At 40.8% G+C, this 72,089-nt stretch overlaps 1 protein-coding gene across 1 annotated transcript; it reads left to right on the top strand.

Annotated features, from left to right (window-relative positions):
* Positions 1–55,173: 55,173 nt before the first annotated feature.
* Positions 55,174–56,484, top strand: LOC135713456 (uncharacterized). The gene is made up of 2 exons (XM_065236570.1): positions 55,174–55,200; positions 55,259–56,484. Exons 1-2 carry the CDS (start codon positions 55,175–55,177, stop codon positions 56,349–56,351), a joined length of 1,119 nt encoding a protein of 372 aa, XP_065092642.1. The 5' UTR covers position 55,174; the 3' UTR covers positions 56,352–56,484.
* The last annotated feature ends 15,605 nt before the right edge of the window (positions 56,485–72,089 follow it).

Genomic DNA, 72,089 nt, shown 5'->3' with positions numbered 1-72,089 from the left:
ATGGGTCTGTGTTCAATCCCAGCCGAGGTCGGTGGGATTTGTCTGAGGTATAAAAATCTCTGGTCACGTCTTCCTTCGGAAGGGAAGTAAAGCCGTCGGTCCCGGCCCATGTGTGTTGTTCAATGGGTGCGATATCCTAAGCAGTTGTGGAAACTTTCTGCACATTCGATTGCCGTCAATGGATGGCAATCAATGTCCGTCGGTGATTGGAACTAGATTGCGAAACAGAGACCGACGTTAAATAAAGGAAAGAAGAAGAAAAAAAGAAGACACCCGAATTATTTTACATTCAAAATAAACACATGATTTTTTTCTGGAGCACGTTGGCATCGTCTAGTATAGTGTTACATATGCACCTAAAAATTAAAAAAAAAACTAGTGATAAAATTTGATTACAGTAATAAAATTTTTGAGCGTGCTTCGATACATTTGGAGGTCGTAAATTGTAGCTAGGGGATGTTAATAAACCACGTAGACACTTGAGAGAGGGGATGGCGAGATTTGGTGAATGTCTACGGTCCATACAAGTTTACGCATGAGAAGGAGGGGGTCTACAACCTCTCAAAAATTATCTACGTAGTCTATGAACAGCCCCCTATTTAAAAAATATACATCATATACTGAATACAGGTAGAATCAGATCAATATTGAAAGTGTTGGTAAAATATCAAATAGGGGAAATGGCTCTTATGTTGGCCTATGGATCTAAGGTTGGGACCATCGCTTAAAAATCTGCAATTTATCAATTTTATCTAGATAAACGCATTATTGGGACGGTACAAATGGATATTTTGGGTCGCTATTGAAAGTTTAGTCGATTGCTGAATTTATGTATGGGCCCAAATTAGGGGCACATAGGGCGGCATTACATCCATTTCCCCTATATAGATTAAGTTGCGTGATACCGTGTCAGACCTACACATACACGCGGATTGAGGGAAACATATTTCAAAGCAAATTAATGACGACGGCAATACGCTGAAAATTGAAAGCTAAAGCAAAAACTACAAGGGACAGCCCTTTGGGGTTGTACGCAATGGTGACGTAGGACTACGTGGTCTTATATAATAAATCTTATTTGTTAACTGCAGCACGAGCTTGTGTTTTGTGTAGGAATAGGAATTTGAGCGGAGTTCTCTCTGTTTATACTCTTTAGTGTGACGCGCTTGGCATAGATGGCCCACAGCGACTCACGAATAGCTACTGATTCCGATCAATAGCGGTGCGGCTTCTTCCTCCTTCTATGGATGCCCATGTTGTGTACTGGAGAACAATGTTGAACGTCACGCGTCGAAAGCACTGCTGCTGATGCCGACGACCAGACACTACCACAGACGGTGATTGGCACTGAATCCGAACAGCGGTTAAGGTCAGCCTTGATAGTTAGCTGCTTGCGGGGAGCCTTTCGTTGTGTACTGGAGAACACCACCACTCACCACGAGGTGATCGAATAAACACCGTTTGGTGAGACCAGATGGAAGCTCTTCAATATTTATTCACTGCAATAGGTTGTATGACAACGCATTTAGAACCATTTGAAATCTACAACAAAAGCTATTTAGCAACAATAAAAACCCTTTCCGAGCCATTTTCCCTAGCCGCTTGCTAAATCCACTAGGAAATCATTAATCAAGATAGAAAAGGATTTATGAATCCGATCTTATCAAAATAATTAAAATAGAAACTGATGGTAATTAAATCTTGTTGAATATTCAAATTTACTACAATTGTTCTCATTAAGTGGCCTAGTTTTAAGAGCCTTATTAAATTGTATGTGAAATGTACGTGAAAACATCGATAAAAAATACGTCCGCCCTCTTAAAACGTCGATTTGACTAATTATTTTACATTGAAAAAAAAATCTTCAGATCGAGGTAGGCCGAGATTTTTTTTTATGATTTTCGCATTTAAATGTTTGCTCATTGCTAAATTTATCAAAATATAGTTATATCCAAGGAACTATAGATTGAAAATCGAAGATTGTAAAAAACAAGCAAACTAATTGTAACATGGCGGTGGCATAAAAGTTGATTTTCATGGGTCATTTGTGAAAAAGTTGTTTTGCTTTCAAGAAATCCTTAACAAATTCATAAGGTTTTAAAATGGCTTTTATGAAGAAAACTTGCAGCCTGAATTGTATTTATCTACAGCCATTTTGCTTGATCCTAACCCGTTCAGATTTATGGCAGCATTTATGGAGGCAAAGTTGCCTGCAAAAAGTTAAACGTCAAAGTTTGTTTATCTTTCAATATTTAGTTGCGCCGTGCGATCCAGGGTTCTTCCAGGCAGTTTTCTCCAGATGGATTGGGAGCAGTTATTCAGATAGTTTGCGATACTGTTTTGCAACATTTGGCATTTCGAACAGCTGGAAGCGCAACCGTTCCCGAAAAAGATCCCCTTCTTCCAGATGGTTACAGAAGTACACCATCCAACGATGCAGGGATGTACATGAGTGTACTTCATACACTCAAAAAAATTCTACACGTTAGTGCTACGTGAAAAATCACGTAGATCTCAATAAGTAATGTTTTTTTGTGTGCTTACCTGACGCAAGTAGAATTTAGTTATCAGTACTTGATGCTCATAAGGAACACATTTCATATCCTCTTTTTTATCCCATAACACTTACGTGAAAATCTGGAGTTGACAGCTAGACTTTCACGTACATGCTACGTGTTTTACACGTATGAAAAAATAAGAAACATGGCCACTTTGCAGTACATACTGCAAGAGGTGTTAGCTGATTTACAGATAGCTAGTTATTGATAGGAGATTTTGAATGGTAAAAAGTAATTTTATAGTATAAATAATGTGTGGTATAATTTATATTATTTGTTTAACAGAACTGAATTTTTCGAGTTACAGGCCATAACTACGGACCATATTCCAAAGTTCACCCAACCTTCAAAAAAAAACAATTTGGAAGAACTATGTACTCTGAATTAATATACTCCAGACAAACACGGCACCTCAGCCGCTCCGTAGCATAAACAGCAGGAAAACAGTGTTCCCGCGAGAACTTACTCAGTAAAGCAGTGAAAGTGAAACTTCCGGTGAAACCTTCCACTCCATCATCTGTCCCCAAAGCAATTCCACAACCAAAATAATTAAGCTGCAACTCCACCAGCATCACCTGCCCTAGCACCAGCGTTTCACCGCCTTCGCCGTGATCATCATGCGTTCGAAAGATCTCCCTCAAGGCTCCGGTGGGTTTTGGATGCCGAAGATTATCACCATCAAATCGGACCCGGATTCTCCGAAATTCGAATCTGCCAAGGTGCCCAAGAAAAACCCAAATAACCTCTGGTTAGCAACACTCGGCGATCGAACGCTGCCTAAAAGAAAGTTCCGGAAAGACCGCCACCTACCAAGCCCGGAAACAACTAGAAGTCAAGAATAAGCGTAAGCTGTCCAAAGAAGGTGAAAGTACCCAGTATAAAAAAAATCGTAAATTAAAAATGGAAGTCGAAACCACCGAAGCCAGAATACCCGATTCAGCAGTTCTTCCAACCAACAAAGCTTGCCTCAAAACGATTTGAGTTAATTTCCTCAAAAAAAAATGTAAGTAAACTGCTGTTGCAAAACAAATGCTGAAAAATAATGAAAAAAAAAATTGACAGATATTCATGATCATTAATTTGTAGACGTTGCATGATCCGGGCCAACGCTTGCAACTTGCTGTTCATTTTCATGAAACTGTTCCATCTTCCGAAGCGGCCAGAAATAGGCAGAATGCAGAATCACAAAATAATGTTAATCAAGGTGAAGAAAAGGTTCATCGCTATTGCAACAACAGTAAATTTGTTAGTTTAATGAATTCAATTAATAACAATGAGAAAATTAACACAAGTATTGAAGTATTTACTTTACATAAATCAATGAAATTCTATAGAGAAGTAAGTACAATTCATCCATAAATATTATATTCTTCATTCCATTTAAAATCTACATACATACATACCGTCCCGAGAGTGTCAAATGTTGTAAATGATTCACTTTAAGTCTATAGAAAGAATATTCATGAAAATCCATGGAGAAAGAGCTGTCGCACAGCACGTTTTTGAGTTAAAACGAAATTGTCCCCTGCTACAGGTTCTCTCGGGGCATTCCAGTGGTTCCGAGAGCGGCCAATGTGGTCAATGATGCATTTAAAGTTTATCGAAAGTCTATTGACGAGAAACCATTAAGAAAGAGCTGTCGCACGTCATGTTTTGAGTGATTAAATGATCTGCCCGCATTCAGAACCCTTCACCAGAACCGATTCCAGGGAAATGACCATATTTCGGTTGATTATAAGCCGATTTTAGTTCTTGTGTTGAAGCACCGCTGGGCACAACTTCGAACATACAATAACAACCCTGCCGTCGAAAATAGAGTGTATTGACAGTAGTATAAATGTCAGAGTGCGATGACTTGCACGGAATAATGCAGAAACCAAATCAATAGGAAGGTGTATTGTGCTCACTTCAATTTACAAGTATATACTGAAATTTATTGAATTTTTATAATTAAAGTGGTGGCAGGAGAATTATTATCAGGAAGAAGTAAATCGATTCAATATGTAAGGATAAAGTAAATTGATTGAAATTGAAATCAAAACATTGTATTAACGCCTATAATTTATTATTAGCTACGTGAAAACAAGTAAGGTCGTGAGGTTAAGTGCTGGTATAGTAGTTGGTAATACCGTGGACTACTCATGTGAGTAATCTGATAATGTATATATATATATAATGATAACATTTAACTGATGCAAGGCTAAATAAATTTCAGTTTTGAGCTGTTAGTACCACAAGCTACAAAAAACTTAGTTCACCAAAATCTACCCGAACATACTCAAAAATGAGTAAGGTAAAAAACAGACGTAACCTAGACGACGCCGATCTGGAAGAAACTGCAAGTAATTGCGTTATATGCTTGCGTCCAGATCACGACGAAAGCCAGATGGTTTTCTGTGATTCCTGCCAACAATGGTTTCATTTTTCCTGCGTGGGTGTGACCTCAGCGGTAGAGTGCGTTGAGAATTGGAGCTGTCCTAAATGCACTGAAACGGTGTCGGATCCTGTGGAAGAAGAGATGTATGAAGCCATAAAAGCCACTGCTGAAGAACGGAAACGTCTGAAACAGGATATGGAGAAGAAAGTTTTGGAGATGAAAATTGCCTCCGAAAGAGCTTTTAACAAAAAAAGAGAAGCTGAACGTAAGAAGCTGCAGCAGGATTGGAATCAACTCGTACATGAACGGAAACAGGTATCGGAAAAGAAAACGAAGATGTCCAAAGGCAATAAGGCACGGAAAGAGGATACTGGAAATCCTGAAGAATTTGACAATGGAAATCCGACTAATTCTACTCCAATCTCTCAACCTACGCAGTTGAAGACAAAACAGGATCCGCAGGGACTCTCTTTAGGTGAAACAGTTGATGGAACCGAGCATGATGATTCCAGTAGTGACGAATCGTCGAATTCCGATTCCGATTCGTCTGAAGAGAGCAGTATACACAGTGACAAGGTAGAAAAAAAGAAGGATGGTAAAATGAACGTACCAACAAAATCACAATTGTCGGCCCGCCAATTTCTGTCTCGGAAACTTCCAACGTTCACCGGGCGCGCAGAAGATTGGCCGATGTTTTTTAGCAGTTATGAAACGTCGACGAAGGCGTGTGGATTTTCCAATTTGGAAAATTTGGCTCGTCTACAGGACAGCTTAAGAGGTGCAGCGAGAGACGCAGTCAGCAGTCGGCTCTTGCTACCCGACTCGGTTCCGCAGGTAATGGAAACCCTGCGTATGCTTTACGGTCGACCGGAGGTGCTTTTGAATACGCTTCTGGCAAAGGTCCGCAAGGCTGATCCACAGAAGTCGGATAAACTTGGATCATTTATTAGCTTTGGTGTTCTTGTGCAACAACTCTGTGATCACCTCGAAGCTACAAATCTGGTGGATCATCTGGTCAACCCTATGCTTATTCAAGAACTAGTGGAAAAACTTCCAGCAAGCACGAAAATTGACTGGGTTCGATACAAGCGACAATCTGGACAGGTAACCTTGCGAACGCTGGCGGAATTTCTATCAGACATAGTCTCCGCGGCAAGTGAGGTAGGCAGCTTGGTGGATACTACTTCGCAGTCTGGTGCCAACCGAATGGGAAAAACGAAGGCAATGAAAGAGAGAGAGCTGGAGAGTCATATTCACGCGCACTCTGGATTAGTGGGTGTCGCCGGAGGTAGACAGGAAAAGACGGAACGAACCGAACGTATTCCGTGTCCAATGTGTGGTCACATTAATCACCGATTACGGAACTGTGAGAATTTCCGTAAGCTTAGCGTTCCACAGAGGTGGGATGCGGTAGAGAAGTGGCAACTGTGTCAGATTTGCTTGAATGCAATCATTCTGTCCAACGGGAACAGGTCAGTGAAAGCAACTGCATTTCTGGACGAAGGATCATCGTACACTTTGGTGGACAGCTCGATAACTAAACTGCTTCGCTGCAAGGATACAACACAACCTCTTCGTGTCATGTGGACAGCAGGAGTATCCAGACTGGAGAAAGACTCACAGAAAGTTCACCTGACAATTGCAGCTCGAGAATCACAGGAGAAGTTCCTAATTCAAAACGTGCACACTGTAGACAACTTGAAACTTCCAGCGCAGACGTTACAGTTTGAGGAAGTTGCACAGAAGTACCAACATTTGAAAGGACTACCCATAATGAACTACAGCCAGGCTACACCGGTGATTCTCATCGGTCTCAAGCATATTGATTTATTCGCCCCGTTGGAGTCGCGTATTGGACAACCAGGTGAACCCATAGCAGTTCGATCGAAGTTAGGTTGGACCGTCTATAACCCACAAGTAGCCGGTGAAACCGACAGCTTCATTGGACAACACTCATGCGTTGGATTATCAAACGAAGAATTACACGACCTTCTTAAAGTGCAGTATTCACTGGATGAAAAGGGCATCTCCGTTGAAGTAGTACCGGAATCCAAGGAAGAAAGAAGAGCTCGAGAGATTATGGAGAGGACAACGGTTCGCATTGGAGAGCGATTCATGACAGGACTGCTCTGGAAAGAAGAAGAGCCCAGATTTCCAGATAGTTTTCCTCTAGCGATGAAACGGATGAAGAGCCTGGAAAAGCGGTTATCGGCAAATCCAAAGTTATCGGAAAACGTTAAGCAGCAGATTGTGCAGTACCAAGAAAAGGGATATTATCATCAGGCTACACGGGTAGAACTCGAAGGAGGCGATCCCAGCAGGGTATGGTATTTACCGCTAAACGTCGTGTTGAACCCCAAAAAACCAAACAAGGTCCGATTGGTATGGGACGCTGCAGCGCTAGTGAAAGGAGTTTCACTGAACTCAAAACTGCTCAAAGGACCTGACAATTTAACACCCTTGCCAGCAGTGATCTCCAAGTTTCGGGAACATCTTATCGGCTTCGGCGGTGACATCAAAGAGATGTTCCATCAGCTCCAGATGCAACCAGCGGACAAACAAGCTTTGAGATTTGTATTCGACAACGTGGTATACGTTATGGATTGTGCGATTTTTGGAGCTAGGTGCTCCCCTAGTTCGGCCATGTACGTGAAGGATAGAAACGCCTGGGACTTCAAAGACCAGTTTCCGGATGCGTATGATGAGATAGTCAACAAGCATTACGTTGATGATTATTATGACAGTGCGGACTCCGTAGAAGTAGCAATTCAACGAGCTAGCGATGTGAGATTTGTACATTCGAAGGCTGGATTTGAAATTCGAAACTGGGTTTCTAATGCACCAGAGTTTCTTCGCCAAATGGGTCAACCAGAATCAGCACAAATGATAAGTCTGGACTCTTCAAACCCGGAACGTGTTTTAGGGATTGTATGGAAAACGACGGAAGATTCCTTCACCTTTGTCACAAAAATGCGAGATGATTTGCTGCCGTATGTGTCTGGAGAGCGAGCTCCTACCAAACGTATCGTGTTGAGCTGCGTAATGAGCTTGTTTGATCCGTTAGGATTCTTAAATCCGTTTACGTTTTTCGGAAAGGTTCTTATACAAACCCTTTGGAGATCAGGGTGCGATTGGGATCAAACAATCAACGGAGAAGCAGCTGTGGATTGGAAGCGCTGGAAAAAACATCTAGCAGACGTAGCGAAGGTTGCAATTCCAAGGTACTACTTCGGCGATGGGCTCATGCTGGATTACGATTCGTTGCAGCTACATATTTTTGTAGACGCAAGCGAAAGCGCATATGGATGTGTAGGATACTTCCGAATCATGGCAGGAGGAGTCCCTCGATGCGCACTAGTTCAAGCAAAATCGAAGGTTACACCATTGAAGCTTGTATCGATACCTCGACTCGAATTGATGGCCGCTGTTCTTGGTGTTCGATTGGCAGAGTCGATCAGAGCAAACCACAGCCTTGCAATCAAGGAAGTATTCTATTGGACGGATTCCAGTACCGTCCATTCTTGGATCATTTCCGAACAACGGAAATACAAGAGCTTTGTTGCATTTCGTATCGGGGAAATCATCAGCCGATCGAATCCTTCTGAATGGCATTGGGTAAGAGGTAAAGGCAACGTGGCGGATCATCTAACTAAGTGGAAGGACGGTCCACAGATTGGGGTGGAAAGTCCTTGGTTCAGAGGACCAAAGTTTCTACATCAGCCGAAGATAACCTGGCCTCAGCAGTTAACGAAAGCGTCGGATGTGCAGGAGGAAATGTGAGCAACTTTCCTGTTACATACGATCGAAATTCAAGGACCACTCGTGGATGTTTATAGGATATCGAAATGGAACGTGCTTGTCAGAACACTGGCATGTGTGAACCGATTCATTAGCAACATACGTGCGAAACGACTGGGCCAATCAATCGAAGTGGTTCCAGCTATACCGAAAGTTAAAAAGTTGGTGCTGAAGAAATTGTCAACAGTTGAAAAGTCGCTGACAAGGGAAGAATATCAGGTTGCCGAAAGGACCCTCTGGAAAATGGCGCAGGCGGATGGATTTCCAGATGAGGTAAAAATTTTCGTCAAGAATCGCCAGATAAATGGTAGTAGTCCCATGAAGATAGAAAGAAACAGCAGTTTGTTCAAGCTCTCTCCAATAATGGATGAATTCGGGATCATCAGAATGGAAGGTCGAACAGAACCTGTTAAGATCATACCATTCGAACTCCGATTTCCGATTGTGCTTCCAAAAGGGCATCTTGTCACACGTAAGTTGATAGAACATTACCATCACAAACTAGGTCACACTTGTCGGGAAACGGTAGTGAACGAGCTGAGACAGAGGTTTTACATCCAGAACATCCGTATGGAACTGAGCAAAGTGATGAATGCTTGTGTCTAGTGTAAGATAAAGAACTGCACACCGGTAACCCCAAGAATGGCCCCATTACCAGCGCAAAGAGTTACGTCAAATCTACGTCCCTTTAGCTTTACAGGTGTAGATTTCTTCGGACCACTGATTGTTTCGGTGGGGCGTCGATCGGAGAAACGATGGGTTTCATTGTTCACATGCCTGACAACAAGAGCAATTCATCTAGAGGTTGCACACAGTCTTTCTAGTCAATCTTGTTTGATGGCGATTAGACGATTCGTATGTCGTAGAGGGATGCCATTGGAATTTTTCTCTGACCAAGGAACCAACTTTGTCGCCGCGAGTAAGGAGGTAATGAAGACTATTCTAACAAATTGCTGCGAAGCATATACTGATGCAAGGACTAAATGGAACTTTAACCCACAGTCCGCGCCTCACATGGGAGGGGCATGGGAGCGTTTAGTACGTTCCACGAAGCAGGCGATGTCAGCTTTAGATGATGGTCGACGACTAACGGATGAGCTTTTGTTGACTGTCTTGGCTGAAGCGGAAGATGTTATCAATTCGAGACCGTTGACATATGTTCCAAACCACTTTCTACGAGGATATCCATCGAGCGGTACGGAAGGCTACCCTGTAGCAGCAAACGAAACAGCAGCTTTGCGTGATCAGTACTCACGGTCTCAATGGTTGGCGAAAGCGTTTTGGCAACGTTGTTTATTAGAATATCTGCCATTGATCAACAAACGGAGCAAATGGCACGAGGAACGAGAACCGATCGAGAAAGGAGAAGTAGTCTACTTAGCCGACGACAACAACCGTCGAAACTGGTTACGAGGAATCGTGGTGGAAGTCATCAAAGGAGTAGATGGTCGTATTAGACAAGCAGTTATACACACTACTAAGGGAACATATCGACGGCCGGTGGCGAAGTTGGCGGTACCAGAAATTAGAAGCTGTAAATCCGGATGTAACCTGGAGTCTCCACCAGATGTACGGGTCGGGGCTGTTGAAGCACCGCTGGGCACAACTTCGAACATACAATAACAACCCTGCCGTCGAAAATAGAATGTATTGACAGTAGTATAAATGTCAGAGTGCGATGACTTGCACGGAATAATGCAGAAACCAAATCAATAGGAAGGTGTATTGTGCTCACTTCAATTTACAAGTATATACTGAAATTTATTGAATTTTTATAATTAAAGTGGTGGCAGGAGAATTATTATCAGGAAGAAGTAAATCGATTCAATATGTAAGGATAAAGTGAATTGATTGAAATTGAAATCAAAACATTGTATTAACGCCTATAATTTATTATTAGCTACGTGAAACCAAGTAAGGTCGGGAGCTTAAGTGCTGGTGTAGTAGTTGGTAATACCGTGGACTACTCATGTGAGTAATCTGATAATGTATATATATATAATGATAACATTTAACTGATGCAAGGCTAAATAAATTTCAGTTTTGAGCTGTTAGTACCACAAGCTACAAAAAACTTAGTTCACCAAAATCTACCCGAACATGATTTAAAAATGGTTCTTCTTTCGTTGTATTCACTAAAAATAAATATATTTAACCAGCATCATAAATAAAACTTCACCAAAAATTTAGCAAGTTAGACAAGCCCTCCGGAAACACGGAATATCTTCGGTATCCGGTGACCAGGATTATTTTCGTGGATATATCGTAGAACACTTTTAGTTTTCCAGTCAAATGATCTTGGAAGATTTAAAATCGGATCATATTTGACAAAGTTACAACACTCCAAAGTTGACCAAAAATTTGCCTATCCTAGTTATTTTGAGTAACCCCTGTATGTCGTTGTTAATATTAAAAATTCACGTAGCTTGTACGTGAAACTCCAGTGTAAAAAATAAGAATAGAAGCGTTCTTCACTACATGGAAGTCCCGTAAGTGTTTCGAGAAAAATGCGATGGAAAAAATCCACATAAGTTTTCACGTAGCATTAACGTGTACAATTTTTTGAGTGTAGAACATTTCAAACAGTAGGTGAGAAAAATCTGTTCTGTTACTTAGAAGAGCGGGTGGAAAGAAAATTGAAAAACATGTTGTAATTTTTTTTATCATTCTTTGCTTCAAAATGCTGTATCTCTAGAAAAAACCCAATTTACTTTTTGTCAATAGGTGTGTCTTATGTAAAAAAAGGATGGGGAACATGATGGTTCTATCGGATAGGAAATCTAATTATACTTATTATGATACAATTGCGTTTTAATTTTTCCAACGCAAATATTAAATATTTGGCAACACTATTCATAAATATCAAAATCGTATATAGATTATTTGTGTAATTTTCTCATAAACCACTCTTTAGTGTTAATTGTAGACAGGTGCTCCATTCGCCCCAAAAGTTTTGATTCTTAAAAGTGAGACTAAAATTAACATCTCCTCTAAATTTGGACCAATGCGGAAGAGGTAAAATTCACTTGCGTTGGACACTTGGCGCGGAATGACCCATATATAGAAATAGCAGCGGAAAAGATTATATTCAAATCACGTCTGTTTGTCTCGGACACAACCAAATAACCAAAAACATTCGCTTTCCGCATAGGTAATTTCTACCATTACAACATGGGACATCATTTGAACCATCTGAAAGGAAAAGTACGCTTTTTCTCGCTCGACTCGCCGGCCGGTCAACTGGCCGCCATCCAATCACTCCTCAGAGGAAGCCCACTCCTGCTGCCGCTGCCTTTAGTCTCGTCGCACCGCGCGCCACCAGCCGATCGCACTATTTTAATTGAATATTTTATTGCAGGTCGTAATTACATTTTCCAATTTTTTCTTAATTTATAAAATCGCACTGCTGATGAATAAACAATCACATTTTATTACCGAGGTGACGTGCGGCTTTGCTATGCTCAGTGAGTGGCTCTCCGTGAAATGGCTTCCCGTCACATGCGAATTGGGGGAAGTGGCGTACGCCATACGAATGCAATCTTATGGTCGACGTTTGAGCGGGTAGGTCGTTCAAATCCCTTGGGGCAGCGCAGAGCAGTCAGTGTGTTGTATATGTATCTCGATTACGTTGCAATCATGATCGGTTGGTATAATGTGTAACAAAGTGAGTTTTTCAGAGCAAAACAGTAGTCATCGCTACTGGTAGCCGGGAATGGGAAATTGAAACTGACTTCGATTGGGCTTTAAATTATTCTTCAAGTGAGTGCCTTCTGAAGCTTTTCAGTGTATTGCGTAATGAAGATATTAATTTGGGATGTGGAAATTGACACAATAAACATATAAGTACGATGCAAACCCACATCCTTCATGTGCACCCTTCCTAAAAGCTGAGTTGTTTGTCCCAGTCGATAATGCTAAAAGCCAAATAATTCACCGGAGATGGGGAGCGTACGCCAGACGCCGGCGGACTTCCAGGCTACATTTCGTGACAGTGAGTAATTGATGCGTGCTAAAAAGACATTTATCCTAAGTTGAAAATCAACCGTTTCGAAGCTCAATTACCACTCCGGCTGGTTGAGTGGCTGGTTGAATGAATTGTGTTTATGCCTTCTGATATACTCGACTAGCCCTTTGGCCCCTATCAAACTGCAATTACCGATCGAAACGGAGAAAAAATAGCGATAAAACAAATTTTCATAAAACTCCCAGCATCTCCTGACAGTCGGCTATAATTTATTTCCAAAAGTGTTGTAATTATTCCGTAAATTACTGCTAATTTAACAAATTGGGTGGTCCAAATGTTGCTCGCTGCTGGCTGGGTCTGTGTCTGCGGGACCATTCGCCGCAGTCAGGATTCATCGAAAACGTTTAATTTCTCATCGTGCAATCTCATCCGTATCACTGTTTGTATCCTCTCACGCATCATACTCATATGACATGCCTACATATGAAGCGCTCTGGCAAGCGATAATGGAAACATAAAAACGCGCTGTTGTGCTGACGAGGAAATCATAAACAGCGGCTGTGGAACGTCCGTCTGCAAAACTTTGTTGATCTTACGGGTCGGCATAAAGGGTGCACGCATCACCATCAGCATCACCGTCCGGCCGTCTGTCCGCCGTGTGTGTTCGTCATTTTTCCCATGGCAATCGGAATTAAGGTTTACGCAAGGATCCACCTGGTGGGTCTACAATTTTGTTGTTGATGCTTTTTTGCATAGCTTTTGCAACCATAAATTTGCTATGAATGTCAGGTTGCGTCTCGCTGACGTCCTTGAGGACTCGTGCATCGAAAAGTATTGCAATATTTTGTATTGTTGTATTGCAAATATTTATAGATTGGATCTAAAAGAAAACTTTATTTAAAGCATTCAAAGTGTTTTTATGTTACTTCATACGCGAAGTTAGCGATTTTCAGAGTTGGTTGGAAATACTAACATGAAGCTTTAGTGTGATAATTTATTAGCTAGAGAATTATCTTTTAGAAGAGAGTAGGTGGATAGTTCCGTTAGAGTACGGCAGTATGAAAATTGAATAGAAGTTGAAAATGAGCGAAGGGCCATTAATGCGACAGTTTTTAAAGATAGGCGCACATCTTTTGCCTAACCCGTACGATGTATGCGGAGACTTGAAGTATGTCTCCAAGTCTACAGGCAAAAGATGTGCGTCCGCCTTCTGCTCATAACTGACTGGCTGGCATAACTGACCAATGCTCGTTTCGATAAAGGCATTCTTGACGGCCGTCCATTGTTCTTCTATGCTCCCTTCTACCGAAGACAACAAATCAAGATGACTGGCAACTCTTCCATTTTCGAATGCTATGAGACAGGTACAATCGCGTAATCTGCCGCTCAAAAGTAAATGCTTCGAACGAATTTGATAGCAAAGATTACATCCTCAGAAGAAAGGTTTGTGTACAGTAGAAGCTCCTTATAACGACCATCTTTATAGTGACAAATTGCTCTATAACGACATTTCCACAGGTCCCTTCAAATTATCATAGAGATCCTCTTCTGTATTGCGACATTTCGCTATAACGACCTTTCTCCATAACGACACACCATCGTTGCTTTTTACCCATACTTGTCATTCTCTTTTGCGACATTCTTCAGTATCATGAAGGTACTATCTACATCTCAGAGTGGTTTTATAGCCGTAGACATTATTAAATTTGAAGGTTTAATAAAAGGTGTTTTTTGCCCGTAGATTTGTTTTCATATTCAACAATTTAACTATCGGTATTGTTTATTTTACTTAAATTCCCATGGTATGGAATCCATCTATCTGTAAACAATAGATATTACACATATACTAAATTTGCCTACATTTAAAGTGAATTTTGACCACCTGAACGAGATTTTCCCGCAGTGTTTAACTTACGTGTTTTTTTCAATAAACAGATGCATTAAAGTTCATTGCTTTCGCTTTCAGTTCACGGTCAAAAATGAGTTCAAAAACTAGAAAAAGCATTAACATTACACAGCAAAAAATTAATTTTGATATCACATAAAAGTGAATGCACTTCAATCAACAATCAATACGAAACTAACGATTTTAAATTAGTTCACTTCTTGACTAGCCTATTGGTCCCAAGCAAACGATTAACGTACCTCATTCTAGCCGAAATTCTACTACTACACAATGTTTGTTTTGATTCGCTATGAAAGCTTGACAGATAAAATGAGGGGTTAGTGGATTTTCCTATGTTTCGAGGGGTGAATCGATTAGCTTGGGACCGAAGATAGTACCAGAGCTGAGCCAAAAAGTTGAGCTCGTTTCTTCGGGACCTTCTGGTCTTAGAGTTACCTCTATGCTTCAATCGTGTCAAAAATATGGTGTAATATTACTTGCCAAAAAGGAAAAAAATATCATGAATACAGTGCATGAACTGACATTATTGAAGTGCACCCCCTCGAATATAATATTAATATTTATTATTTGCTGTATACAGAATAAACAGAACATAATCAAAAACCCAATAAAACATACTGTTTCAAAAGTGATAAATTTCATGGTGGAAAATTCTCAAAAAAGCGAATTACGGTTGCAGTTGCTACAAAAATGGACGGATCCGAAAAGTTGGAGCTTCTGATCATTGGTAAAAGTGCTAAAACTAGATGCTTTAAAAATATCCAGAGCCTGCCAGTCATCTTTAGAAGCAACAAAAAAGTATGGATGGTAAGCTTCATGTTCGAAGAATGGGTACTTAAACTTGATGAAAGAATGATGATTGAAGGAAGGCAAATAATTTTGTTAATCGATAACTGTCCCAGCCATCCAAACATTCAGCAAAAGTTGAGAAATATGAAACTGGCATATTTTCTTCCAAATATAACCTCTGTGCTCCAACCACTTGATCTTGGAATAATCAAGTCTTTGAAAGTGCACTCCCCTCGTTTAATTTTCAGCTACAGTTGGCATAAACAACGAAATCGTTTACAAGCTTACATACAACATTGCCAATTAAAGCGTTATTGCGCTTAAATTTACACGAAATATCGTGTAAATTTACGCGAAATATAGCGTTAATTTAATGTGCGCTATATCTCTCAGAAATTTACATGAATTTTTCAAACGGTGTAGGGGACGAATGAAAGGACATTTACTTGGTTTTAATCTTAAACGATATGTATTGGTATTGTTAAAAATCGATTGGAATCATCTAAAAATATACTTTGATTTTTAGCATGGAGTAACGTTTCTCTCTCTATAACGACATTCAAATTCTATATAACGACTATCTTTTATAACGACAGTTCTCTATAACGACAGTCCCCTGCGATGTCGCTATAAAGAGCTTCGACTGTATTTGCTAATTTTTCTATGCGATGCTTCTACCTTCACTCAAGTGCAGCGCTATTGTTTCTATCGCTTGGATTCTGGCAAAGTTGCCAGTTTTCTTGATATGATATTTTCTCAAAATTAAGCACCCTTTTGCAAATCCGTCTTTGCAATGCGTAGCAAAGTTATTCGTACCTATGACTTACCAATGTATGTTATGTTGAGTAGATAAAAAAAAACGTGTCTATTCCAGCAAAGGTGCCACTTATGGCACTCCCACAGTTTAATGAATACCAAAATAATAGGTTCGATAGTAATAATCGTGTGATTTTCAGACAATCTACTGCTTCCATAGCGTAAAAATGTCGATCCATCCTTGAAGCAGATTACTGCCAGAATTGTTCGCCCCTAGAGGAGAGCAAAATTGCATCTAATTGCAGCCATGTACTTTGGGGAGAAGCAGCAAAAAATACTGACCGCAACATCGTCAACATTCACCAAAGTATCGGCGGCGGAGACATCATCCAATCCTTATGACCATACAAGATGCCGCCGGGCCGCAACAGCTTCATATTTGATCAGCGAAACGCCGCGAGATGCAAATTATAGTTTTCAGCGTTGTTAAAATTATCTTCCCCAGTGCGTACCTAGATCGAATCTTTTTTTTTTTGCGATCATCATGTAAACTTTTTTTTCTTATGGTTTCACTTATTCCTCTCCGGCGTGCATATAGGTATGAAGATGATTTTATATTATTACGGCATTTTATCGCTTCGAGCCAGGCAGCATGCAGGCAGGGACCAGTTTGACACTGCGTACGCAATTGAACAGCAAGAAATGCGACTAGCGCCGACGTCGATGCGGCCTCCATTAAAGTCACCAAGCAACGGCAAACGGTCAAGGTGGATTGCGCTGAAAAATCACTCGCGCTTTTGTCCTTTCTCCAATTGGGAATGCCGCCACCACCGCGTCGCTCCGTCGCCAGCCGGTTGTAGTCATCAATGGCGAAGATGACTGTAACGGGCGTTTCGCGGTTTGTCCGTGATATGAAGCGTGGGAAAATGAAAGCCACTTCACGGTAGAGATCGCAATGCGCTCGAATGAGGAAGTGTTTCGCCGGAGTCGGTTGGCTGCGGTTTGGAATTGTTGGACGGAATTAGATTAATTGTATCAAAGTAGAAGAAGCATCCAATTGAACAACATCGTTAGGGACATCGCAAGGAGTACAGCTGCAAAAGCTGAAAACATTTTGGTGCCGAAATGGCATCCACAAATCAAAATTCCAGTGTTTGGTTGGAAATGCTATCTAGCATGAAGCTTTAGTGTGATAATTTATTAGCTAGAGAATGGTCTTAGAAGAGGGTAGGTAGATAGTTCCGTTAGAGTACGGCAGTATGAAAATTGAATAGAAGTTGAAAATGAGCAAAGGGCCATTAATGCGACAGTGCAAGTCAACCGCACACTCTTTGCCTAACCCATACGATGTATTAGATAGCATTTCCAACCAACTCTGAAAATCGCAAACTTCGCGTATGAAGTAACATAAAAACACTTTGAATGTAACAACTCAAGGCAAGAGTAGCCGTCAACAGCCACCCTGAAGTTACCGGGGAAACTTCTGAACATAAAGAAAAGAAAATAACTCCCCTTGACGCACTGGACCACCGACTCAATTTTGATCTGAGGTTTGGTTTTGATCTGATGGCGGTTGTAAACACAATTTTGCTACCGGACGTATCATCGAACCGGTTGATGTCCGTACTGTAACGACGCGAGCTACTCCATCGTTGCCTGGGTGAAATTCTTGTATACGGCCCATCTTCCATTGTGTGGGTGATTGATTTGTGTTGACAATAACAACAAGTCTGCTGATTTGCATTTCTTCTGCTGGCTGCCAAAGTTTTGATCGTGATTGAAGCTGCGTTAAATATTCGCGACGCCAACGTATCCAGAAATCTTGGAGCTGGACCAATTGCCATCGAGTGAGTAATAGTAAGCAGTGAACCTCCAGTCGGGAAGTGTGCTGGTGTTAAAGTTTCTAGTTCTAATGGATCATCGGATAGAGCTGTCAATGGTATTGAATTTAAACAGCCTTCTACCTGTGCTAGCAGAGTGACAAAGTCTTCTTGTGATACCGGATTGCTACCGAGAACTCGCAGAAAGTGGAACTTCGCCGAACGTACCGCTGCCTCCCATAGCCCCCCAAAATGTGGGGCGCTCGGAGGGTTGAATGCCAAAAAACGCCTTCATTCGCACATTCTTTTGACATTGTCTAACGATGTTCTTTGCCTTTTAGTAACGCGATCAGATCCAGAATTTGATTCCTGGCACCAACAAAGTTTGTACCATTGTCCGAGTAGATATCCGTACTCCGTCCTCGGCGCGCAAAGAATCTTTGTAACGCTTGAAGAAACCGTTCTGTCGACAAATCAGAGACGAACTCCATATGAACCGCTTTCGTTGCCATGCACACGAAGATCGTAACGTAGCCCTTGGTCGGTTGTCGTCCACGTCCTGCTCGGGTATATACTGGTTCGAAGAAATCGACACTAGTCTTGGAAAACGTTCTCGAAACCGGAACTCTAGCAGCCGGTAGCTAATCCATTTGTTGCTGGATGATCGACGGTCTCGCTCGAAAACAACGCTGGCACTGACGAACAACCTTTCGCGCAAGATTTCTACCACCTACACCGTTCGAAAAATTCATGGAAATTTCTGCGAGATATCCAGCTTTCCATGCTCGGTAATGGCGGCCTGTTTGTATGAATAAATGTATCCTTCACTGTGCTTTTTGACACTAACTGGAGGGCGTATGTTGTTCCATTTTCTTCTTTTCCTGGGAGAGGGAAAGGGAGGGGTCAAAATCAGAACATCCAGATAGTGTCAAAAAGCACAGTGAAGGATACATTTATTCATACAAACAAGCCGCCATTACCGAGCATGGAAAGCTGGATAGCGCACTTAAAATTAACGCTAGATTTGGCATAAATTTACACGATATTTCGTATAAGTTTAAGCGCAATATCGCATAAATAAGCAATATTGTATACAAGCTAGTATTTGTATTGATTTCACTGAGATTCTACGCGATAGTTAAAATTGAGATTTTTTTCTGTGTAGTGGCCAATATCGTTGTCGAACCGTACCCAATAGTAGTTGGGGCCCAGCGTGCAAATGTTTGTGGTGATAGAAGCGTAAAACGAATTCCGTGAATAAATGTCTAGCGAGTAAAACCATCGGGTGGTTCGTCTAGTGTGATTCCTCGATGTGCGCTAGTCTACCGCCAACTCGCAGGATACCGTTTTCATCGATTCGAGGGTTAAACCATCGCAAGGGAGAATTTCGACGAACGGTAGGGCCTGATGACAGATGTTTGATCTCCTCTGAGAATGATTCCGCTTGCACCTTCCGGATGATCTCACATTCGGCTAGGTTCAGCTCGCTAGCTGTTGGAAAACCTGTCCGTATTTGTTCTTCTGGACACCGTAAGTTGTCCATGAAGCGTAGTCAGTAAGCTGTTGAGCGAATTAGCCTACACAGAAAAAAAAAATTCTGAATTTTAACTATTGCGTAAAATTTCCATTCTTTTAATTTTGAGTTATACTTGGCATAAACAGCAAAATGGTTTACAAGCTTGCACGTAATATTGCTAATTTATGCGATATTGCGCTTAAATTTACACGAAATATCGCGCAAATTTATGCCAAATCTAGCGTTAATTTTATGTGCGCTACATCTCGCAGAAATTTACATGGATTTTTCGAACGGTGTGGGCCCATGTCACCATAACTCGTTCTCGAGAATATCCTTCGGAGCTATTCCGCGTGAAATTACCGTATGCGTGATAATGTTTGCACTATCGTACAAACTTCTATGCATGCACATAACCTATAGCTCATACCGTAGTAGGCTGTGTATAAAAGAAAATGATTTACTTAGTTTGACAGTTGCACCATGACGAATTGGCAGCGTACTCGTGATTTGTCCCACGCGCAAATGTCGCAAAAAGACATTTCAATCGCCGTGGGAGTGTCCCGGTGGACCGTCAAAAGGGTTTTAAACCGAGAAAAGAAAGGACAACTATCCGCGAAGGTGGCCACAGGTCGTTCGAGGTCAGCTCGGGTACCGAGGGTTATCGCTGCTATCAAAAGGAAGATTCGGGTGAATCCAGTGCGTTCAATAAGGAAAATGGCAAAGGACGACGGGATCAGTGACTTTAAGTCATAGAAGATCGTAAAGGAAGATTGCGGGGCGAAGTCGAGGGCACGGAAAAAACTCACATGATTACCAACCGCATCCAGGAGCTACGAGTCGAACGAGTCAAGAAAATCTTGAACTTCCTTAAGCGAAAAAAAGTAGAAGGGTCTGTGCCTAGGGGCACGAACGGAAGCTTGACGTAGGACCGCTAGTGGACGGATCAAATGTGAACATTTAGTTCTTTTAATTGATCAATCATCAATTATCTTAACTCTTTCAGTTTTTTATTTGAAAGCGCATCAAATTTTTAGTATTTATTTCAAAGAGAATGTTGATGAAGAGAATCCAAGGACAGGCAGCCTTTTGTTGTTACTGGAGAACAATTTTCAACGCCACACGCCGAAAGCACTGCTACTGCTGCTGCTAATTTCGACGACCGAACACCACCACACAGTGGTGTGGTCGTTGGCACACGCTCCCAAGCTGAGTATGGCGATGAGTGTGCAAAATATAACGCAATTCCATCCTCCGAGGCTCGGAGGCGAATGCCACTTCGACTTGTTTCGTCTACTTACTACTCTCTGACGACTGTGCTGGGGAAGCAGCATATGCATGTAGGTAATTGGTGGATTTGTTAGTTAATTCGACGCTTTTGGACAATGCTGGACATTTACCAGTTTTTCAATAGTTTCTTGTTGAAAATCATCATTCGGAAGCATTGTTATCGATACGTAGTCATATTTGACAGTTTTTCTTGAACCGATTGTTGCGATCTTGGATTCCAAAACGAAGTCTAGCATTGATTTCCGGCCTCTACACGTCGTCCCCTTTTTGAAAATACCCATATTGTAGCGTATGTTATATTTTTTCTTGAACTCATGACTGCCATATTGGTTTCCAAAATGGCGTCTGGCATCGATTTACGGCCTCTACACGTCGTCCCTTTTCTAGAAATACCCATATTGTAGGGTATTTGACAGTTTTTTGAACCGATGGTCGCCATCTTGGATTTTTAAATGGTGTCCGAAATTGATTTCTGGCCTCTCCACATCATCTCTTTTCCGGTTCCTGTCCTCACATTGCACAAGCAACATCTTATATGGACAAGCTTTCCATACATAACATATTAAGGAAGCTTTTGTGCCCACTAGCGCCACGTAGTGAGAGATTTCTGAAATAATATGACCATCATCCGAAAGGACTTGGTTACCTGAACAACTTTGCTAAAGACAGCAACTTTTTATATGGCCCGGTTCTCGAAATACAGTTTAAATAGGAAGTTCACATGCACACTAGCGCTGCGTAGTGAGAGAACTCTGAACTAGTATGAACACCATACAAAAGGACATGATCACCTGAACAACTTTGCTCAAGACAGTAACCTTCTATATGTCCAGGATTTTGAGATACAGCTAATATGCGAAGCTCATGTGCACACTAGCGCTGGGTAGTGAGAGAGTTCTGCACTAATATGGCAACCATCCGAAAGGACTTGGTCGCTTGAACAATTTTGCTGAACACAGTAACTTTCTATATGGCCATATTCTATGTTGGACCTACGATCCATATGTTATAGCGCCCGTCATAAGTAGCATAAAAGTGAAGCGCCTCTAGCGGCATAGTTCCTAATTAAACTTGAATTCAATTACACTGGCTTGTTGGTCTATCCTAGTAAAACAACTTTGTCCAAAATAGTATAGCTCTATATATTGAAACAAATGAGATAATCTACTACAGCCCCTATTAGTGCAAATCCCATAAGCTGTGGGTATTAGAGTGATGCAAAATTTGAAATTTTCGCTCCACAATACTTAAACGATTCCAAATCGGATCCTGACTCACCTCTCAAAATGTTAACCCATTTGGTGAGAAACTGGGATGGCACAAACCATTTGAAGTTTGTATGAGAATTACTATGGTAAAACCAAGAATTTTGTTCATGTCTATCTAATAATTCACCATATCGGTCTACTTCAAAATTTTCCCAGCTACAACTTTGCTAAAGACCACTTTAAATCCAAGGATCGAAAGTTATCAATGGTTAAATGCGCTGATGTCTTATGATCATGCTCAATCAACTGCTCAGCAGGCAACATTGGTGTTTCTGGGGCATTGAATAGGACACAAAAATCATGGCTACTATGTCACACTGCAAAATACAGTATTGCCTACAGAGCAGCTGCTTGATCATGTCATAAGTTTACCAATCTCTTAAATAATTAATAACTTTTTCCTGTCTCGTTTTACATAAAAAGGATCTTCAGCAAAGTAGTAGCTGAGAAAATTTTCTATAAGAATGGCTATCGAGCTGTTTCGCAGCTCAATATGGACAAAGACTAGAAGGCAATGAACAAAAAGTTGAGATTTCCCATAGTAATTTACATGTAAACTTCAAATGGCTTGTGCGAAGTCTGTTTCTAACCAAATGAGTTGTAACTTTGGGAGGCTAATCAGGACCCAATTTGAAACCATTTAAGCACTGTGGAGCGAAAAAGTCAAATTTTGCATCAGTCTAATGGGTATCCTTATTCGCGGTTCCTTAGTCACGCCCCCGTTACTCCGGCAATAATGATTCCTGACTGTAATGCTTAAAATTTAGAATGGGAAACGTACAAATCTATTACGGAGAACACTGCACAGAAAAAAAATCTTGAAGTTTAATTGTGATGTATACATTCATGTGTGTAAACTTGTATTTCATTTTTTCGCATACCAGCAACTAACAAGAAATGTTGCTACAAATACGGACAATTGCATACAATACTTACAACATTTCATTAAATGTCTTAGAATCTCACACGATTTTTATTATAAACTTGTATGATATGTAACGCTCCGATAAATGTGTATCGTGTTGAGCAGAAATTTACACTACTTTTCGAACTGTGTGCTCTAGACTAAACATTGCCTGGCCAAGACAAAAACAGTTTAACACACAGTATAATCAATCTCATCACCTCCAACACTACCTGCTTAATACCAGCGCCTTATCCAACTAAGCTAAAGTGAAGCCCACTGACCGATTTAACTTCAACTATTCTTTAGATTCACCAAGAATCTCGACTTCCTTGACCAATCCTTTCAACTAATCATTAAACCTTCGAGTTCTTGTTGTTCATGATTCACCCGCATAACCTCAGACGACGATCTTGATTGCTTAACTCTCTCGCATTCGATGCGCATGCAGTCAAATCAGAAAGCGCTCATAAATTACCCTACCATTTATGTAATGATCATATTGCACTCTTTCCCTCTCATTTCCAAGGCAAGAGGCACAACCGCATGGTGGCGCTATGCCATTCAGCTCCGAAGTCAATCGATGTGGAGCGCCACTGCTTGCGCCTGCCTCAGCAGCAAGGAACCCCAATAAGCATAAATCAAATAAACGCTGGTCGCTCGCCGGCCGCTCTCTAATGCCCCGCAGAACTTGCATGCCTCTCGTCTCATGCTTTTGTAGTGTTTGGATTGATGAGAATATCTGGAGGTCACCAAACAGCAAAGCAAATTTGCAAGAAATTGCTGTTGTTTCGTGGATCATAAGGTAACCAAGCGATCGAGGCCCCTTGAGGCATTCAGTAGTAAAAGGTGAAAATTATGGAAGATTAGTAACCCTTATTGGCACCTAATCTCCCATCCCAAAATGTGATCGTTAGCTTCACACAAATTAATATCCTGCCGAAAAACGGTCCTAATTGGGGTGTTAAATTCAACACGTCGTCGTGCGTCAAGCGACAGCTAACATAATTGGTAGTGTGCTGTCGTTATCTTTGCGTATGCTAATTTTTGCCTACCGATCATCGCGATGTTCGAAAGTCACGCTCCGAGGTGTTGCCGTCCTCATTGGTGGCAAATTAATTATGGCTGTTCTTCTACCGGGCACCACTACATTGTGAACTGGTCATCAATTTCGAAAGGTGACAGAAATTAATTGGTACAGGTCTATTGCTATTGCTACAGAGCATTTTGATTGCCACGCGATTTCAAACGGGCCTTAAATAATAGCATTAAAATCGAATCGACAGCGATTTTAATTGTCATGCAGATGATAATCAGCTTCTGGAGAATAAGGCGAAATGGGATCCAGGTTAGGTAAGATAATTTAAAAAAAAACATTGTCTATGCTATGTTATCGGCGTGGGTTCTCTGGACACACTCAATCAATGGGGACCACACTAAGAACAGGCGTGTAAACACACAAGCCTGTGTATTTGCACGTGAAAATCTAAGAGACGTGTAGTGAGCGTTAGCTCTTAGTTTTTGCTTATAAAAATGTGCACACATCCAGAATGTGCATTGCTTCCTAAATAATGAAACGTTTTTGAAAATATGATTGAAGTATAATATTCTGATGCGGTACGAATCCACCAACACACAGATGTTTATCTTTATATTGATTAACTTTTGTTTTGAAGTTGTTTATATTGTAATGAGCTTATTTTGTGATTATTTTGAGCGCTCTTTCATCTTTATTTGTACTCCCTTATCCACATCACACGTATCTCAAATTTATACGTGCTTTATCTGGTCGTCAATTGCTCTCTAAAATATCTAGCGCAGCAGACAAATCCGATATTTCTAGCGAATTAACGCTCAATCTCATAAACAAACTATACCCAATGATCTTAAAAAAGCTAATGGCTCTTTTACTATAAATGCAACAGAAACTTTGGAAATTATGATGCATTCTCATTTTCCAGGGTCTAGTCCTACTACTGACTGCATACAAGATACATCTCTAAGATGTGAAGAACAAAATGGTACTACTAGAATGAATAACTCTTGTGAACTAGGAGGCTGTCGATCTAGCAAACATTCTATTTACAGACTCTAGAATTGAATGGGCAATAGACTCTTTCAGCCCATTCAAATCCCCAGGTGTAGATGGAATTTTTTAGATGAATATGTCAAATCAGATGTTCTTCATGGAAACCCACTATGTAGAGCCCAATTCGCCTATCAGTCAGGCAAATCCACCATAACAGCTCTTCATATGCTAGTTACTAAAATAGAAAAAACCTTCACAGCAATGGAAATTCTATTAGCAGCGTTTCTGGATATTGAAGGTGCATTTGACAATGCGTCTTTTTCGTCAATGATAAACGCCATGAGAAATCGTGGTTTTTTTGAAAACATAATTAAATGGATTGTGGAGATGCTATCCAAAAGAGAAATATCAGCTAATCTTGGAGATGCACTAGTAAAAGTAACAGCTGTAAAAGGCTGTCCTCAAGGAGGAGTTCTTTCTCCAGTTCTGAGGTCTCTGGTAGTTAAAGCATCAAGGATTTGAAGTAATCGGATTTGCTGACGACATTGTTATTATAGTTCGCGGAAAATTTGATAAAATTGTATTTGATAGAATGCAAAAAGCATTAAAATTCACACTATCATGGTGCACACAAGAAGGACTGAACATAAATCCTACGAAAATATCAATTGTACCCTTAACCAAAAGACGTATAGTCTCTACCACTTATCTTAAACTAGGAGATGGTAAATTATCACTGTCGTCAGAAGTTAAGTATGCATCACTAATCTGGTGGCCGAAAACCAGACAGCAAACGGCACAAGTTAAATTGAACAAGTTACAAAGACTTGCTACTCTTTCCATTACTGGAGCAATGCGTAGTACTCCTTCGAAGGCATTAGATACTCTACTCAATATTTTTCCTTTACATCAATTTATTCAAATGGATGCAATGAAAAGTGCTATGAGGCTCAAAAGGTCCATGAATTTCTTTGATGGAGATCTTATTGGACATCTGAGCATTTTAAAAGAGTTTCAAATAAGTCCACTAATTTTAATGAATGAAGACTGGATGTTAAAGCGTAACAACTTCAACCACCAATTCAAAGTTCCTGAAGTGACTCGTTATGATTGGAATACAGGAGGGCCATCTTTTCGTCCTGGGTCAATAGTATTCTATACGGATGGATCGAAACAAGATAATATGGTTGGGGCTGGAATAAGTGGTCCTGGGATCAGCCTATCGGTGCCGATGGGAAAATGGCCAACAGTATTTCAAACTGAAATATATGCCATCCTAGAATGTGCCACGATTTGCTTAAAAAGAAATTATAAAAATGCAAACATATGTATTTGTTCAGATAGCCAAGCAGCGTTGAATGCTCTAAAGTCCAAAACTTGCACTTCAAAACTGGTTTGGGAATGCACTAAGCTATTGCAGCATTTGTCCTACTGTAATAAGGTTTACCTATACTGGGTTCCTGGTCATTGCGGAATCGAAGGGAACGAAATAGCTGATCAATTGGCTAAAGTGGGATCATCAATTTGTTAAACCTGAACCATTTTTAGGATTACCTTTTTTGCTCTTAAAATGGAGTTCAATAACTGGGAAAGAATAAAGGTACAGTGCAACTGGAATAATACCTTAAATGCCCGGCAATCAAAATGTTTCATAGAGCCCAACGCTTTGCACACACAAAAACTGCTGACCTTATCGAAACACGATTTGAGTACATATACTGGTTTGATTACAGGACACTGTCCTAGTAAATATCACCTTAAACTTATCGGAAAAGTTGATGAAGACAGATGCCGTTTTTGTAAACTAGAGAGTGAGAGCTCTAAACATTTGCTGTGTGACTGCGTTGCACTATTTCACAAACGACGTATATATCTAGATAAGGGGCTTATGGAACCCTGGGAAATCTGGGCTGCTTCTCCCAATCAAGTTATACATTTCATAAGGAATGCATTACCTGCTCGGGATAATTGCCAACAACAGTAGTGGTGGTTGCTCATATTAATAGCATCTTGCCATTGCGTTACGGCAAAATCAAAAGAGGATACACCACAATAGATCAAAGTTATGGTCGCGGTGATATTATGTCCCCAACATAGGAAAAAAAATACCCAATGATAGAGGAATCATTCATCTACCTGATAGTGTTATTGGTATTCGAGATTGACCTCTCACCTAAAGGAACTTAATGAAAGTGGTAGGCAAGCGGGCCAACAGTTTCTTCGATTGTCAAGTTTATATGCCGTTCAGTGATAAAAAAAATGATATTCCTAAGCAGCCGTTGACATTAGCTGCAAGCAGAGGAGGTTCTGCTAATTATTCAAGAATAACTCGTTTGGCTATGGATAAGACATTCTCGCCAGCGTACGAGATATTCACCCCGATTCTGTATTCCGATGGATTCGAAATAATTCCCATTCCGCATTACGTTCGAGTTGTTTTATAATTCGAAAATCATTCGTTCGAACTGTTATTGTTTTCGACCATCTTTAGATCGAATCTGTTGGAACGTCAAACCTATTCTTGTTTTCGTTCGAGCGACTGTTTTTAGTCGAATTTCTTGCGACATTTTTTTTCTTGCGGATCATGTGGATTGTGAAGATATTAGTTTATTTTAATGTTGGGTTTCTTTCCTAAATTAATGTTTGTATTTATAACAGGGAAAAATAAGAAGAAGAAAAACGACCATAATGCAGCAGTTTTCGCGGATGGTGCTGATTTTGGAAAAAGAGCCGGACATTACCCAGGGATTCCCCCGTGGAAATTCTGGGAATTTCTGGGATAAGCTTGCATCCGAAGTGAACAGCTTAGGGCCACCGATCCGTGATGGCACTAGCTGGAAAAAGGTCTCGGTTTTTCTGGTTTCGGCAAGTGTGGGCGGACTATAAATCTGGGCTATAATGAAAGCTCACTTACAACAACATGGGGCAAAGAGCAACCGGTGGAGGACCCATCAAACATTTTGACGTAGGACTACGTTTTTGATTTCTATATGGGGGTACACTTTGTTAAAACCGAAAATGAAACATGCAACAAATTAAGAAAGATTTTGAACTTTAATATCTCAGCTGTCCCTGGTTCAATTTCAATAATGTTATCACCAATCGATCAGAAATATGGCTACGCTTCCGAATGATGATTTTCAACAAGAAACTATTGAAAAACTGGTAAATGTCCAGCATTGTCCAAAAGCGTCGAATTAACTAACAAATCAACCAATTACCTAAATGCATATGCTGCTTCCCAAGCACAGTCATCAGAGAGTAGTAAGTAGACGAAACAAGTCGAAGTGCCATTCGCCTCCGATTCTCGGAGGATGGAATTGCGTAATATTTTGCACACTCATCGTCATACTCAGAACCACACGCTCCCAACGACCACACCACTGTGTGGTGGTGTTCGGTCGTCGAAATTAGTAGCAGCAGTAGCAGTGCTTTCGGCGTGTGGCTTTGAAAATTGTTCTCCAGTAACAACGAAAAGCTGCCTGCTAGCAGCGAGCTGCAGAGCCCACATAAGCATCCATCAAAGGAGGAAAAAGCTGCACCGCTATGCTATGGATCGGAATCAGTAGCTCTTCGTGAGTCGCTGCGAGTCGGTCATCTATGCCAAGCGTGTCACCCTCGCTCCAAACGACATTCAGAGTATGTTAAAAGTATTATTTGGACTCATCCCCCTATGGACGACGAGGGAGTCAAGTCTGCTTCGACCCATTCCCCGAAGGACTTCGAGGGACTCGAACACGCTGCTATAACAACGACCGAAGCTACCAAACCCAGTAAGCCACCATGTAATACCTCTTCTCTCTCTGTTGGGTCATGCCTGCCTTGGGTGGGTGGAACTTCTACACCTGCCCTTGGTGGGGCCCTGTCTCATTCAGCATACAACATCAATCTGTCTGCTAGCTCCGACTATCACGATGGATCGGACACCTACGATATAGATCTACCCGTCGACCAGAGTGGCAGTCACCGTCGCGATGACACTAGCTCCACAATCACAGCGCGCTCGTACCCCACTCTTGCCTTGCCTAAGCCAGTAAACTTCATCCTGCAGTGGAACATTAACGGGTTCCTGAACCACATTGGTGATCTAGAGCTCCTTTGCCACGACGATCCTCCCTGGGTCATTGCACTCCAGGAAACTAACAAAGCGACAACAGACCAAATGAACCGCTCTCTAGGCGGTAAGTATACGTGGACAGCTAAACGGAGAAACAACTTCCGGCACTCCGTGGCCATCGGGGTTTTGAAGACGATACCTTTCCAGGTTGTCGATATGGACTCCGAGCTTCCCATACTTGGTGTCCAGCTGGCGGCACCGGCGAACATCTCCGTCGTATGTGCATACCTGCCATGTGGACGGCTGCCAAACCTGCACGATCAACTCAGCAAAGCCATAGCTAAACTACCGGAACCGCGCATCCTGGTTGGGGATCTGAACGGGCACCACCCAATCTGGGGCTGCCCCCGCTCCGACCCTCGAGGTGTTACTCTGGTCGGTATTTTCGAGAAGGAAGACATGGTGATTCTAAATGACGGTGTGCCCACGTACTTTAACGGGCGGCATACTTCTGCCATCGACGTCTCTGCTGTCAGCCGCTGCTTTGCCGGAAAAACTCAGTGGAGCGCGAACACGGATCTCTATGGTAGTGACCACTACCCCATCAAAGTTCAACTTTCGACCGCCATCTTTCCGATGACAACACGGAGGCCCCGATGGCGCTATGAACAAGCGGACTGGGATAGCTATGGTGAAGCCTTTCAGTCCTTGTTACTACAGCGTAATCCGAACAGCATTGAAGACTTTTCAGAAGTGGTATACGAAGCAGCAACAGCAACCATCCCAAAGACCAGTAGCGTTCCGGGGCGAAAAGCGCTACGCTGGTGGAATGAAGATACGAGGAAAGCCGTTAAAGCCCGGCGTAAAGCATTTCGCCGTGTAAAGCGCCTTCCTATCGGACATCCCGACCGCGAGGACGCTCTCCGTCACTACCATGAGTCGCACAATCAATGCCGGCAAGAAATCCGTGTCGTCAAACGAACCAGCTGGATGGAATTTCAGGAAGGAATGAATTCGTCACAGTCTTCGGCCGACTTATGGAGGCAAGTCAACGCCCTCAGTGGGAAACGGCGCATGACACCGCTCCAAGTACAGATTAACGGTGAAGCTGTTTCTGACCCTGCAAGTGTAGCGGACGAACTCGGCTCGTACTTTGCCGATCTCGCAGCCATCGAGAAGTACGAAGACGAATTCAAGCGGAAAGCTAAGCCTTCGACGTCATCCATTGCAAGTTTTTCTGTTTCTTCTGACGCTGGAAACTTGGACATCAACCAGGCATTCTCCTGGCAGGAATTGCAGCATACCCTCCGCTGCAGCAACGGAAAGTCGGCGGGTCCCGACGAAATCGGGTACCCTCTACTCAAGAGGTTACCAACACCAGGCCAGCTACGGATGCTGGAGCTTTTCAACAAGCTCTGGCTCACCAACTCGTATCCAGCGTCGTGGAAAGAGAGCTTAGTCATTTCCATCCCAAAAGCCAATGAAACGACCCGTGAAGCTAGCAAGTTCCGGCCAATATCCTTGACATGCTGTATGGTCAAGGCCCTGGAGTGAATGGTCAACAGGAGGCTAAAGCATTTCCTTGAAGCCGAAAACCTGCTAGACCATCGACAGCACGCCTTACGTCAAGGGTACGGAACGTCAACTTATTTTTCAACATTAGGGGAGGTCCTCAAGAGTGCCAACGATAGCGGTCTCCACACCAAGATCGTCTCGCTGGATATATCGAAGGCCTTCAACAGGACGTGGACGCCCCTCGTCTTAGAGCAGCTTGTCAACTGGGCGCTGTGTGGACCCATGGTCCACTTCATCAAAAATTTCCTGACCGATCGCTCTTTCAGAGTCGCAGTGGGCAACACGAGGTCCCAGCTTTTCAGAGAAGAGACGGGCGTCCCACAAGGTTCAGTTATTGCCGTTACCCTCTTCCTTGTGGCCATGAACGGAGTTTTCGGAGGACTGCCGAAAAATGTTTACATTTTCGTGTATGCAGACGATGTACTTATCGTAACTACCGGCCCAACAGCAGCACGCAACAGGATCAAGGCCCAGGCAGCAGTCTCCGCTGTAGCCAGATGGGCCAGCGCGGTAGGTTTCCAGCTTTCGGCCACCAAAAGCGTCAGGTGCCACGTGTGTCCATCCCGGCTCCGTGTCAGCGGGCCACCTATTAAAGTTCAAAGCCAGCCCATACCACTGAAGAAGACGGTCCGTATTCTGGAGGTACTTGTTGCCCCCTCAACTTCGAGCAGCACTTTAAGGCGATCAAGAACAACTGCCGCAGTAGGATCAACTTGATCCGCACTATCTCTCGCCCCCACCGGTCTAACAATCGTGACACTCGTTTCCGGGTTGCAAGAGCCGTCATCGATAGTCACCTACTGTACGGTCTTGAGAGGACGTGCATCGCCACCGAAAAGCTCGTGCAGATACTAGCACCAACTTTTAACACCTACGTTCGGATTGTCTCCGGTCTTCTTCCGTGCATCGAACCGGGTATTCTGCCCTTCCGCCATCGTATAACCGTAGCAATAGCAACGAAAGCCGCTGCCTTTACCGCAATGACCTCCGGAAATGACAGGATCTTTCTCCTCGATGAGGGGAACAGACTCCTCCGCATGACTGCCAATTCGGAGCTCCCCCCAGTGGCCAAGGTCCACTGGTACGGAGACAAAAGTTGGCGCATACCTCCAACAAAAATCGATAGTCGGATAAAAAGCAGGTTCAAGGCTGGAGATAACTCTGCAGCACTGAAGAGAACAATAGCCGAACTGCTAGGCTCGGACTACCCAACCCATGCCCACATATACACAGATGGATCGCTTTCCCGAGCCGGGGTCGAAATTGGAGTAGCCGGAATTTCAGCACCGATGAGTAGCAGCCTACCACCACAATGCTCGGTTTTCTCCACCGAAGCTGCGGCCATCTTTGTTGCCGTTACAACACCCTCGGACCGGCCCATACTGGTGCTATCCGATTCGTACAGCGTGATACAAGCCCTTACATCGGAGACCATGACTCACCCATGGATACAGGGTATTGTGGAGGCCACACCTCCAAACACGGTGTTTTCCTGGATCCCTGGGCACTGCGGTATCCCAGGAAACAGCGAAGCCGACAGCCTGGCAGGGTCTGGACCAGCTGGCCCCCGTTACACCGACGAAGTGCCACTACACGACATAAAGCGATGGATAGTCAGCAAAATGTGGGAAGCCTGGGACGCAGAGTGGTGCCAATCCCAATCTCTCTTCATCCGAAGAATCAAAAGAACGACGAGCAAGTGGACGGATATGTCGAAACTACGGGACCAGAAGGTGGTTTCTCGTCTTAGGACAGGCCATACAAGGATCTCACATAGTTTTGGTGGGACGCAGTTCCACAGAATGTGCTACGTTTGTGGAACCACTGCATCGGTGGAACACATCCTATGCCTGTGTCCGCAATACCAACAACTAAGGGAGCAGTACGCACTTCCCAACAGCATTAGGGACATACTGGGCGACGAACCTTCCACTTTAGCGACAGTTATTTATTTCCTCAAGGACGCTGGGTTATACAACAACATTTAGGTCCTTTTAACTTTCTTTTGGCTGACGGTACATCTCTACCGGACGGGAGATTACCCCTCCTACGGTGGAGCTCCGATCTCTTTCAAAACCCTACCTAACTTTGATGTACCAGATTGTTTTTTTTTTCTTCTCGTTGCCTGTATTGTTAGTCTTTTACTGGAATCTGTTTTAATTGCTTCTATTTGAGTACATGTGAATTGTAAGCCAACTCCGTAACAAAATTTGCTGGCAGAACCCCCCTCTGGGGCCTCCTATTTTATAGAGATGAACTAGCCAACGGCTAAAAATCTCTCTAATAAAGCTAAAAAAAAATATATTATTTGGACATTGGTCAAGGTCATCAGTTCCCGCAAGCAGAAGGTGTGGAATTGTAGGCCTGAATATATTGGTGCAATTAGTTTTTCCTCGGCTTTCATTCCGCACGATTCGCTTCTTTCGTTTAATCAATCACCCTTGTAGTTACGTCGAAAAGATTGTTTCAATCGGCGCTTACATATGAAATTTAATGTGGATTATAGAATTTTTTGTATGTTTCCAAAATTTATCAATGGTTTGCCACTAAATGTTGAGATAATTTATTGGTTATTGAATTATCACACTGTATACCATGAAAAAGCAGCATGTTTGTGAGTTTTTTCCTGTTTTCAAGAAAGGAGTTATCATAAAAAGCAAATCGCCAGCTGGTATTTCCCGGCGACTATACAAATAAATAAAATCAAACAAAATCATCATGCAGAACTAGCTAGGATTTGTTTTACTTCATATTCCACAAAATTGCTTTCGAGTGTTAAGGCATCGTTTCCCGCAAAGTTTGCATTTTTCTCTCTACCAACACATAGATCTTCACAGGATCTATAGAATCCACGCAATTTCAAAAAACCAAAATGCACAGCATTACGAAAAGAGGTCAGGTTTCGACCAATAGCAGATAAATTTTAATTCTAAACAAGCCAAACGATTGGAAATTTATCTACCAATCTGCTAAAATGAACTCTTAGTTAATTTTCAATAAATGTCCAACTGTTGCAATGGTGATCAAAATTATCACCGAATGTCTGAAAACAGCGCATTCCCTAACACAGACTTAAAAATCAAATTCGATGCGGTTCCACTGAACGATGCTCATTCAAACACCGTAATTGGTGGTGTCCAGTCCAGCAGCAGCAGTAGTAGCAGGAGCAGCAGCAGCAGCTGAATAGTGTTTTCAACAACAACAACAACGAAAGGCAGCCTGCAAGCAGCGAGCTGCAGAGCTCATATGAGCAACCATAGAGAAGGAGGAAGAAGTCCCACCGCTAGGCTAGGATCGGAATCAGTAGCTCGTCGTTCTCAGCTTAGCATTACTTAACCATCACTACAAAACGGTCCTTTTCAGGACCACCATAAATTTTTTTAAGAGTATTATTTGGACATTTGTCAAGGTCATCAGTTCCCGCAAGCAGCTAGCTATCAAGGCTCAAGCTGGTCTCTATATAAGGTGTGGAATTGTAGGCCCGAATGTATTGGTGGGATTAATCAACGTCCGACCATTTTCCAGAACACGCTGGTAGGAAGTGTTAAAAATCCATATAGAATTTGAGAGAAGTGGGAATAATTGGCTTTGGGTGTATATTCAGTCCCCAGAAAGCCAATAAAATCAAATTTGTGAGAAAATAAGCTCTCACGAGTTCAATCTCTCGAAGTCTCTCCTTTTTTACACATTCTGTACAAACGATACTTTCCGCCCCGCCTCATTGATATAATTCGGAAGGAAATCCTGTGAGGGGTGAATTGAATACACTTTAATACCAAAATGCCCAAAACAAAAAAATCAAAATACACCTTTTAAAGTCGGGTAGATGAATCGAAAATACTCAAGTTGACAGTCCTTGGATTCTCTTTGAAATAAATACTACAAATTTTATAAGCTTACAAATAAAAAACGGAAAGAGTTAGGATAATTGATGACTACGTCATAGAACCGAATACGAGTTCTTAAAATTCGCAGAATTCTGTGGAGAATTCATCAGAGTTTATGCCAACTATCAAAAGCAATATCTTGCGGTGCTAACTATATAAAATTCCAGAGTAAATGCGACCAATTCCAAAGTGTCATAGAACCAGTTCGTGTAGCATTTTGTAATCAGGGGACAGAGTGGTTAACATCCAAACCTCTCACGTTGAAAGACACCAGTTCAATTCTCATCACAACAGGTTGTCGGCACCGGTGGTGTAGTGGTAAGAGTGATTGCCTCCAACCAACGCTAAACAAACACATGCAGTGTAAAGCGGCAGCTTTAAAATATGCACTACAATCGCAAAGTTTGTATTTGTTTTTCAAGTTTGTTATGGGCCTTAAATGTATACACCAGTTAAGAGAGTGCTGTCAAATTTGTAAAATCCCATAGGGGAAACATTTGATGTCAGTCCCGTGATTGGTACTCAGTACGGATAACCGATCGATGGAAAACAAATCAAAGGAAAAAAGTAAGAGGTTGTATCCAAGACACGACAGTAGATTTGACGTAGTAATACGTGCTCGGTATGAATATTCGGCGACTGTGTTAGGGAATCCACTTTTTCCCATCACGGAAACGCCTCATTTTCAGATGATAAAATTACGCATTTTCGTGCACAAAACGCATGAAATTTTTGATTTATTCAATAGATAATAAAAACAAAAAATGAAAATTAATTGAAGGAAATTCTTGCTAAAATCATTCAATCACGAGATATTCGCGATCAATCATATGAATTCGAGAGAGCAGGGTTTTTAGTGAATTCCTCGCGGAATTCGGCCAATTTTGAGATGCCGCTTGACTTGATTGTATAGAAATTATAAATTGTATACATCTGTGGTCTCGGTTTACATTTGCGATCTCGGTTTTGACGAAATCATCGATAGTGAATGGTTGTATGAAAAAGATTTATTAAGTAAACAAGGTTCAGATGAGTAGCCTGCATCACATATGAAAAATAAACAAATAATGTATTACATGCATTATACTTGCAAATTTTGAATTACATAAAATCAGTGCGAAATCGAACTTTTTGTCCGTGCGCACTTCAACCTGCGGTAGGTTTTAAAAACAAACGATCAAACTGACGTTTGTCAGAAAATACGCAGACCCAATCTTGATACCCGATCCAGGTTGGAAGTGAACAATAAACGAATTCGCTATTAGTGTTTACTTCCCCATTTTGGTGCAGCTGCTCAAAGTACGCTCGTACTAGGCTTACTCGCCATATGTGGGAGTCATGGTTAAATCCCTGAAGGCTGGAATCGACGACACGAATCCTCTGCCGATCGTCACAAACCTACATTAAAAGGGAAATTAGATTAGGTATCATCATTCTCACCCTGTCAACATAATGCAACGGATAGAGTAAAAACCCATATTGATCCACCGGGAAGGTGAATTGAACCTTTGTTACCCAGTATAATCTCGTTTTTGATATTATCCATAGATAGATGAGGCCTTAATGGATATTTTTATTTTTATTGGTCTCAGTTTCGGCACTGCTCAATTGAACAGCAATTGCTAGTTTGAATTGGAGTCCAAATCATAATTCAATAATCAATTGATTTATGTCTTCACGTTTATTTCCTAACATGACAATAATTTCAAGATATAATTGTGGCTTACCTATGAGGAGCTGATATGAGTCTTACGTAGTGCGAAGTGTATATAAATCACTTTCTTTTTCTTGGCTTACAACTGAAGCTTTATGACTTTATACTTTATCTGCTTTATTGTGCTCTGCATACTTTAATCACAATCTTATTATATGCAATCCTATTAGATTGCAATAATATTTGACGAACCAATAAAGTTAAATAATCAATCAGACCGATTCTCTTCATCGAATAACCCGACTGCAAATAAATTTCCCAATCAGCGTGTTGATTCAGGCGCAAGCTAACTGTAGTCGGTATCGGTATTTATAGTCTGGCGGATAGAATTTCGATCTATCAAAAAGCGGGACCAATTCAATATATTGTAGACCAACAATTGAAATGGTACTATCAAGTTTTATAAATAAACCGTTGATTATTCTTTCCTCGCCAATCGAACGCAAATTACCTGCATCATCGGATAGAGAAAAATTTCCCCAAAGATGGTGTTAGTTTACGAAGGCGAGCCTTAAGTCACGAGAAAACGGGTTCCGAAAGTTTTGTTCGCAACAGCTGATGTGTTCTTTTCTGTTGTTGGTCGTGATTTGACAGCTCAATTGGTCAAACAGCTATTTCACAGCTCAATTGGTTCCCGAGATTCCCTCCGCCAGGCTATGAATATAGCGACTATACAGCTAACATCATCTTCTGTCGAACTGTCTTTTGAGCTTAGCGAGAAATTCGTTTATGTTGCCGTGGTTAATCAAAGAGAAAGTCGATGAAATAATCGATCAACTTTTCAAATGTTACGCGAGAATACAGAATTAAATTCGAAAAAAATGTGGCATCACTGCCTACGGCACCCCCAATTGACAAGTGCACGGGTGAACTTTTGTTCATCTACTGAAAAAAAATTGACACAACAGCGGGGCCCTGTTTACTAAAAATGAACACATGAATAATGCTCGCGTAAAATTTGAAAAAGGCCTACCAACTTTTGTAAACAACTTACTAGGTTCTTTTCACGACAACCGAAGTACGCCCACGCAAACCAAAAGAGCACTATCGGGAAAGGGAGAATTTCCCCTACCCAATGGTGTTGTTAGTTTGCGTTGACGTATTCGGTTCGCGCGAAAAGGGCTTAGCAAGTTTTGTGTACAAAAGTTGATAGGCCCGTTTCAAATGTTACGCGAGTATTATTCATGTGTTCATTTTTAGTAAACAGGGCCCCACTGTTGTGTCACTTTTTGTCGAGTGAGTGAACTCAAATCCATCCGTGCACTCGTCTATAGACTAGACTGCACGGATGGATTTGAGTTCACTCACTCGACAAAAAGTGACACAACAGCGGGGTCTTGTTTTCTGAAAATGAACACATGAATAATACTCGCGTAACATTAGAGACGGGCCTATCAACTTTTGTACACAAAACTTGTTAAGCCCCTTTCGCGTGAACCGAATACGTCCACGCAACAAAGATGAACATAAGTTTTCCTGTGTACTCGTCGGGCTGATCGGTCAGAGTTTCCAGATTTGTTTCACTATGTACCAGTTCTAATAGCGATTTTTAAAAATCAGGGTGATATATAGACCAAGGTTTAGATGTATCGATGTTTAGCTAAGAGAATAGGTGACAATACGGGGGCGAAAATGAACCACTTTTCTGTTTCATCAGTCCGCATCGTGCTCTCTTGCCGTGCGGATCTATTTGCTTTTTGCTGAAGGAAGTGTTACTACTACCTAAAGCTACAACAAATTTAAACAGCACTTTTCAGTGCTCAACCTGTAAAATTTCTACCTTGTTCAACTTTATTCCTCTTCGATCCTTGCTTGGACCCTACCCGAGGTAATCCTTCTTGGATATCGATGTGGAAAATTCCTCTTCGATCCTTCAGATTCTTATAGTAATCTGCTTGGAAGTCGATTTGGATAAACATTTACTGCCGCCATGGCGCCTAAACGCAAAAGAAAGGGGCAAACTCTTGACCCCCCTTCTAATGAAATTAATTTGAGTAATCAATTTGATTTGCTCACGGATGATGAGAATGATCCATCATCCAAGAAAAATTCTAGTAAACTTTCCCGGCTTAATGCCAAGAAGGAAAAGATTCCCCCTATTGTGATAACCACTTCCGATTTCCATGCTCTTCGCATGGAACTTTTGAATTTCGTGAAAGTTGAGTTTTCACTACAAATTGGACGTCGGGGTGAATGCCGTGTATTGGCTGAAACCTTGGACGGATTTAAATGTCTTCTCAAGTATCTTACTGAGAAGAAGCACAAATTTTTTACTTACGACACCAAAACTGAACGTGTGTTCAAGGTTGTCATGAAAGGACTGCCCAGTGGTGAATCCCTGGATCAGATCAAAGATGAACTGGCAAAATTACTTGGAGTTGTGCCACTCCAAGTAATCAAAATGAAAATGAAATCCCGTCCTGGCGATTCGCGCAACGGGATTTCTAATGATTTTTATTTAGTTCACTTCAAGTCTAGTGAACTAAACAACCTTAAGGCCTTAGAAAAAGCTAGCCTTATGCTCCATGTCCGAGTGAAGTGGGAACACTTCAAGAAGACTGGAGGAAATTTCCAAAACCTCACCCAGTGCCGTAAATGCCAGGGATGGGGTCACGGAACTAAAAATTGCTACATGCCAGCTGAATGCATGAATTGTGGTGATTCCTCTCACGCAAAGGACGACTGTCCTGTGAAGGAAGATCCTAAGAAATTTAAATGTTCAAATTGTGGTGAAAACCACAAATCCAATTTTTGGGAATGTAAGACTCGCAAAGCGATCCTACAATCTCGTTCTAACCGACAGGTAAGAAACGCTCCACGTTTCCGACCAGGTACAAATTCCTCTGCTGTTAACAACGGTCAGCGAGGAACAAATTCTACATTCGTACCCGTAGGTACAAATATCACCCCTGCTTCAAATTTTTCATCTGTACCTACTCCCCTCGCTGCTAACAATGTTCAGCGAGTTAATGGAGCTACCTATGCTGCTATTGCAGCGGGTAGAAATCAAAATACTAACCAAAGTAATTCTAACGGAAATTTTGACAATTTTGATTTAGGAAGCATTACTGCCCCTAAAATGGAATTTTTACAGAAATCATTAATTGACATGATTTCTGATATGCTTAAATCTAACTCCATGTTTGATGCTATTCAAACTGGAGTAAAATTTGCAAATAATATTGTCATGACTTTAAAATTCAGTAATGGATTTTAAAGCATTAAATATTGTAAATTGGAATGCTCGATCTCTTAAAGATAATGAAGACGAGCTATTTAACTTTTTGCGAGTTCATAACGTGCATATATATATATATTGCCGTTATAACTGAAACGTTCCTTAAACCTGACCATAAGGTTAAGAAGGACGCAAATTACTTGATTTATAGAAATGATCGTCTTGATGGACCCTGTGGTGGCGTTGCCATCATTATTCATAGACGAATCAAGCATAAAATTCTTTCTTCATTTGAAACCAAAGTTTTTGAAACTTTGGGAGTTTCTATTGAAACAAAATTTGGACAACTTACGTTTATAGCTGCCTATTTGCCATTCCAATGCGTAGGCCAGCAAAAGAATTTTGTCAAGGGTGACCTTCAGAAACGTACCCGTCATAAGTCTAAATTCTTCATTATTTGTGATTTTAATGCAAAACACCGCTCATGGAATAATGCTCAAAGCAATTCCAATGGTAATATTCTGTTTGATGATTGTTATGCAGGTTATTACACTATTCAATATCCAAACAGCCCAATATGCTTTTCTTCAGCAAGAAATCCCTCAACTATTGATTTGGTCTTAACTGATTCATGTCGGCTTTGTAGCCAATTGGTTACTCATGCTTACTTTGGTTCTGATCAACTTCCAGTAACTTTTGAAATATCCCAAGAAATAATTTGTCATCCCAACAGCTCTACTTTCAATTACCAAAGAGCTGATTGGGAGCAATATCGAACATTTATGGAATATAACTTCGATCCAAACATTCCTTTGCAAACCAAAGATGAAATTAATTATGTTCTTGAATCTTTGACTTCTTCTATAGTTGAAGCAAGAGCTGCCTCAGTACCAAAATGCGAGGTTAAATTCGATTCAATTATAATAGACGACGATCTTCAGCTCTTGATCCGTCTTAAAAATGTCCGTAGGAGACAATTTCAAAGAACACGCGATCCTGCCATGAAAGTTATCTGGCGGGATTTGCAAAAACAAATTAAAAAGCGATTCTCTGCCCTGAGGAACAAAACTTTTGAAAATAATGTTTCTAAATTAGACCCGAGTTCCAAACCCTTTTGGAAACTCACAAAAATTTTGAAAAAACCTCAAAAGCCTATTCCAGCGCTTAAAGAAGGTGGTAAAATTTTGATCACAAATTTGGAAAAAGCTCAGAAACTTGCTAAGCAATTCGAGAGTTCCCATAATTTCAGTTTGGGTCTTACTAGTCCTATTGAGAATCAGGTTGCTCGGGATTTTCTGAATATTTTCTCTCGGGAAAATATTTTTGATGATTCCTGGGGGACTGATTTGGACCTTACACTAAAAAGTTTCAAAATATGAAAGCTCCAGGTGATGATGGAATTTTCTATATCCTCATCAAAAAACTCCCAGAGAGTACCTTGTCTTTCTTGGTAAAATTATTTAACAGATGTTTCCATTTGGCATACTTTCCTGATAAATGGAAAAATGCAAAAGTTGTTCCAATTTTGAAGCCGGATAAAAATCCAGCTGAAGCTTCTAGCTACCGCCCAATAAGTTTGCTTTCTTCAATAAGTAAACTTTTTGAAAAGATAATTTTGAATACAATGATGCTTCACATCAATACGAACTCAATTTTTGCAGATGAGCAGTTTGGATTTCGCCATGGGCATTCAACTACTCATCAACTCTTAAGAGTTACCAATTTAATTCGTTCAAACAAATCGGAAGGCCACTCAACTGGAGTTGCTCTTCTAGACATAGAAAAAGCATTCGACAGTGTTTGGCATGAAGGTTTGATTGCTAAATTGAAAAAGTTTAATTTTCCACTTTATATTATGAAATTAGTTCAAAATTATTTAACTGACAGAACTCTGCAGGTAAATTATCACAATTCCAAATCTAATCGACTACCTGTTAGAGCAGGAGTTCCTCAGGGTAGCATTCTTGGGCCTATATTGTATAACATTTTCACTTCGGACCTCCCTGATTTGCCTCAGGGTTACCACAAATCTTTGTTCGCTGATGACACAGGCATTTCCGCTAAAGGAAAAAGTCTTCGTGTTATTTGCAGCAGACTGCAGAAAAGTTTAGATATTTTCTCTTCTTATTTACAAAAATGGAAGATTTCTCCCAACGCTTCCAAAACTCAACTTATAATATTTCCACACAAGCCTAGAGCTTCGTTTTTGAAACCTAGTAGTAGTCACATAGTCACTATGAACGAAGTTCCAATTTCCTAGTCAAACCAAGTGAAATATCTTGGATTAATACTTGACCAAAAATTAACTTTTAAAGATCACATTGAGGGCATTCAAGCCAAATGTAACAAATATATTAAATGTTTGTATCCTCTTATAAACAGAAAATCCAAACTTTGCCTGACGAATAAACTTCTAATATTTAAACAAGTTTTTAGACCGGCCATGCTTTACGCTGTGCCAATATGGTCTAGTTGTTGCACTACCAGGAAAAAAGCACTTCAAAGGATTCAGAACAAAGTTCTGAAAATGATTTTGAAGTTGCCTCCCTGGTACAGTACTACCGAGGTACATAGAATTTCGAATGTTGAGACTTTAGAACTAATGTCCAACAAAATAATGAATAATTTCAGGCAAAAATCGTTGCAATCCTCAATTGCAACGATTAATTCCCTTCATACTTAGATAAGATTTAGTTTTAGTTTTTAGTTTTAAGATATCAATTGTTATACTGACATGCAGGTTAAAAAACCTGTTTAAAATACTTAATTGCCAAGACATGAACAATGTAAAAACACTTAGATATATATCATAACAATTAAGGCTGGTACGTTACTGCAGTAACTGGAGCACCTAGGTTAAAAATGAAATGTAATTTATTTTGAATTTGGAACAAATAAAGAGTTAAAAAAAAAAAAAAAAAAAAACACTTTTCTGTTAAACGGGAACCAGCTCCTGATTGGCCGATTTCATGTGCGTAAGATAGAGATAGAGATAGATAAAGATACAGATAGAGATAGAAATAAAAGAGGAAGAAGCCAATTATCACCTCTTGCTCTTAGATGTTTAGTATAGTGCTTTTTGATGTTTATTCGGCACACTATGAGCGCGAGTAAGAGGGAAACAAATTAGTGGAAAAAAAACGTCCGTTCTCCATGTGTGCTAGATAGAGAAAGACAATTAAACGTAAAAGAGGTCTATAGGATGCTGCACGCTGACGTTACGAATGAACGCGATGAACCCGCATTCATCAGTTTGACATCCACTGGTGGTTTGTTTACCTTTGCTTGTTAGTCGATTCAAGTGAATTTGAGGTTAAAAAAAATAATTTTAAGATATGATATCCGACTATGTTCGTTTGTAAAATATTCCTCTCCAAAAAATCTAAAAAAAAACATTTAATAATTTTTTTCTAAGTCCATGTAAACAAACCACTGCCAGATGTCAAAATAAGTGAGTTTAACTCGACGGTGCAGCTCCCTATGAGCAAAAACAGCGCAGGATGCACGCTATTTCAAAACAACCCAAATTTGAGTAGGATCTACTCATAGCCACCAAAATTGAGTGAAAAAAGTTGGGACTGACAAGATGACAAATGAACACCTGAGTCCGAATGTTAATTTGTTATCTTGTCAGTTACAATCTTGTTTGCTCAATATTGGGTAGCCCTACCTATAATGGAAATGAGTAGATCTTACTGAATTTTGGATTGTTTAGAAATAACGTGTGCAGAAAGGTAGAAAAACTCGCTGCACACGGCCAACGAGATCAACTCAAATTTGATTACTCATCGCAAAAAGTTCAGAAATTGAGCAATGAGTAAATTTGCTTCATATTTTCCAGCTTTTTCGCACTTTTTCAAGGAAAAAATGTCAAAATATGATAACACTAACGATTGGATTTTCTCGGTCTATTGGTACTACTACTAGACTGTGTAAAATTTTCGTAAATTTTCTTCATTTTCCAGCAGATTATTGAGGTTTTTATTTGGGTTGATCTCATCGGCCGTGCACAAATTTCAAGGGACAACATCTGACTGGTACTATAGAGCTTTTCGACGTTTAATCGGCACACACTGCTGTACCATTTAAATCCAACGAGTGCGAGCAAGAGGGAAACACATTAGTGGGAAAATACACCGTCGATTCATACATGTGTGATAGATAGAGAAAGCCGATTAAGCATCGAAAAGGTCTATTGACGAGTGCACCGATGAATTTGAGTTCACTCACTCGACAAAAAGTGACACAACAGCGGGGCCCTGTTTACTGAAAATGAACATATATGTGTTCATTTTTAGTAAACAGGGCCCCGCTGTTGTGTCACTTTTTGTCGAGTGAGTGAACTCAAATCCATCCGTGCACTCGTCAATTGGAATACGTAGGGTAGGATGGTTAAAAACACACCCCTGGGGTAAATGGCCCTGCGCTGTTTTTAATGGCTTTCCGATTGTCAATTCGTGAATTTAACAATCAGCATTGCTAGTTCAGTGCTTGAACTAACATTCTGGCACATGATATTTCCAGAATTAGTAATGGAAAAGCAACGAAAACCTGCACGGGGCCACAATTTTGCGTACGATTTCTTTTTCTGATACTAAGCCCACACTAAACATAAAGCCTTCCCCTGTAAAAAAAAAACAAGGGTTAACCGACATGCACGTATCAACCATATTTATCGAATAAGCTATCTCAAAAAAATCTTGCCTAGATGAAATTGAGAATCGATTGGGTTCTATCGATTGGGAATGTTTTATAGAGGTGAGATAGCTTGTGTGGATAGCTATCGGTCGCAGACGGCAAGACGTGTGAAAATCGATTTTAATACCTATGTTACGCTAGTAACAAAGGTAAAAATAGGGAAAACTCATATGCGTCTCTTTTTTCTTCATACGATAGTAAGTTTTTCTGTATAAATAAGGCTGATTGAAATTTAATAACTATCAATACTTACGATAAGTACATTAAGGCTATAGAATCCTTTCCTGTTATAAAACAAATTTCGATTTTCCTTACGTGGATTTCATTTTAATGTGGACTCCATCGACACACATAATTATTCCTGGAATCGCCGTTCTTTGGTAGAAATGAAGTTTTGCACGCCGTTCTTCGTCTTCGGACATCTCGAGGGATGTTCATTTTGAACACAGTCACACAGTCAAGAATGATAAGCATTCCAGCCAGGACTTTTGAAAATGTAGGCTGTGCAATCGCCACATGAAAATTCTGCCCTGCTTTTACAGACAGAGCAGATTTCTTTGCATTGGGAAAACCATCTTCAATTTTCCCTATACCATACTTGAACGCTTCCTTGTTAAGGCGAAAATCTTTGATAAACCTGGAAACCACAACAGAAATCTGTAGAGAAAATATCAAAAATATCTGAGACGAACAGCTACTTACGAGTCATCTGAAAGCTTCATTACATCGGATGATAAGCGGAGATTCCTCCGATGATGACGAAGTAATCCAACTTCTTCCTGTGATTGGCAATAAAGTGGAATCCATTGCTCGAACGCATTTTTTTTCTCACAAGATGTCTATTTAGATTCACGATTCAATGATTATTTAAAACCCGATTCAATGTAAATTTGGACGCATTCAAGTGAAAAAGACCTCAGCAGTTAAAGGCAGTTTCTCCGGTACTAATAAGTTTGATGGTGTAAGTCTGGATTTAGAAAAGTTGCGACGGTGATGTAGTGGTAAGGGAGATTTCCTCTCATCTCAAAGGGCCTGGGCCCTGGGTTAGATCTTAGTCGGCACCGCCAGGATTCTCTGAGGTCCAGGTGTGGGGGCTGCCTTCCTGGCATCGGTAGCATTGGTACTCGGTATGGAAAACAAGATCGACGGAAAACAAATCATGGAGCAGCCTGGATTAATGAAAATTTTGCAAAATTTGTACTTTTCAGTGTCTGGATATTTCGTGAATAAAATTCGTTCTCATATGGGAGAAGATACGTTGAATTTACTTCGCATATTTTGATCAGGAATAACCAGATATTGGGATATTCGAGAGATTAAATAAATAAATAATATGTATTTACAGTCTCTTTCACACTTTTTGGTAATTCGGTACTTGTATGGGAAAAATTTTTTATAGATTAACTTTAACTGTGAGAGGAATAGATGGAAAGCACTACACCAGGACGAATTCCTTTAAATAATTTTTCTTAATTGTTTTTCTATCGATATTTACCGGTATTAACGGTACTGAACGTCTCAGTATCAAAATGCCAGTACTCGCAAAAAAGGGTCCGGTACTGACAACCCTATTTCGGACCATAGTACATTGTTCATCTTCCAATACCGATATCGATACCTTATCCTCATCTCATCGAACTGATCAACGACTCATCAGTGTTAATGTAGCTCATAGGAATTTTAATTCTTAATCACATGCTAGCGTAATGAACTTTCATCTAGAGGACAATTTAAGCTCAACCAGCATAAATTGTTCGTAACTATCATCATACACATTGCGCTACAAGTCGCGCCATCGTCGTCGTCGTCGTCATTGTGGTTAGGCTTATGTACCAACCTACTAGCACATCTCCTCGTTTCTTGGCACGATTAAGCATCCCCGCCCCGTCGTCTTGGTACATTATTGCTGCAAGGCGGTGGCGGCGCGGCCTTATTAAGTCCTTTGGCTGGTATTAAATCATCGTCATTTTCATTATCCGCGCGCTCTCATGTTTAATATGGCGAGAAATGGCGGGCGCCGTGGTTGAAGCCATTATCGTTTGCTTGATTCTAGCCTCCCAGGCATTTCTTTTACAATGTAATTTCCTCGTCAATGTTGTACTTTCATCCCGAAATAATAAAAAAAAAAGTTGTTTACTGTCTGACTTAATTTCGGTCCCTGCCAATTTTGTTTTTCAGGATAATTTCCGAGTGGATTTAGCGAATGGCATCAACGCTAGGAAAAGCTAGAGTCTCATCAAGCCATCACCGAGGAAAGCGCTGAAAGCCTAGCAAATTATCTCAAGTAGGCTTTCAGCATTTTAACACCATCATTTGTGTGGCACATACGATGTTAATTCAACAAGTCGCTTCTGCCATTCGTGTGGTGAGAAATGATGATGGTCGTTGGAGGAACCGTGGTGCAAGTGCAGTCGACATTAGAGAGCACGTCTCGTAGTGGACCCTGCTGAACAACCAGATGATGGGGCAGCAAAAGCGAATTATTTTAAAATCGTTATAAATTACCGCAAATAGCATATTATTACCGCTGGAAAGCCTCTTAGACTGCCGTATGTGAGTTGTGCACAACTCGCCACCGGTTTTGAGCCATTCAACCATCCTTGAGCTGTTGATGTTGGAAGACAAATTGAAAAGTGGCTTATCTGGGGTGAGCTGTGGACGGGATGGGAGCTTTTCCCAGGATATAACACGGTGAATATTGTTGTCGACGTTTGGCGCAAGTGGTTCTTTTCTTAGATTATCCGTTGTTTTCCATTAATTTTGTTTTATTACTCTTTCATGGAAGTAGACATCCACCGGTCAACCAACATTATTATTCCTAATATTCAGTTGGGCTTTTGGACAAGTGTTCAGCATCGTTGATGATTTAGAGGTACTTCAAGTCAACTAATTGTGATTTTCAGGTAATTTCTGTCGGTTGACCGGTCGGATCACGAACAGGTTTTGTAAAAATGAACAGACAGTAGATATTTAAACTAATAAAATTAAATTATGAATTACACACAATCGCCGACTTGCATATATTCACTGTATGTACAGCTATTTTCCTACTTCAAACTACTTAATGTTAGGTCACCTTGTACATCGGAACTACCATAAAAAAAACCGACCTTTTATCACGGTGTTCTTCTTCCATCCCCCTAGACAGACCCACCTCATTTTTGCAACTGCATTCTCCCACAGGCTGTGGGTGGCAAATTGCAATATGAGATGAACTTGCTGCATTTTTCACATGAGGAGCACCGCCGATCGGAGGCAATGAAATCTATGCGAATAAAGCTCAATTTATGGCAACTTCAGCAAGGCAGTAATCGTGATATAAAGTCGCCACGGATCGTGACACTCTGGGAGGATTGAATTAATTATGATTAATAGCGTGTATATTTATGAGAATGCGCGACAGAACCGACCGGAACGGAATTCCGATTCGTGAATGGAGCGCAATTTATTGGGTCACATTTTGTCCCAATCACCCAACACAAACCGCCCGGAAAGCGGGGGAAATTTCAATTTTCATCACATTACAATTTACAACCGGTGTCAAATAATGTCACGTGAGAAATTATACTAGTCATAAACAGTGGAAAATATGGCAACCCATTACCGGCGAACATATCGCGCTCGCCGTTTTGAATCCATTTGCGGATTTTGTTACGTTTAATAGCGGTTCCACTTAATCTGAATGTGTAAATCTGTCGCACTTTGGCAAAGCAGCCACAGTCACTGGAGGCGCAGGTTTTTATTTTCGCTTTCCTTAATATAATCGTTGAAATCTCGCGGCTGCGTGTCATCGGCTAATGCGCTTGTGACTTGTTATGAGGCCCGTTTTGTTGTCATGTGGCAGCACACTATAGCTCTAGCAACACTCTGAACAGCAGTGCGTATCGATACCAGATGATTGCAGCCTCTCAGCAGTAGCCGGTACACGTACTTTGCCTAATTGTGTGCTACAATCGGGATTTATGGCACTCTTAAAATGATATATTTCACTGTCTTCGAGTCGAGCTAGAAGACCATGGTCTGCGGCCCGATTCGCTTGGTCCGATGAAGGCTTCATTTCACAATGACAGAGCAATTTCCCTGCAAGAGCTGTGTCATTTTTCCTGCTTGCAGCTTTGGATGTTGCCTGTAAATGGGACCATGTTAAAATCGTTTGAAAGCATTAGGCTTCACAAGCGTGCGCAGCGTGCGCAGTGTGCTTTGGGGGGGGGGGGGGGACTTAGACTTCTAAAACCCATGGTTCTCCAAAGGCCCAAGAACAGCTATCAAATGAACAAAGTAGCTAATGGAATCAGTGTGATAATTGCTTGCCAACCCTGTTGCACACGCCAGTGGTTTAAAGATAATGTGTATGCAAATTGACAACTTATGAATCGAAATCTGTTGCTCTGAATGTGAATGCTTATTTGAATAGTTAGTGATTTTGCAGTAATATTGATTAGGATTTTCAGATAATTTTAGAGGTGGAGACGTATTAGCTTGACTGTCAAGCAAAATAGGGGTATCAGGCTCACCCAATTTATCGACCTCTAGCTGCTGAGCAGCACCGTACTCTAAGGTGGCATTTGCTACACATCAAAGACCCGAGAGGCGGAAAATCGTTCTAATGTTCCTTGAACATCTACAAAGTCCCTTTATCCTTAATTCTTGAAATTTTCCTTAACATTCGTGGGTGAAACTCTGGAAAAACAAAATTCCCTATACTACCAGTAAGTTACCAAATCAAAACCTTCACCGTATGAAACCCTTACTGCACTAACAAAAGCAATGGCGCAACGGACTTGTGTTTTGCGAGGCACTCGGTCGCCCTTCTTAAGTATTAATTACGAGGCTAAATAAGGGGAAGTTTATGGATATGAAAACACAAATAAAAAATTACCTAAATATGGATTTGCTTTATTCGTTTGTGCAGAATACCTCTAGCGTTTTACAAATCATTATCAATTTGGTTTACACGTTGCTATTCAATTTATGCTGGAGGTGGTGAATTTGTGATATCCTGAGTAGTTATAAATTATGACTACTGTTAATATAGCACAAATCATTCGAAAGCATAAAAGAACAGCAACGATAAACATATGTAGATTGATGCAAAATGACACCTCCCATGTGGCTCTTAACTTAACTCTCTTTTATTTTTAACAAAAGTGGAGTGCCAAATTCCTCGAGCATGTGTGCGTCACAATTGAGTACTAATATGGCTTAACGATAAGAATCAATACTCCCTTAATTGAATCCTGTTGAAAAACGATTGAAAAATTCGTGGAAGTTAGGAGGATTTTTCGATTTCCAACGAAGCGAGAATCACGTCAACACATTCCTATACATTCCCTAATTGACCTACATGTGGACGCGACCGCCGCTTTTATTGTCTATCGTAAAGTATGAGATCACCAGTTTTTACACATTCCAGATGGTAGTCTCAAGCATCGTCTGTTACTTATCTGTGTAATACAGGTGATCTGGTAATAACGGATTAGCAACCGCGAGCGGTTAATCATTCTCATGCTAAATTATATCGGTTCTATCCGAAGTGATTCAGTATTTTCTAAAGCTTTTTTTGCAGTAATTCAGTACTTTTCAAACTGATTCCGAGATTTTCTTAAGCTTTTCAGTAGTTTCAGAAGAGACTTCGAACTCTTTTGAAATGATTCTGTGCTGTACAAAGTTATTCCGATTTTTCTGAAGTGATTAGATATTTTCTGAAGGGATTTAAAACTTGTCTGAATTGATTCAGTTTTTACAAAGTGATTCAGTTCTTGAGGAAGTGATTGCAAACTTGAGAGAATTGATACAGTACTTTCCAAAGTTTTGTGAAGTGATTCAGTCCTTCCCGAAATTATTCAGTTCTTACGGAAGCGATTGCAAATGTTCTAGAAAGGTTAAGTATTTTCCAAAGAGATTCAGAAATTTCCTTAAGTCATTCAATACTGTCCGAAGAATTTTCGAGTTTTTCTGAAATGATTCAATACTTTCGGAAATAATTTCAAACTTTTCAAAGGTGATTCTGTTCTTTCCGAAGTGATTCAGTACTTTCGGAAGTGATTACAAACAATCTGTAATAATTCAGTACTTTTCGGAGTGATTCCAAACAATCCCGACGTGATTCAGTACTTTCTGGAGTGATTGCGAATTTTTCTGAAGTGATTCTGTACTTTCTGAAGTGATTTGGAACTTTTGATAAGTTATTCAGTGCTCTCTAAAAGGAATCAGTACTTTTCGAAGTGATTCCTAAGTTTTGTGAAGTGATTAACTACTTTTCAAAGTGATTCCGAATGACTCTCAAGTGATTCAGTACTTTACGAAGTTATTTCGATCTTATTCGATATGATTCCAAACTTCTCACAGGTAGAAGTTCTCCGTGGAAGTAGTGCCAACTTTTGTCCGTGAATAAGGATTTTCCCCGTTAGTGGTTAACCTCAACCGGATGAACTTTTGAACAGTTCAGTGGTACTATTTAATTTCTTTTTTTTTTTTTCATAGTCGGATATATTTTTTAACTTTTTTTTCACGTCAAATATCAGACTTAAAGTTGTCGTTTTTTACGATAGATGAGGAGATGAATGTATACCGTATGCGTGATAATGTTTGCACCATCGTACAAATAAGGTTTCCGTTTCACCTGTGCATACTATGTCTTCGTTTTCTTTGTATGCACGTACACTACCGATGATAAGTTTAACCATGCAAGTATGTTTCGTTCAATTTTCGATCTCCAAAGATTATTTGAATGGTATGAATGGTATAGCATAAGGGAAGGTCCATTGATTATGTCACGCAAATTTGGACCATTTTCAACCCACCCCCTCCCCCTTTGTCACATTTTTTATATGGACCTTAATTGTTTTTTGTAAGGCTCGTCACAGTTTCCAAAACCTCCCTCCTCCCTAAAAGTGTGTCATACTTAATGGAAGATCCCTAAGTGTTCAACAACTACGTTTATTTCAAAATTTGACCAACCCAATTCTGAGAAAATCAGTCACGATTCTTCAGAGTAAATTTTGAAAAATATTGTAACTTTGGGTGAACTTTTAGCACACAAAATTTGAAAATTATATTGAACAAATTGCCTACAAGGAAAGTTCCATTCAATACCTGTCAAATGATCTAAAGAGAACGAAAATTGGACGTAACATGACAGAGATATGAACATAACAAATTTTTCATGTTTTTTTTTTTGGGTGTCCTTAAACTTATGCTCGGGAGTGTAATCTAGAGCTCATACCGTAGTAGGCTGTGTATAAAAGAAAATGATTTACTTAGTTTGCCAGTTGCACCATGACGAAGTGGCAGCGTATTCGTGATTTGACCCACGTGCAAATGTCGCAAAAAGACATTTCAATCGCAGTGGGAGTGTCCCGGTGGACCGTCAAAAGGGTTTTAGACCGAGAAAAGAAAGGACAACTATTCGCGAAGGTGCCCACACGTCGCTCGAGGTCAGCTCGGGTTCCGAGAGTTATCGCTGCTATCAAAAGGAAGATTCGGATGAATCCAGTGCGTTCAATAAGGAAAATGGCAGAGGAACACGGGCTCGTAAAGGAAGATTGCGGGGCAAAGTCAAAGGCCCAGAAAAAAAAAATCACATGATTACCAACCGCATCCGGGAGCTTCGAATCGAACGATACAAGCAAATCTTGAACGTCCTTAAGCGAAAAAAAATCCGGTAATCCTGTTCACCGACGAGAGCATGTTTACCGTCGATCCCATATCAAATTCCAGAACCGACCGGTATATTAGTTCTCTTCCGGTAAAAGACGTGGCCGACGTGGAGAGAAATGGATCCAGACTATATTATTAGAACCTGTCGTGCATTCCGGAAGCGTGTGGAGGTCGTAATAGCAGCAAGTGGTAGCTCGATCGATGATTAACATAGTTTAAAAGTCTGAGAAACATCCCCCCTTTGAATAAATAAATAAACTCAAAAACGAAATTTTTGAGAATTTTTTTAATTTTTGACATTACTCAATGGTGCAAACATTATCACGCATACGATAGAGTACGGCAGTGTGAAAATTGTATATAGAGAGTAGAAACGAGCAAAGGTCAATTTTGAGCAAGGCACGAATCGGGTTGATCATCTCCTTTACCAAACTCCCCTGTTGGGGAGGGATGGTGAAGGGTATCTCTGAGATCATAAACCCGATCCGTGCCTTCCTCCTTTCGTGCTGAACATGTATATAAGGGACGCTAGCCACTTCAAATTTTACGATTATGATAATTTTCTCCGCTAGCTATCCCGTTCATTATGAAGTTGTGCTTCTCCTCCTCCTCCAAGAAGATGAACGGTGCGTGGAGCAACGAGAATATCGAAAACACGTTAGCTATGATAGAGCGGAAGTTTGTTTTTCTGAGAAAAGAAAGGATTTCCCTTTTTCTGTGTTTTATGTTTCTTAATTATAGGTAATTTCTTATTGTGCTAGTTGGAAGTGCAAAAAGTCAAGAGAGTAAAAATAATTTGTTGAACTATTAGAGATTTTGCCAAGACGGTCCTCCAACTACGTTGAACATGCAATGGTTGGTGTAGCAGCCACCGCCATGGATGTATTCGAGCAGTTCGGATGGTCGGATGGTATAGTTTTTGTTTGATTGTTGACTTTCCGATTAAGGGGGTAGTCCACTCTGGCGGTATGAAAAATAGGTCATATTCACGAATTTTTTTGAGGGTAAATAACGATCAATTCAAAAAAAGAAATACAATGTGTCAATTGAAATGTCCTCTTTAATTGAGATTTTTTTTTTGGCGCGATCGTCTGAGTCGTCGCGGGGCGGGACGTCTGGTGGTCACATCACTGGAGCTGGAACAACGAATTTTTTGTGGTTATTCTCTGATAGATGACCCAGTCTTGTACGTAGCCGTTTTTGATTTGGTTGAAAAATAAAAATTTGGCGATGTTTTGAAAAAAAACAGTCCGTTTTTGTACCCTAAAATTGGAGATAAAAGCATGCACCAGAAATCCATTTTTGATTCTTTTGAAAATCGGCTACGCACAAGACTAGAAAAAAAGGTACTTAACTCGAAATTTCAATCGCCGTTTAAATCGAATAAGCCGTTTCTAAAATACAGCGCCCACCAATTTTGAAAAAAATCGTTTAGAGATAATTGCGGCAGCAGTTGGAACTACTAAGACACGCCGTTTCGCCGGTAACGGGCGGGTACTCCCAGAGCTCACCTGAGCGCGCTTGGAGCGTCTGGAAACGAGTCCACTAATCGGCCTATAACTTTGGAACGATGTCACTTGCGGTCAAGTCTATGTCAAAGTAGATATTCCAAAGTATTTTTTAAGCCAAAAAAAACAGATTTTTTGAAATTTCCAGAGTGGACTACCCCCTTAAATCTCAAGCACCGCTTGTCGAGGCCGGACCGAGCTTTCCAGCGACGACCACGGCTATACGAATAAGCGATGTCCGCGGCTGTTTCCAATGCTGCTGCTGCTGCTAATCCTTCTGCTGGTCCGTCTCCTCTAAAATTCGCCAAAAAAATACGGACCTGCAGCAGCATTGGAAGCAGCCGCAGCCGTGGGAGCTGCATCGCTAGTTCGTGTAGCCATGACCGGAAACCTCGGTCAGGTCAAGATACCGATGTCAGCTGTTCTTCGTCTGGGAGGAAATGTGGATGTGACTGCCGTCACGGGTGTAACGATTTTGAGAATCCATGGCGAGACTTGGTTGAGATTCACGGTTGTTTTGAAAATAATTTGATTATATTGTGGCAACATCAATAACAAGTTTTGACACATGCACACTGCGCAAGCGCAGAAAAAGTTGAGTGTTGCCAGTAACTTTAAAGATCATAAAAATTGTAACCGTGGGTGCCAAACAGCACTAATGACTTCGCCCGCGTGTGCCCAAGTTTGATTTTGGCACACTGTGTAGAGTGAACAACCCCTTGCTCTAACCCCAGTAGGCCTGGGCAAGGTGACTACATATAGGTGTTCTAATGTGTCAAATTCATGATTCAGGCATGTTGGATTTTTGTATGAGACAGCGACCGAGTTTGTTTACAATTTGCTCTAAAACCGCACTAAAGCTGTATCACCATTTATATACCCACCATGGGCCTGGGTTCAATCCCAGTCGGCGCCGCCGTGATGTTCTGAGGCATAACATCTCTGATCACGCCTTCCTTCGGAAGGGAAGTTAAGTCGTTGGCCCCGGTTCATGAGTTGATGGGTCAATTGGTAGGGTCCAGGTGTGGGAGCTGCCTTTCTGGCGTCGGTAGCATTGGTGCTCAGCACGGAAAACAAGATCGACGAAAAACAAATCAAGGAAAAAAAAAACTCGATGACCATAAACTCGATATCGAGTTATTGAACCATATTATACATTAATTTCATGGCTACTACCATAACGATTTTGCATGGGATTGTTATTCTATTACTCGATGGTAGTTAAATACTTTATATTGTGCTCTTTCAAATACTGGCATGAAAATGTATGTGTATTTGCACCATGCTGAGTAATTAATATTTGAAAAGGGTGTATTAAATAAAGAAAATCGTAATTATTGAGTGATCTGCAAGAGATATCAGCTTACTTTATTACGTAAAAATGTGTTCTAACCGTTTCTAGAAAACGACTTCCACGAGTGATATGAAACAAAAGATGGTAGCTAAACAAATTAATTTTTTCAGGCACACCCTAATACCATTCTTAAAAACTTCTCTAAAATTATAATGTTAAAAGATAAAAAAAAATCACAATGGTGGTTGAAATTTACTCAGCTACAGCTTTGCTTAGCAACAATATGTCTTTATTTCCAAAAATAATAAACAAAGTTTTTAAAAGCCAATTCATTGGAGGGCCACCCTAATGTTTACATCCAATTTCCAATCAATGTTTAATTTTCAAGCGCAAAAACTTCAAACCTCTAAATATTACAGTAAATGTCTAGGACTACTATTGCTGCTAAATTCCCATTCTGGCCCTTATGAAAGCTCAGTGTAGAATTAATGTCTTCATAATGGAACGGTTCAAAGCGATCGCAATCATGCTTGTTCACTCCTATCAAAACAAAGGTCAGCAGAGAAATGCGAGCACACTCGGAAGCTGATAACGCCGCTGCATCAATACATTTTTGCAATCACTTCACTATGGATTGGAAGCACTCTTCAACACTGTAAGCACGCTGCATTGCATTAATCAGCAAATCCTAATACTTGAATTTCATTCAACAGGACCATCGCTTTAATCCTGTCCGCGCTCATACCTCCTGTAGCACCTTGGTACTACAACTGCTTCCAAAGCTCCGAAGATACCTCCAGTCTCCTATCGAACAGCTGCAGCCTAAAAGACATAGTTGTCCGGAGCGATATCGATGCCCAGGATGTCTACTTTCCGCCGACCAACATCAACTTTTTCCAGTCGAACTTTTCGTCCTTCTCACCGGTCCTAGGTCGCCGATTGCCGGATGAAGCAGAGAAAGTGAACTTTTTCAACTGCATGGTGTCGAAGTTTGCCATTCCAACCGGGCTGCGAGTGCTGGGAGTGTATTTCACCAATGTGGCGCTGTTCTATTCGAACTATCGGATGGAGAGTGCAATGGAAGAACTGTCCGTGGTCGGTGCCCGGATAACGTCAGTACGATTTGTGGAAGTATTCCGGAAGCTGCGTTATCTTCGCGTCGAAGGAAATCCTATTCGGCTTGTGGTTATGGAAACGTTTCGAAATTTGACCGAAGTGGAAGTGATTAATCTGAGTGGCAATCAAATTATTACCATTGAGCCTACAGAGAAGCCGTTGGAGCTACCCAAGTTGGTAGAGCTCAATCTGAGGAGGAATTTTCTCATTGAACTGGACAGCAGCTTGTGGTATTCTCCGAGTTTGCAGATCCTGACCTTACACACAAACTTTCTGAAGAGCTTGAACGTTGAGGAGCTACACAGATCATTTCCACGGCTAACGCAGGTGACATTGAGTCGTAATCATTGGAACTGTAAGCGGTTGAATGTGATCTTGGGATCGATGTTGATTCGGAACATCACCTTTTATGAGCCGGATGCCAGGGTGGGTTGCCATTCGTTTGAATATCTTGAATATATGAGCTTTTCGGAGCAGGATGCTATCACTAATGCGAAGAGGGTGGTGGAGCGGTTGGAAACAGTATCAGCTGAGTATTACGAAGAAATGAGAAATACTACTGTGCTAGAAGATCTGCAGCAGCGAAGTGATATTCTGAGAAGGAAATTAGATGGAATGAATGATGTAGTTTGGAGGGTAATGAAAAAATACGGTGAAATCAAGCTGTGGGTTCTAAGCACTAGCAATTAGGCAGAAAGCACGATGAGAGGTCTATCTTTAGAATGTGTTTTAAATACAAGTGAACTTTAGGAAATAGTGTTGATCAAGAATGATAATGGCTGAAAGCATGCTGAAAATCGATGCTTATCTGAACATCCCGACGCTTTCCCCTCTACTTTTCGTGCTGAAACTCAGTATCCCGGGTGTCACGTCGGGTGACGTGAGACTCCGTTGAATATGCACGTCAGTGGTCACAATATCAAACCAATTATAAATTTTACTGCAGAACTTGGTTTGAAATCATAAAAGTGCGACAATGTGTCCGGCTGTATCACGTCGTCTCAGTCCAATTACACTCTCCACTCAGTGCTGATCGATCGAATTAACTACAAAATAAACACAAATAGTTAAATTGTTACTCCTGCGCCGTACGTCAGCGTACAGAGGCGCCTCTCGGAGAAGGGTGCAGCCGCCATCAGCAAAACACCACTAAAATTCCACTACCATTATTGGTCATGGCGCTTTCGCACTCCGATCGGCCGCCACCGTTCCGTTGTTGGTTGCAGCTCGGCAGAATCTGACCTAAATTTGCTACATTTAACTATCCATAAACATGTCTATCATTGAACCACCATCATCTGTGCTGTGCTGTCTTCATGTGAAATCCACTTGGCGCCACTGGCCCGGAGCACCTCTGTGAGTTACCTGTGTGATTACATATTGCATGCTGTATGGTTTTTCATGCCTTCTCATAAATGTGATTTAACCCTATAAACAATGTTTTCCGCACTCTTCTAACCGGTGCTCCTGATGACGGCCCCCCCGAGAGGGGTAATCGAATTGTTTAAAAGCTTTTGTATGTGCATAATTTATGATTTAATGCATCAAAAACGGCAAACGGCATGGACGATCGACGACGACGCAGACGACGAGGGTTGCTTTATTATGGTGCTATATTGTTGACTTCTTCTGATGGTGCTGCCAATACCGATAGAGGTAAGCAAAGAAGGTCCTCCGCCTCCTTCACCATCCTGGACTTGGTCGTCATCATCGAGGTGGTCGTTTGTGCACCGTTGACTGGTCATATGCTACCGTCTATTACTTGAGTTGGCAAGCCGTGCGTCTATCGTATTGGAAGTGATGGTCGTGATTTACCTATTACAATGCAATGGTATATTTCTCATAGTTTCAATGGGAATAATGGTGTGACTGCACGGAGAAAATTTACCACCCTAGAACCAGGGATGGATCGCACTTTGGAGCAACGTCCATACTTTTCAATACAGAAAGCTAACGTCTCCATATTTTTATTTTATCTGTTTAAAAACAATACATTTTGCAATACTTTTTTTAATGTAGTCAGTGAATAATAACGTCGAAAGTTCATTAGAAACGCTAAAATCACAATTTTACTTTTAATTTCATGCTACAATATAGAAAAAAAAAGTAGAAGGGTCTGTGCCTAGGGGCACGAACGGAAACTTGACGTAGGACCGCTAGTGGACGGAAAAAATGTGAACATTTAGTTCTTTTAATTGATCAATCATCAATTATCTTAACTCTTTCCGTTTTTTATTTGTAAGCGTATCAAATTTGTAGTATTTATTTCAAAGAGAAAGTTGATGAAGAGAATTCAAGGGACTGTAAACTTGAGTATTTTCGATTCATCTACCCGACTTTAAAAGGTGTATTTTGATTTTTTGAAAAACAAAACAAAAATAAGAGCTGTTAAAATACCGGGTTGCCAAACAAGGCATTATTCACAAGCAATCAAAAGTCAGTTCAATGACTTCTTGGCATTGCCGGTACAGCTGTGGCACACTGAGGTAGTCTGAGAAAAAAGTTGGCGCAAAACAAGTGTGCAGAGTGACCACCCCTTGGTTTGGATACAATATTGCTCTTAAAGAGGCTATGAGAACCTTTTGTAGAGTATGAGGCATTATGACAAAAGGTTTAAAGACAGCTTTATTGTGATTCTCAAACATGCTTTATAAACCTTATCAAGAGTGGTCCACTAAGCGATTATCAAAAGGTTGTGCTGGAGCTATTAATTTTATTGACGGTTTTATAAAATTGATCTCAAAAACCACTAATAGAGTGCAATAAAACAAAAAATACTACTACAGTGAAAACACGGAGTGAGGCTCAACGGTGCGAATTTTTTTAAAGTTTGATCGGGAGAATATAGGGTATCCCAGAAAATATATGTATACTTTCAACTCGCCGCCATTTCTACCCCGGAGAAGTTTATCAGCTGTACATCGATGTGAGTTGCTGTTTACTTACTGCTCAACAAGTTTGTGTGCGCAAAGTGCACTTTTTTTTACAAAATCATCAAGGTGCGAGGCATTTCCCCGGAAAACCGCAAACAGATCGTGCACAACTGGTGCACTATTCACAACCTATCAGTAAGGAAGTTGACGAAAATGGAGGAAGTGAGTATCGGAGCAGTCCAAACCCCCATCCGGAGGTTCGGTGAACAAGTTACCTTCGAGGACACACCTAAATCTGGGCATAAACCAGGACCGGTGAACCGAAAACTGAACTAGAAGTTCACCCAAGCTTTCGTCAATAAGAAAAGTGCTTCTGTTCGAGATTTGGCCAAAAAACAAAGAACATCGAAGAGTAACGTTCAACGTGCCAAAGCAAGAAACGGGCTGAAAACGTTCAAGAAGCAGGAGTCAGAAACAAGCCACATCCGTCAAACTGAGTGCTCGGAAGCTGTATGATAGCATTCTGTGCGGAAAATTGGCGTGTGTTACCATAGGCGATGATACATACATCAGATATGACTACAAGACGCTTCCGGGAGGCCAATACTACACAGTCCGTGATGGTCAGGAAGTTGATCATGTTAATAAGACTGAAATTATCGTTCGGAAGTGTTTGAATCTGCGGCCCATGATCCATCAACATGTACTATATTGGTCCGATTATGTGTCAATGCACTACTTGATAGACACGGTAGCTTGGTACAAAACAAACCATGCGCAATACGTGCCAAAAGAGATGAATCCTCCGAATTGTCCGGAGGCCCGGTCAATCGAAACTTTTTGCGCCCTTTCCAAGGGATATCTACGGAAACATTAAAGGCACTGAATTAATTCGAAGAATTAAAAAAAAAAACTGGGCAAAAGCGACCAAAATTATCGCCAAAGAATCTGTGCTGAAGCGTCAGATCCAAGGGGTGGTCACTCTACACACTTGTTTTGCGCCACCTTTTTTCTCAGTTTAACTCAGTGTGCCGCAGCTGGCATGGCAGTGCCGAGAAGTAATTGAACTGACTTTTGTTTGCTTGTGAATAATGAATTGTTTGGCAACCCGGTATTTTGACAACTCTTGATTTTGTTTTGATTTTCGAAATCTGAGAACTCATTTAACGACGACGATTTTGGGCCGCCGGAGCCGGAAAGCGACAGCAGTCAAGAAAGTGGTGGACGCTTTGTGCTAGTCATGACTGTCGGCTCTTCGGAGTCGAAAGGCGCTAAGCGCAAAGCCATTCCAAGCGACGAACAGACGAAGAAGAGCAACGGAAGATCAAAGCCATGAAGCAGCTGTACAAACCGCCGACGGTAGAGGAAATCAATCGGTTGAAGAAAACGGAATATTTCTACCACTCGAATCTGTTTCGGCTGCAGGTGGAAGAGATGCTAAGCGAGGTGAAGGTGAAATTCAAGGTGTTAAATTATATTGAGCGTTGGTTGGGCCATTTCCGGAAGACTTTGAGGACGGTAAAAGATGCGGACAATGAACGATCTGTGAAGGATGTGAATTATGAAGGGGTTGATTTTCCGCTGGCATTTCCTGAAGGGTCGCATGTTCTCGCAAAGGAAAGCTTTAAATTTGTTCAGCAACGGATCGTGCACCATATTGGATCCAGTCGTTTGCGAACAACTTATGGCAAGCCACTGAAAGTAGATTTACTGCTGGAGATTCTGGACAAGTGTTTCTGGAAGGAAGATTACCTCAACTTAATTACCTTAACCCACATGAAGAGGGCACATTGGACAAACATTCAAAGTATTCTTTGACCAAAAAGGGGACTTCCGATGAAAAATTTGCCAATCGCGTTGTGTTTGTGGTGCACGCTGCTGTAATTTATTTGTAACAAAATTAATTTAACAGTGCTAATTTTTAATATAACCAGATTTTATTTCAGCAATTATTAACAGAAGTATATGGTAGCATAATGAAAACGACCATTTGACCATGTGCATCCATTATCACTCGTCGGCACCTTCCTCTTCTTCGTCGAACTCTCCTTCCTCGTCAATCGTCGTCTCCTGGTACTGCTGGTACTCCGAAACCATCATAATGCTCTTGGCTTCGGTGAACTCCATGTCGTCCGTTCCCTCGCCGGTGTACCAGTGTAAGAAGACCTTCCGGCGGAACATGGCCGTAAATTGTTTGACGATGCGGTTGAAAATTTCCTGAATCGGCGATGTAGGTGGACGACATTTTCAAACGTATGTATGGCTCTACGGCGGTGGAGGAGACTTTGTGCGATGGATCGACAGAGTACGAATTCATGATGCAATCTGGGTAATCTTCTCGAATCTTCGAGATCAGTATCGAGAAAGTTATTTTTGCTACTGAATTCTGTCAGCGTTACAAAAAATTTAAAATTTACCTGGACCAGTTTCACCGCCAAGCGAGTGCGTAAGCTGAAAGCCCTGCAACCCTTGGATTCCTTACGGACAACATCCAGCACAGAATCCACCAGTTCGGTACCCTTGGTGTAGTATCATGTGACCCAGTTCTTACCAGCACCGGACTGTCCAAAAACGAAGTTATCCGGTCGGAACAGCTGTCCAAATAGTCCCGCTCGGGCGCTCGAACCGAATCCATAGTTCCCGGCTCAGGGTTATTCAGAACCACTCGTAGGACGTACTTTTCTCCGGTCACGGGAGTCTGAATAACGACTTTAATAACAGAACTGCAGCTGGTAATGTTGAGATTGATTGAGTGGTGTTTCTATGCAAGCGATTGCCCTGATTTGTTCATGTACCTACTTCTTCGGACAGGCAATAGGATTTGCGCTGACTGTACTTTGTGGAATTCAATTCGATTTTGGAGAATCACTGGCGGGACTTGATGGAGATTCACGGTTGTGGTTTGTAAAAATTGGATTGTCCATCAATAACACATTTTGACACATGCACACTCTGCAGGCGCAGAAAAAGTTCAGTGTTGCCAGTAAATTCAAAGATCATAAAAAATGTAACCATGGGTGCTAAACAACGCCAATGACTGCGCCCGGGTGTGCCCAAGTTTGATTTTGGCACACTGTGTAGAGTGACCTACCCCTTGGTCAGATCAAAAGTTCGCTCCTTGTCATACGATTAAAGGAGCCGCAGAGTATTTTCATCTAATTGAAAGAGAATACTACAGAGAACATGTATGAAATAAAAATATGAGTTCATTAACATACTGTTTTATTTCATTATTCCAATAGTAAACTGTGCTTATACTTTCTGGCACACCTTATGAATCTACAGGGGAAAAACAAAATAACTGGGATAGACAATATTTTGACTAACTTTTGAGTGCTGTAACTTTGGCAAATATGGCCCGATTATAATTCTTCTAAAAGCATTCAACTGGAAAACTAATATAGTTTTATAGTGTAGCCATGAAAATAAACATGGTCATCGGCGACGATATTCCGGGTTTCCGGAGGGCTTGTCTAACTTACTAGATTTGTTATGTGAATTTCTATAGGATGCCGGTTAAAATCAATATTTTTAGTAAATACACTGAAAGACGAACCATTTCCACAGGGAATGATATGCCGAGAACTAAAATTGGCTTATAATAAACCGAGATATTGTCATTTCCCTAGAATCGGATCTGATGGAGGGTTCTGAATGCGGTCAGATCTTTTAATTACTCAAAACCTGACATACGACAACTCTTCTTCATGGTTTTCGATCAATGGGCTTTCGATAGACTTTGACAACTTTCGGTTCCCTTCAATCGGTTTCCTTTAATTTAATTAATCGTCTATCCATTTCTTTGCCAGCCCGTTCGCAGTATCGCTCTAAAGACACTTTGTATTTTTTCCTCAATTGATTCGCGCCTGAGGATGAACTTCTTCGCAAAGAAGAAAAGATTCGTCAACCATGCATCGAATTGCTTGATCTTCTCTTCCTTCAGCATATCTCGGAAGCAGACCTTACAAATCATTCCTGAAAATAATCAGCATGAAACAAAGGTAGTACCAACATTTATGTAACCAAAATGTCCAAAACCCTTTCTTGCTGGTATCACAGGTTTCATCTTTCTGACTGACACCCAGGACAACGTTTGAAGCCGGTATCCGCATGGAAGTTTTTCTTCGGCAAATTTGCACAGTAGGTCAAGGCGGATTGGTTAGAGAACAGTAGTACAGAATTTGATCACTAGCAGCGCCGGTGGTGTAGTGGTAAGCGTGATTGCATCTCACCCCAAAAGGCCTGGGCTCTAACGCAGTTGGCGCCGCCGAGATTTTCTGAGGCATAATGTCTCTCCCGGTTCATGAGTTGATGGATCGATAGGTAGGGGTCCAGGTGTGGAAGCTGCCTCCCTGGCGTCGGTAGCATTAGTGCTCAGCATGGAAACCAAGACCGACGGAAAATAAATCAAGGATTTTTTTCCCACTATGCGGCGCTAATATGTTAGTCAATTGCCTGTATAAAATACATTCTGAGAACTTTACTATTTAGACTGTTTCCGTCTTGGGGAAAGTGGTTCAGGTGATCAATGTCTTCAAATGTGTAGGTTTGTGTCACCATTTTTTTTTTAACTCTATTAGAGAGATTTTTAGCCGTTGGCTAGTTCATCTCTACATTTGTGTCACTAGGTGACACTAGTCTACATGTGGTCTACACGTAGATGTCCTGACGTCGTAGATGGTGAAGATTTCAAGATATAGCTTATAGATAGAGAAAGTTCACATGTACACTAGCGCCGCGTGGTGAGGAAATTCCTAATTTACTTGTGCACCATCACCATTTGGAATGAATTTATGAATTTACTACTTTTATGGTTGTTCCGGATTTTTTGGTGGATCCCCCAGGGCCTCCATATTCGAAATTCATACTGATGACAGATCTACAAATGTTTTCGAAAAAAGCCTGATATATTTTAGAAACGCAATATTGTCACTTACGCATTTAGTTCCAACCAACCAAAGAAGGCCGTCTTACCCCGAAATAGGAGCAATAACAGGATTTTTCAGTAATCCAAGGAACACATCTTAGTCCTTGTTACTTTTTATGCCTTGTTAATAGTGGTAAGTCCTCGGGTTGCTTGGACCGAGGATGATCTTGAAACAAGGAAAAAATGGGTTAGTTAGTCTTCATCTATGTGATTCCTAATCTTCAATTCTTTGTTCCCTAGTTTGAAGTGGTTAAGACTAAGGTTCTGATGCAAGGTCATTATCGGTGTCTTTCCTTAATTTTGTTGCTAAGGAATCCAATTTTGACTGACAAATGGGCGCGTCTTTGGAGGGTGTTCCAACACTCCGGGACCTTTCAATTAGAGTCGGATCCTTGCGATAAATGCAAGAATGACAACTGTAAAAAAAATCGAATACTTCATCATTTCTCAATAGTGATGGAGTAATATGATATGCAATTAACTAAGGACACAGGATATACTACAATAGATCTAATTACTGGTCGCAGTGGTGTTAGGTCCCAAACAGAGGAAATATTAAAATACCCCGACATATGTTAAACTGTAACAGCATATTCAATAGGGGAAATGACGGCTTCGGCATGCCAGACTATTTTCGGCAACCCAAATTGAAACCCTATTTTCACTAGATTTTCTTACGAAAACACTTCGCTGAATGCATGCAAACGATTCTTTATGCTTTCTGCTTCAATTTGACTATATTTTTACCACTGAGAAAAAGCAATCTAGCAAGGTTTTCTTGAAATGAAACACACACACTACAAATTGTAGCTGATTTCGAGTTGCCGATAATAGAACAGCAGATTTACATGCAGTTCAAATGGAACGGTTGCTGAAGAAAAACTGGGTGCCGACAATACTCGCTCTCACTAGAGAAGATTGGAGCTTTGTAAAAGCGTTTCAAAACAGTTTTTGACAATTCTTTCGACTGAAATTGTTAGAGCAGCTGGCAGCAATAGATTGTAAACAAACCAATACTGCATATGTGTGCGTTCCTTAGAGAAAAAGGCTATAGAAAGAAGGTCGTTGCTTAGGTTGCCGAGAATGCGTAAATTCCCCTACATCATAATTTAATGAAAACTGTGTATTTTTCACTATAAGCACATCGAACAGACATGTGTTTTCCTTATAGTAACGTTACTTTTGCATTATAAACTATATGATAGCTCTAAAGCAATAAATTCCATAAACAAACATTAACAAATGCAGGCCGCCGTCGTGCACAATATTTGTTTTTGTTGTTGTAGTAGTTGAGAACTCGCTCTGAGAGAGCGAGAGAAACTGAAATGAGAAAAGGGAAATTAGGAGAACTTGAGCGATGTACAGAATAGTTCTATAGTAGGTTATAAGAGAGATTTAATCTTGTAGGAAGATACACCTATATTTAAAAAGGCCTATGAGGTTCCTCTTCGTTTAAGGCAACAAGTGGTTGACAATTTGGAATGCTTGGAAAAAGAGGGCGTTATCACTACAATTGAAGTAAGTGAGTGGGTTTCACCAGTGATAGCTGTCGTTAAGAAAGATACCCAGTAAGAATGCCGTCGGACGAACTAGCTGCTGTCGGGCTGGAGAGTTACTCTTCTCTGCTTTTCGCGAGTGGAATTGCTCGAACTGAGCGAAGAAGAGAGTAGAATGCAAAGTAAAACGAAAAAAATGAGAGAATAAGCTGTCGTGCTCCTGTCCTGCAATATTACAATATAGGGGGAACATGTCAGAAGGGTATAACTCGAAACGTAAACAATGACTTTGCACGTCGATTTATCTTGAATGACCACACACCCACGAAATCTGACTACACTAGCTCATAGAACAAACATTTCCCTGTCAGTTAGTTAGTTAGTTAGTTTGAGTGGGTGTGTTGTCATTCGTAAGAAACCGACGATCCAAGTCATTGTTTACGTTTCGAGTTAGACCCTTCTGTCATGTTTCCCCTGAATAGCAAAATTACTTATTCGTTTTATTACGCTTTCAATATAGGGGAATTTACGTATTCTCGGCAACCTAAGCAGCGACCTTCTTTCTATAGCTTTTTTCTCTAAGGAACGCACACATATGCAGTATTGGTTTGTTTACAATCTTTTGCTGCCAGCTGCTCTAACAATTTCAGTCGAAAGAATTGCCAAAAACTGTTTTGAAACGCTTTTACAAAGCTCCAATCTTCTCTAGTGAGAGCGAGTATTGTCGGCAACCAATTTTTCTTCGGCAACCGTTCCATTTGAACTGCATGTAAATCTGCTGTTCTATTATCGGCAACTCGAAATCAGCTACAATTTGTAGTGCGTGTGTTGCATTTCAAGAAAACCTTGCTAGATTGCTTTTTCTCAGTGGTAAAAATATAGTCAAATTGAAGCTGAAAGCATAAAGAATCGTTTGCATGCATTCAGCGAAGTGTTTTCGTAAGAAAATCCAGTGAAAATAGTGTTTCAATTTGGGTTGCCGAAAATAGTCTGTCATGCCGAAGCCGTCATTTCCCCTACGACATAAATCGAGTACGAAAAATTCACTGAACAACTCTGCGTAGCTAGCTCTTAAGCTCTTTATTTCGAAAAAGATTGTAAAAATGTCCGATAAAAGCGATGTTGACGAACTCGGTGAAGCTGGACCCAGCAGCAAAAAACAAAAAACTACGCATAGTGATGATTTAAACGGTATGCATTCATATTAATATATATCTACATTTTATCGGTTTTGAAACATATATTTAAAATTCTCTTTTAGACCCGAGTGAAGTTATGCATTTTATACTGCCGAAATGCATACAAATTCGCCGAATTGAAACTCCAGAACGTAAGTTAATGACAACGTTTTAACCTTTGCGTGCCTAACGTCTAAATTTGCATAGTCTTCAAAATGCAATTAGCTCAAAAAACATAATTTCTCAATCTTTTACTTTACAACAAAATGCATTTCGTCGGGAATCTATTGAATTTTTTGAATCCATCTGAAAACATTTGGATCAATACATGGTTCCGGAGTTATTCCGGTTCCCGTTGGGGTCACTTTTGGTCGGCATTCGGCTTTACTGTTCTGTAATAAGTATACACACGATGAACATCATGTTTTCTCTCAAATGATGTGATTGGACCAATGGCAGTTGTACTGAAGTTCCACGGTCACATTGGGCTTCCCGGAAATGTTGCTGTGTCCCCGGGGAAGTGGCCAATTCTCGACAAGAACCAAAACCTATCGTGCGACATATCAAACTTCATGATTTTACAAATTTTGGCCGGAAATGGTCTTATTGAAAGTCCATGGTCACACTAGCCTTCCCGGGCATGTCCTGGTGCCCCCGGGGAAGTGGCCAATTCTCAACAAGAACAAAAACCTATCGTGTGACATATCAAACTTCATGATTTTTATAAATCTTGGCCGGTAATGGTCTTATTGAGAGTCCACAGTTACACTAGCCCTTCCGGGCATGTTCCGGTGCCCCCAGCGAAGTGGCCAATTCTCGACAAGAACCAAAAGCCATCGTGCGACATATCAAATTTCATTATTTTACAAATCTTGGCCGGTAATGGCCTCAATGAGAGTCGATGGTCACACTAGCCCTCCCGGGAATGTTCCCGTGCCCCCGGGGAAGTGGCCAATTCTTCACAAGAACCAAAACATGTCATGCGACATATCAAACTTTATGATTTTGCTGAACTTGGCCAGCAATGGTCTTTTTAAGAGCCCACGATCCCATTGGCCCTCCCTGGCATGTTCCGGTGTCCCCGGGTATATTTTCAATTCTCGTCAAGAACCAAAATCCGTCGTGCGACATATCAAACTTCATAATTTTGCACGGTCAGTAATGGTATTAGACAGTCCACAGTCCCTTGGCCCTCCCAGGCAGTGATGGGCAAAACACCGGTACAGCACCGGTACGGATTACTAAATCATAGCCAATGTGCTGATCTGTTGTACCGAGTGTTTGGTGCTGCTGTCGGTTCGGTTTGATAGTGGCAAGCAACACCGCACCGTGTTCACCAGTTCGCTGCACACGGTGCGGTTCTGATTTTCCAGTACCGGTGTTCCTGTTCACAAGGATGATGTTTTGAATTCAAGAACCGATCCGGTACTGTTGTATGTTTATGTGCGTGGTGCGGATTATTATGAATTGCCAGTGATGGCAGATATTTAAACAGAATTTGTATTTGATGAATAAAATTATACAGTGTCAAGTCGAAATAGCGGTTTCTGAATTCAGAAAAACTGTGAATTCAAATGATGTATTACGCAATGTGGGTATTTCCGGAATCAGGGTGACGTCTTGAGTCAGGAAATTAATGTCTGACGCCATCTTGAAACCCAAGATGGCGGCTTCCGGTTATATGAAAACTGTGAAAAACTGTCAAATATCCTTCAATATGGGTATTTTCGGAATCGAGATGACGTATATAGACCGAATATCAATGTCAGCCGCCATCTTTAAATCTAATATGGTGGCTTCCGGTTGCAGAAAAACTGGGAAATAATGTGTAATATCCTTCAATATGGGTATTTTTGGAATCAAGATGACGTATGTATACCGAAAATCAATATATGACGCCATTTTGAAATCCAAGATGGCGGCTTCCGGTTAGAGAAAAACCAAATGCCAAATATCCTTCAATATGGTCATTTTTGGAATCAGGATGACGTATATATAACGGAAATCAATGTCTGACGCCATTTTGAAATCCAAGATGGCTGTTTCAGGTTATAGAAAAACTGGGAAATAATGAAAAATATCCTTCAATATGGGTATTTTTGGAATCATGATGACGTATATAGACCGAATATCAATGTCAGGCGCCATTTTGAAATCCAATACGGCGGCTTCCGGTTGCAGAAAAACTGTGAAATAATGCGAAATATCCTTCAATACGGGTATTTTTGGAATCAGGATGACGTATATATGCCGGAAATCAATGTCTGACGCCATTTTGAAATCCAAGATGGTGGCTTCCTGTTAAGGAAAAAAACTGGGAAATACTGTCAAATACCCTTCAATATGGGTATTTCCGGAATTGGGGTGATGTCTAGAGACCAGAAATCAATGTCTGAAGCCATTTTTAAATCCAAGATGGCGGCTTCCTGTTAAAGAAAAAACAGGGAAATACTTTAAAATACCCTTCGATATGGGTATTTCCGGAACCGGGGTGATACCTAGAGACCAGTCTGATGCCATTTTTAAATCCAAGGGTGAGTCAACTTTAAAACCCCATACTTCTCATTGCTTTTTTATGTGTATTAAGGTCTCTATGCTAAGTGGATGCTAAACGAATGCGGTTAGGATGTGGATTTGGGGGAGAATATCATAGTTTGTATGGGATTTGACATAGAATTGACATTAACATTCAAAAATTCAAAACTTGCTAAATATTGGCCAAGGATACTTAAGGCTTAGTGCTTGGCACATAAATTCAATCTCTTTATACCTGTAGGTATAAAACAGGGGCCTCCCTTAGTTCAGTCGATAAAGGCTGCGGCTACAAAGCAAAACCATGCTGGAGACGGCTGGGTTCGAATCCCGGTCCGGTCTAGGAATTTTTCGAATAGAAAAATTTCTCGACTTCCCGGGGCTTAGCGTATACTTGCCACACAATAATACACATGCAAAAATGGTACAGGCTAAGAAAGCTCTCAATTAACAACTGTGGAAGTGCATCTAGAACACAAAGATGAGAGCAGACAAAAGCTCGTTAAAGAGCGTCAAAGCCATATAGAAGAAGAATACACCTGTAGGTTGCGCGAAGCACTAGGCTTAAACCGCTCTTAACTAAATTAAGAACAACTTATTGCTTTAAGAGCTGAATCGTTTTGTAGTCTTCAACAAAGTCGTTGTCTTTGGGTTTTTGTTGTATTTGAAATCACCCCAAAATATGATGTTTTTTTGTATGTGGATAAAAAATATTATTTCACTTAATTTAATCCTGATTTTTTTATTATAGTCACTTTAACACTCTTGGGCCCGGGGGTTAAATTCGAACTCGTGACTTTGGCGTGAGAGGAATGGATGTTAACCACTACGCCGGGGTCACCCCTCCGGATTTATAATGTATTTACAAATCAACTCTTTCTCATTCTAGTGATGTTCATACATTTTTTAAATATCCATGGAAGTTGTTGAAAAAAAAATCATGTTTGAATAGTATGTTTTTTACACGTATACTCAACGCACCGCGACTGCTGGAAGGTTTATCTATTTTTGATTGTAATACAGGTAGATGAATACTTTTATTTCGATTCTTCCAAAAAAAAACTTTGAAATTCTCCCTCAAATTCAAATTGTAGCCAAATTTGTATAATTTTGGCGCAATTGTTGAGGAGCTTAATATACATGAAATATAAAATAGCTGTGATCCACTATGCATATTTGACACAACCTAATGATAATATCTGCAACGATCTTCTTCTAAAACTCATCCCAAAGCAACTCTCATATCACACTAAAACCAACCAAAAATCCGGTGAATTACTCTCACAATAGTATACATCGAAATGACAACAAAGTAATTTTAAAAGCGGTCAGTGAATCGACTTATTATAAAGTTCTACTAAATAAAATATATCAATTACTCTGGGATGAGTTTTTGAGTAGAGCAACAACCGATCTTTTTTTTTTTATAATGATGTATAAACTGAAAAATTTAACGTAATGTTTGGTTCCAGACAAAAAGATAGACATCATAAACTATAACTGCGTTGGCGTTAAGCGGCTGGTTGAAAATTTACAAAAATCAGTGGATAAGATTATGAAAATTGTTATGCCGAAAACAACGTCAATGAGAGTAGAGTTCCCACTTAGCGATGACGCTGATTTAAACAGACTTGAAGAGTTAAGCAAAAACGCAGATGTGGAGGCAGTACTCCAACAAAAGTTCTCATCGTTATCTAACAAATCAGCGTATGATTTGTTCCGTGTAGCGGTGCAAAACATGTTCCAGAATACAGGTTGACATACGTGGAGTGGCCGCACAGCGTATAATGCTCTCCATGAAGTTTTGGCCCAACCTGCAGCTGAGCTTCACGTTATAAGCATATTGCTAGGTAAATTAAAATATTTCATATTTCAGGCGTAATAAAGATTTCTTTTTCCTCTTCATCGAATTGTTAACATTGCAGTGCCATACCAATAACTATTTCGATTTATTTTTATTTTATTGTTTAGATACAGCAATCTCCAAGTTCCGGATCGACCGGAACACTGCAGTCGGTGAATTCGTTAAAGCTCTTAACAATTTTAACGAAGCGGCAACTGCCCGTAAGAAACGGAGCCAAAATCAGTGATGTGAAGAAAAGCCTTATATGCTTTTTTATATTTTGCAACTATTTAAAATGCCGTGTAATCATCCAACAACAATAATATGATAAATATCATTAAATTAATAACTTCTTTGTGCAATGTTATATTTTGCAACTTTTTAAAATGCCGTGTAATCATCCGTGTAATGTTTCATGCAGCTCCTTCAGCTTTCACGATAGGACTTTATCATCAAATGTTTTCAGGTCACAGTTCAGCTGGTAATGCTACGTACGGTTGTGGTTTTCTTCGAAGTATATTCGCAACTGCGGGATCTGAATATCTGAATATCGGTGACTTCGGCCACTTCCTCCTTCAAAACGTTACAAGGTGACTATATGATACATGCAGGTGGATGATACATGCGATGCTTAGTGAATGCCACTACTCGCTCTATTGCGTCCAAGTGTTTTGTTCCACTTTATCACCCCAAAGCTGAAAGTCAACAAGGACACGAAAAACGTGCTTAAATATCACCTTTATCTTGTTGACGGCAGATAGGAACGACTCCAAAACACAGTTGATTCGATAGAAAATCTGTACCTGCAGTTACTAGCGGCCGCAGTAGGGGTGGCAAAGATCTGTCAAACTGATCCCGTAAGTTGTTTTGTTCATTTGATAGCTATTTTTGGGTCTTTTGAGCACCATAATTTGATACACATAGGTTTTACAAGTTTAAAACTAATACTGATATAAATTTGCCTCCCCTTGCCCCCCCAAATACATGCTGTGGCCGCCAGTGCCTGCAGCTCCTTCTTGATCATTATTATAATTATTATAGTTCTAGAATTTTAGTACTTCTCAACCAAAATATGTACTGGAAAACTTCACTTTATGCCAAGCTCTTTGGACCGCATTAGTCGGTTGACTTACATTCTAATGTGTTTTCTTCCGCTTGTATCAGTTATCGATGAAAATTGACTTATTTATCTTATTTTTGCTCTAACCGGAAGCCACCATCTTGCATTTCAAAATGGCGTCAAATATCAATTTCTAATCCCTATACGTCACCTCCATTCCAAAAATAGGGCAAAGAGGGGCAAATTAAGTCAGTGATAATTTCATGCCTATTTTTCGTTATTCTTGCACAATCATGTTTATTCATGGTGTCTGAAATGAAATCGATTTGCTGTGAATGATTTTTAAAGTTTTGTAATCAACCGTTTTTTTCTATAAAAAATGCAAAGTAAAATGTCAGCTTTCCTTAGGCAATACAGCAAAACGTGACAGGGTGAACCATACGCTTGCAAAAAAAAAATATTTCTACATAATTTTGTTATTTATCCATCGCATCATATACAAAGATTGACAAATTGCAT

This window comes from Ochlerotatus camptorhynchus, unplaced genomic scaffold (genome assembly GCF_037179485.1).
Source record: "Ochlerotatus camptorhynchus isolate MF236.1 unplaced genomic scaffold, CSIRO-AGI_Acam_v1.1 ptg000556l, whole genome shotgun sequence".
Classification (NCBI taxonomy): domain Eukaryota; kingdom Metazoa; phylum Arthropoda; class Insecta; order Diptera; family Culicidae; genus Ochlerotatus; species Ochlerotatus camptorhynchus.
Note: the sequence above shows the minus strand (reverse complement) of the source record. Positions and strands in the feature narration are given on the sequence as shown.

Coding starts and splice junctions, on each gene's coding strand:
- LOC135713456 (XM_065236570.1), top strand. CDS start 55,175: ATGGATTGGAAGCACTCTTCAACACT. Junction 55,201..55,258: donor TGGAAGCACTCTTCAACACT/GTAAGCACGCTG, acceptor TTCATTCAACAG/GACCATCGCTTTAATCCTGT.